Genomic DNA, 72,089 nt, shown 5'->3' on the forward strand with positions numbered 1-72,089 from the left:
ATTTCTTGATTCAGACTACTTGGCAGACCTTTACTGGGAGCATGGCTACATTGTGGCGTATACACCAAGCTCATTTTAGGAACAGTTGATACAACCCACTTCTTTTCAGTGGACACTCTTGTACCGGTTCTTTGAGAAGATATTGGACCTTGCATGTGGCACCTCCAGGCCAACTTACCTTCACTTTGTGTCTTCCTTAACCTCCATGGAGGGGACAAGATGTGGCAGATCTGTTCATGCTAAAATGCTACAGAGGAGAAATTGTCAGACAACATTTCTCAGAACAGGGATATTGTCTGCCTGGTTCCCACAGTGTTCTGGCCCAAGGGAGGTACTCAAAACATACTTATATAATAAATGTACTCTATCATGAGGTGATACACATCAGAATGAATGAATAAGACTTAGGAAAGAAATAAAAGCATACTCTTAAACCTTTCTGATTGGGCAGCAGGATTTTCTCCAAATACAATTATTTTCTTTTAAAAAATAATTATGTTCTATTTCTTTCAGTAAAATCTGAATGAGAATGGAAGATTTAAAGCATCATAAGCTCTTCTTGCTAACTTAAGCAAGACCTATCAAAAGCTACAGGGCTCTATAGCACATGTTGTAATTTTATCAAGGCTGAGTTAATTCTGTAACTGAATTAACTAGTTGACTGGGCTGGTTTCAAACTAGCAATCCTCCTGTTTTAACCTCACAGATTATTGGGACTAGAGATGTGTCACCAAACCAGCTTGTTGTTTTAGAGTGTCAACATAAAACAAATTACATTTTCATATCATTTCTTCTTTCTTTTACCTTAGTCAGTGGTTTCTGCCCTTAGTAAATGCTCATTTATTCAGTAAATAAATTTGAGTGCTATATATGCCTGATGCTCTACTAGAAGAAATAGTAGAGAACAATATAGATCTAGTGCTGGACCTCGTGGAATATATGTTTGATAAGGAAAAGTTGAATAATAAATGGCTACACCAAAAAATGCTGGAAAGTGAGAACTAAAAGAAACTAGGATGAAGGAAGACGGAGGAGGCTGGGGTAAGCGGCAGGCACTGTGAGCGGAATGGTCAGGGAAGGCCACCTTGAAGAAGAAACGTTGGCGCTCTGACTTCACAGATTCAGGCAGCACCCCACACTGAAACCTGGGGAAATGCCATTTCAGACAGAAGGAACAGCAAAAGCCAGGGGGAGAGAGGCTTTGAGTCTCTCAGGGGTTGGTTAATAAGGCCAGTGTGGGACAGGGAGGCAGACAAGAAATTGAGAGCGAAGAGGGCTGCGCCCCGTAGGATCCTCTGGGCCATGATAAGCACATATGGCAGGGCGTGAAGTTGGGGTGACACAGCACGGTTTAATGCCAAGAGACCCCTCTGGCTGCCATTGAGGGTGACTTGGATGTGGGCTTGAGTAGCCACTACCCAGGTGTGAGGTGAGAGAGTGCGGCTTTGAGCGGCAGGAGTGGAAACAATGCAAGCAGTGAGAGAAAGATTTTATAGGGATACTCAACAGGATTTGCTGACTGATTGACTATGGGGAGAAGGGACGCTGGCTGGAATGATGCCTTATTGAAATTAATGAGATCTACTAATTAGGATAGTATTTTACCATAAACAAATTATTAAGCACTTTTTCTGTCAGAACCGCTGCCCTGCCTTTAGGAATAAGGCTTAAGGATCATTAAAAAGGAGTCTGACAGGAGTCAGGGGACGTCTAATAATTTCTAACCATGGGGAAGGGAACTGCAGAAGTCAAGCAATAATAACGTGTCACATTCACAAAGCATAGTGCTGTTTACAAAGCACTTTCATATCCATGGTCTCCCTCATGCTTTTATTTTTCTTCAATTTTCTGGCATTTCCATAGAATGGGGTGGATTAGTAGGCTGGTGCATTCATATAACAAAAACTAGATTCTAATGAAGAGTTTGTCAATGGTCTTCTACTGCTTATATATTTTTTCCTAAAATCCTGTCTGATGACAAGAATTCCTCTTCCAATAGCAATAATTCTGGTAATTGAAAAGAAACATTTTTCATTATCTTTTTATTTCAGTGCTATGCAGAGATCACCCTGAGCAGACCTATGAAAATAAGATTCAATTGGATTTTTAAGAATTCAACCTTATGAAAGCTTTGAAATGATTATGCTTTTCTCTGAATGGAAGAGAAAGTCAGATTGTTATGCATGAATTAATTAAGGCCGTAACCTCCCAGGCCTGCACACAGATCAAAGCAGGTTCCTGCCCCAAAGCAGGCTGAGGGTGGGAACGGTATCCAAACAAGGGCTGTGATCTTTTTAAGCAAATGGTCATGACACTTGTCTCAGCCAGAGAACAGTAGCTACAGGGACCTGGAGTCTGGGACAAAGATACATGTGAATGCTGCTCCTGCAAAAAGGAGCCAAGCAACGTGCCCAACTCCTCTCTGGTGACCTCCTGGGGCCATGCAGCTTGGCTGAGAACCACAGGGGCACACATGGCTCCAGGAAAGTGCAGAGCATCAGAGTAGCTCTGGTCTTTCCCCTCCCATGAGAAATCTCAGAGCAAAGTGGGAAAGGGCAGTGGCTTTGGAAGACAATGACTGGGATTTGAGTGGGGCATCCATGCTGAGGGTTTAGCTTCCTCTATGAGATGGAGATAATCCACCCCTTCAGGGAGAATGAGAGAACCAGGCTCACAAAGCTCTTTGTGAAATGGTTATAGAAATGATAGTTGTGAACCTGACCTAACTTTGCTAAGGTAATCTGTATTAGACAAGAGAAATAAGCAGCCGATTGGTGATCAATGTCCCTGGTGATCACACAGCAAGGCCTTTCAGTGAGTGCTTACAAGATATGGTTATGGGCACTATGAAGGTGCAGAGGATGGTAGCCCTGCTCTCACATTTCTCTCCTGAGGTACATAGTCCTCTATAAGTCAAGGGAGACTAGAACAGCTGAGCATCACAAGCACAGGGAGGGGTCTCAGACCCTGAGCAAAGACTCTGAGGATTTAAGAAGACATCATGGAGAAGGCAGCATTGAAGAGGGAGAGGAGCTTCAAGAGACACAGTTGCCAGAGAGAAGCCCAACAGCAAAGGCACAAAAGAAGATAACTCACGAGACACAAATTCCCACTTCAGGAACAAAAGCGAAGACAGAGGCGGTCAGGTGGGAGAGATGGCTTTCAATTTAACTGAAAATCTAGTCAGGAGCTAGAGAGATACAACCAAGTACAGCTTATCTTTCAGTAGATGTGCAATTGGTGAAGTCCCTGATAAAAAGAATGTTAGAAAAGTCAGCTCTTCAGCATGCATAACGTCAGCCAACCAATAAAGCCCACCACTCGTCCTATTTATGTTTTCAGGAAATCCCTGTGACACCAAGAATCACCCTCATCCAGAACTCTGGCAGAAACCCAGCTGGGTGCAGAGGGTGACTTGACTCTGTTTAACAAAAAGACTTGGGGGAAGGGGCTGCTGTATCTCAGATGCTTGGCCCTTTTTATTCTCCTTGCTCAGCGAGGAAGCAGTCGTGTCTCATGCCGACCTCTAGGCCAATATCTCTTTCCTAAGTTCCAAGCCCCAACGTCTGGGTCTGTCCCAGTCTCTCTGAACTTCAGAAGTAGCCTAGCTCAGTCAGCAATTCAGCCTTCACCGGGCTGGAAAGAGATTCACAGAGACAGGAAGCTGGTCTCCCAGCCTGGACACTGAGCAGAGAAGAGGGGAGTGAGGTATTACCACCTCATGACCGCCTCCTCCCTCATATACCTGGCTAGATCCAAGCACTTTATGTGAGATGGTGAGAAAGGGAGCTCATTTCAGGGCTCTCAGAAGAACCCCAGCAGCCAGGTTTTCCTGGGACTTTCTAAAAATTAGCAGCAATTGCCCCAGAGACTCCTGCTTAACTGCTACAAGCCCTTTTCATCTCGGCACTCTCAAAATTGCAGACACCCAAGTGGTTTACTGGGAACTATTTCTTCTATTTTGCTTCCTATGGTCTAAGCAAGCCGTAAACTTTAACACTCCTGCTGAGGCTCTGAAGAAAGCTCTGAAACCCCAGCAGAGGAGAAGCACATACCTGGAAATCGTTGCATGCGTTCTGGGGAATTTGTGTTTTCCTCTCATCCTCAACCCCATTCGTGGACTGAAAGAATTAGAGTAGACTGACTCCAGAACAAGACTTCTGGGGCTATAACCTCTTTCCAGAAATCTCTGATTTCCTAATTTCAGACATGGTTAGCATTGAAAAACTCTCAGGACTATGGCTCAAGGAAGAGGCAGTGCTAAGCCTGGAGACACTGAGATTGTCCTATTTCATGTAATATGTGAAAAGTAACTTATACTGCTATTTAGACCAAAAAAATCACAAACAAAAAATGGTGTGTCACTGATGCTCAAAAAAATAACAACTTTCCTTTTCTTGACAGTAGATAGATAGATAGATGACAGATAGAGAGCCAGACGGACAGATAGATGATAGATAGATGATAGATAGATAGATAGATAGATAGATAGATAGATAGATAGATAGATAGAGACAGGGACTGCAAAATTGTATTTCACAGAAAAAAACTCAAATGAATATTTTAATACTAAATTTATTGAGACATGATGAGATTAATACAAGTTACCTTTGGCCTTTACAGTTATAAGAGATGCTCAAATTGGTGGCCATTAGCTTCCAGACATTAATTAGTATGGTGAACTGCCAAAGTGTGTGTACATTTATTTGGTCAAATGAATATACATATATATATATATATAATTTCAAAATGATAAATTTGGAGTGGTTAATGGGCTGCTAAAGGACAAAGCTTTAAAGAAAAACAAGCACATGTGGATATAAACTGTATAAAACCCAGATCCAGACCATGTCATGATTATATCTGCCTCTGACTAATCATCGCACTTTCTACTGAACACTTAATTCTCCATAACATGTCAGGACAAGACTTTGCTTTCAACATGAAGGTGCTGCTGTCACTGCTTATTTTTTCTTGCTCTGTGATTACAAGTGCTGATTACAGCTTAGATAGTTGTAAAAAATAAACCTGCTATCATAGCTTGCATGTAATTAGTTCTAAATGTGTGGCCTATTTACAATAGCAAGCTGTACATTAGGTACCACAAACACTTAAAATGCCAGATATTGCCACACTTTTATGACAGTCATTAACTGAGCCACAGCAGCAAATATTTAATGTGACAGTTACATTAGCATACCTCTCTGCTGATAAAGAGGTCTGCCTTGCCATTTGCATTACACGATGCGTTGTTGAGCTATACACTCTGACAAGGATGTGCCGCTTGGTCCAGAAAGCCTCTAGGAAACATGGAGTTCCTGAATCTTCCACCTTGTTGGCAAGCGAAGAAGAAACATTTCATTCAGATACCGATTAAACATTACCTGCTTTTGGAAACTCGTCTATCACCTAGGAGCATTTGGTACAAGTTTCTGGGACCCTGACTAATCTAAATGATAGAACATCTCCTACACAGCATTGTAGTTCGAGGGATAGAAATACTTTTATTTCATGCTTTGGTTCAAAAGGGGGATCCAGGTCCAATGGGATGGTTTGGCCTGAGTCAACACAGCTACGTTTAAGATTTAAAATATATTCCCTGCCAGACGTGGTGGTGCATGCCTGTAATCTCAGCACTCGGGAGGCTGAGGCAGGCGGATGATCACGAGTTCGAGACCAGCTTGGGCTACAAAGTGAGCTCAAGACCAGCCTGAACTGCATAGAGAAACCCTGCCTCAAAATATATATATATATACATTCCTCAACCTGCTGTGTGTACCAAATATCAGCCACATTTCTCTTTAGACTCCCTGCTTTTCATTCCAGAAATGGAAACTCGGTGTCTATATGTTTAAGTGTATAATTTTATTAAGAATATCCCTACAGTTGGTTGCCAAACATTTAGGTTTTTTCCCTCTGGTTTCCAAGGAAATTCTTTGTTTCCAGCATTATAATATTAAAAACCTATAATTATCAAGACTATTGCATTTAAGTATAATTTGTATAACTCTCGAAAAGTCATACTAATCTGGGTACCATTTCTTAATGATTTTCAATCTATGGTGAAGATTTTCGGGTAGTGACTGCTGCGTCAGACATCGAGGTGACAGACCTGAGATGTAGAAACTGACTGTACTCAAAGGTGCTGATAACAGTTTGTGTAAAATGAATTGTGTCTTTTTCCAGATTACATGTACCACATGCTTTGCATCACAGCAACAGTTCTTTTATATCAATATACAGTAAAAATTCCAAATTCAGAGGCCTATGTGGGTTAAGCAAGAACATTAATGAGTGAAGTAGGCCAGATATAATATGGAGTGGTAAGGATGGTGGAAAAATGAAAAGCAAATGATCAGTCTAAGATGGACAGTTCTTGGGGGTTGGGGATTTAGCTGAGCGGCACAGTGCCTGCCTGGCAAGCACAAGGTCATGAGTTCGAATCCCGGTACTGGAGGAAAAAAAAGAATAAAATGGACAGTTCTGTACAATTAAAGCAGATGGCCTCCTCTAGGAGACAGAAACCAGACCTATGGATCCTCCAATTGTTTCAAAAGCAGAAATAAGACTAGGTAAAATAGCTCAAATTGTAAATATTAGCAAACAATTCATTTCTTTTTATTCTCTGGGCTGGGCAAACATAATGTGCCTGTGATTAAGTTAGGTCTACGGGCCAAAAGTTTATAAGTGTGGCTCATGGTTTGCAAGAAACAGACAACTTCCTGCTCTTCACCGAGGCTGAGTCAAGGCCTTCAAATCCAGCCAGCTTGGCCACCATCTTCTTCGACTTTTGTTGCTACTTTAGTCATTACTAACACTTTCTAGTTCTGGTCTTAGAGATTGTTTGGAGTCTGGGATTATTTTCAAGAAATTCAGATTTATGGATCAGAAAACTTGGACCATATTTTATAGAACATACAATAATAACAATAGATAATATTGATTAAAGATTATCTTAAATGTTTTCCATGTAACTGACCAAAAAATAAAAACATTAGCAATAATCATAGTCATAACCCTTACATGATCCCAAGCGCTGATCAGCATGCTTTGCATATATTAGCTCATTTAATCCTCAGAACAGTCCTTCCTACTTTCTAATCAGGAAACTGAGGCAATAAGAAGTTAAGAGTCTGTCTTGGTTACTTTTCTCTCATTGCTGGGACAAAATACTTGACACCCCAAATTAAGGAAGGAAAGGTTTATTTCGCTTACAGTTTGTGGAGGTTTCAGTCCATACTTGGCAGGTTACAAGGCAGAGTGGCACATGGCAGAGGGCTACAGCTCATGGCAGCAGAACACAGCAAAAGCAACAAGCACAAAAGGGAGGGATGGCTGCAAGCAGCCTCTTCCTCTCCCTTATACATGCAAACTATCCACCCCAGGGCAGGTGTAGCTCTCATACCTATAATCAATCAAACTCTAAAAGCCTGCCCCATGGCCGCATGAGGCTTTTGGGGGACACCCAGACACAAACCATAACAGAGTCTGACCAAGGTCATGCAATTCAAATCTAGTCAGCCTGGTTCCAAGGACCACAATCTCACCACTGTGCCATCCTGCCACTTATCAAGGGGGGTGTGACCAAAAACTAACAACAGTTTCACTTCTGAGACTCACGAGCTTGCATTCCAGTATAAATTACCTTAAATTACCTTATATTCCAGTATTAATTACCTTGTAAATCCACAAAAACCTAAATGAGCATTATGAAAATCAGGAAACAATTCATTATCCACTGCTCTCATGCACAGAGGAATTGACATTTATTGAGGACTCTCTATGTACAATTTATTCACCTATATCAATAGCCCATTTAATTTTAGCCAAATCATGGTACAATATACCCTTTTCCCTTTCAGCACCTGTGTAACATAGAAAAACGTATGGAGATGAATCTGATCAAGGGTGCCCAGCAAGAAACCACAGAGAAGATTCCAGAGTTGGCTTTGACTGGCAGTACATTACACTGTGAAGAATGAGTAATCTTTTTTGATCATGACAGTATTGGGCTTTGAACCTATGAATTCTCCTCAGGGAAGGATTGGGGTGGAAGTTGGGAAGACTCTCAGAATCACTAGAGGCGTGTCCAAGACATACTTGGCTCCAGTGTCCCTGGAAAGTGGATCAATGCAAAAGGAAGAACAATACAGTTCCCCTCTTCCCAGAGAAAAGATAAAATGCAAACCCAGTACACCTGTGATAATGAGAAACGCTGCATGCTTTTTGCCCTGGTCACTTTTGAAAGTTCAAATATGAGCTTGTTTCCACTTTGCCTACTCTTTGCTCAGTCCAGCAGTTTAGACTCCTGGGACTTTTCATCTCCTGTTCTCCTCTTCCATAATGGCGTCCTCCTTCTCCTGAACCAGCTCCATCCATCCACACTTACATGCTCATCCGCCCATAGTGTTTACACATTTCAAATATTTGTAGCCCATTAAAAAGATATCGAGCACATGGAGAAATAGATGTCCACATTTGGAAAGCATAAATCTGAGACACTGGGGATTACGGGCTCTCTTTATACATTTTTTTAAAGATGAGAAAGGTTTCCTTTGATATTAAACAGAACTCCAAACCTAGCAAGCTGTGCATTCTTTTTAGGGTATTCCTCCCAAAGAGGTTTACCAGCACTCAAGGAACTCTTAGATTGAATATTGCATCTTATCATCTCCCCCACTTTGTCTTGGTTCTGCTCATTGCTTTTCTCCATTGCTAGCAATTGCCAGAGATATCTTCTTCCAGGCCCATGGAGAATACGTCTTCTCTGTCTCTCCCAAGTTTTCTGATCTTTTCTCATCACAAGAATATGGGCAAACATACTTCAAAGTATAAGAATAGCATAACAGAGGACAGAATGCCCGAGTTCCTTACATAAAATGAAGTCTTGACACCCTCTGACCCTCACCTAGTTTCAGGCTTTCTCTTAGGAAACCTACAAGCTGGTCAGAGAAAACTAAGTATCTATTTCCTTCAGAGCTCCAGCAACTCACTCTTCTATCCCACAGAAAGACCCATCCATCTACCATGTCACCCCAATTCCTTCTCCTGTTATATTTTTGGGCAGGGAAGGGGCTGACTCATTCCTACAAAGGTAGGCATTATTTGGTGTGCCGAATGTCCTGAACTAGTTGTATTAACAGAAGCCAATAACCTCTACTTGAAGGAATGATCTAGCTGTGATCATGAGAGGAGCTATTACTGAACTGAATGAAGGAGATTTGTAGGATGTATGTGCTTCTCGAGAGCTCATAAAATTAGGCTCTGTCAAAATAAGATGGTCTTTCCTTATGTCCCTAAAAACTACTCCACTAAAAGGGGAAGTAGAAGCACGTCATTCTCTTCCCTCTTCCAAACGTACTCCCTAATAAGCTCATCACTACTCCTACTTCTAAGTTATTGAATATTTGGTGAATGGAAGACATATATAACAGAAAACTCATGCCAAAAAGAGGGCAAGGTTTAACCCATTAGGCTCACTGCCTTCTGTTCTGCACAGGGATATTTTGAAATTCTACCCCATGCACTTTCATACAATTTCATCTCCTCTCCACTAAGAAACAGAACAGCCAACAAGTCAAGGTGCCTGTATATCCTTCTATCAGCACACAAATACCCCACTCCCATCACTACTGCCATCACCACCATCACCACCACAACCGCCATCACCACCACAACCGCCATCACCATCACAACCACTATCACCACCACAACCGCCATCACCACCACAACCGCCATCACCACCACAACCACTATCACCACCACAACTGCCATCACCACCACAACCGCCATCACCATCACAATCATCATCACAGACATTGTTCCGCAACACCTGAAACAGGGTGATGCTCTCCCTACCAATGCATCCTCTCCATCCTTCCCATTCCTCAGGCCAACATCTGTCCCTTCTTCCACTTACTCAGATACTTAGTGTCAACAAGTCTCTCCTCTTTACAATAAAATTTTTAGCTTATTTATCTCTAAGTCCTTTTTGTCAAGTTCACAACATTTGTTGTACAAATGCTTTGAAAAATAAGTGAGCAAATCCACATCCTCTGCCTCAGGGTGGATCTTGATCTTCTGGTCCTTTTGTCCTGGCCACAACTCCTAATTCATCTTTCTACCTTTAGGCATGCGACTCAGTATCTAAACTTCACCCTGCCAGGGCAGATATCTAACAAAGACAATAAATCTGATATTCCCAGCTCTGAGGAAAATCTTTTAATGCTGCTTTTATGAGTTTACTATTGCTACTTTAAACTCAGTGGCATAGACAGAGTAGATTTGTTATGTTATCTTACAGTTGTGTGGGAATCCAATGTAGTTCAGACACATGTTGGCTCTTATTTGAATGAGTTAATATACTTATTTCTCTTCCATTAGATGATGATGATGATGTTTGCCCTTCCACATAGAGTTATTGTGCGGATTAATTGAGGCATGTACAGGTGAAACATTTGAAACTGTAACTTCAGCCAGTAAGTGCTCAACAACTATAGCTATTTTTGTTATTAAGGACTATTATGATTAGGAATTCCTTTGTCTACAAGTAATGACAACTAAACCACAAGATTATTTTTCTAATATAAAGTGAAGTCTCGAGGTAGGTGGTTTTTTACTGGCCTGGCAGCTCAGTAATATCAAGAAACAAGTCTATGATTTTCTTGGCTTTTCTTCCATGATTCCAAGTAACGATTGCATCTCCCCTGAGCCATGACTTTCTTGTGTAGTACAGAACCATGAGGCACCATGCTAAACACAATGCCCCCTTGCGTCAGGAAAATGAATGTTTTCCCAAAGCTCTCCCGGCAGACCTTTGCTAGGACTCATCGACCAGAACTCCTTATATGGCCACCTCTTACAGCAAGAGTCTAGAGACATGAACATTTCACTTCCACAGCGCTTAAAGTGGAAGTGGCAAAAGAGAAGGAGCTGGAAATGTCCATTGAGTTTGCCCCTGTTTGCCACACTGCACTTCATGAGCTGTTCATCTTCATCTCCTTCCCATATCACGCGCTCAGCTGCCATGCATTTACTCCATTCTGTGTGCTGGTTTTTAAGATGGTCCTGGGCACTAAGAGGCCTAGTATCTAAATGAATAGACAGGTAAAAAGGAGTTAAAATATAATGTCATGAATATTAGGACAGTGGAGGATACTGAATACTATGCTGATCATCTGAGTAATATTAAGAGAGTAAGTCTTCTCAGATAAAATGACATCTAAAACCAAAGCAGGAAGTCTATGATAGATTCCATCTACCAAGTGGGCAGTGGTGGGTAAGGGGAGTAAACTGGGGAAGGAAGATGCCAAACCGGTAAACAGAGATGTGTAGTTCTAAGTTGTCTCTTATTTAAAATGTTTTTTCCTTCCCTGAACAGCAGCAGACTCTCAAACATCCTGAAAGCTCCAACTCAGCTGCCTCCTACTCTATGAAGCCTGTTGACTCCTCAGAGCAGAGGTCCTGACCTGGGGCCTTCTGTCCTGCAGTACAGACGATGCTCACCTGTGAGTCTCTTACAGGCAAGAAGTATGTTTTGTTTTGTTCACAGCCATACCCTTACCACTTCATGGAATATTCAACTCACAGAGGCTTTTAATAAGTGTTTATTGGATAAATGAATGAAACACCAAAAACTTAAAGGCCAATGGACTTCAATATATACAGTGTATGTGCACATAAATGTAACAAATATGGTCGTTCCATGGTCCCGTCAGACCTGTGGTATAAAAACCAAATTAGTCCATCCCTCAGCCAGTTTGCACATTTTTCATGCCTCTGTAAGTGAAGGCTCTGTGGTCAGATGGGCAGATCCAAATTGTGCACTTACTTCTGTCTTAGCCCATTTCCTGCTGCTATAACTGAGTAACACATACTGGGAATTTATGAAGAACAAAGGTTTATTTGACTCATGGCTTTGGAGGCTGGAAAGCCCACGAGCACAGGCACCAGCATCCGCTCCTGCGTGCAAACAGGGGCTTCCACTGCATCACAGTGTGGCTGAGGGCATTATTAGTGAGGCAAAGCAGGCCCGCCAGCGCATTCTTTCTTCCTCTTCTTATACAGCCACTGAAGTCACCGTGCAGCCAACACTCATGACCTCATCTAATCCTAATTACCAAGGAAAAGCTCCACCCAAATTCCATTTACATGTGAATCTGGGGATTAAGTTTCCAACACTCAAACCTTAGCACATTTAGCATGGGTTTTGGCGAGTTAGATTATCCCACCGGCTTTGATTTCATCAGTTAATACCAGTTTCATAGGGTTATTTCAAGTGCATAAAGTGATCTAGGCAAATGACCTACCATTCAATAAGTGTAAAAGGTTATAATTGAGGCAAAGCAGAAAAGGATCGATGTTCTTAAAACATACCAAGTAAATAAGCCCTCGGTCTCCCCATAAGGATGATATATACCTGGAAACAGAGAAGCATCTTCTTCCCTCTTCATCCCAGGAAGTTCACATCCTGTGGCCTAGGGCAATAAAGTAGGTTAGTAGCATAACGGCCACCTACCCCCTCAAGTGAGGTCTGCTAATGAGAAGGTATGAAGTGCATATCTTAAGAAGTCAAGTCCCCTCTCCAAAACTATCGAGCTTTAATTGCTAAGAATTTAGGATAAAAAACAAAATTCTATCAAAGACTCCAGATCTCATTTGCAAAGCACTGGAAGTAACAGGGTTGTAAAAGTTATACGGATACATTTTTATGCTACTATTAACTTTCTGGAATTAGTTTCCTACCATGTAGAAGTGCAAACATGAACGAATTCTTCCCTTCCTGTCGATTGCTTCGGCTGAACCAGAGCTGGCCAGCCCGCTTCGCTGGCTCCATAAGTCCCATTTTGTGGTTTCTGCCTGTCAGAAGGTCACTCACTGATGACTCAGACACGCTGGCCTGAAGGTATTTATGTGATCTCCCCAGTCGGCTGAAAACTTGCCCTTAGAACAAGGCAAATATATCCCTGCTCTTGATGGCTTCAAGCTCTGCAATGGGGGGGCTGACCTGACAGCTGCTTGTCCTGAGGGAGAAATAAAGGAAACTGGTGAAACACATGCTATTTCCATGAATTCCCACTCATCTGCTGTTAGAAAATTCAGCTGAGACCCTGACAATAAAGGTTAGACTTGTAGTGTCACAACAGAAAGGAAAGGAGCTTCAACTTGCCTTCAGCATACCAAACAGGCTGCACTTCACAAGATCTGTAAGTCGCTGAACCATCTAAGATGCGCCACAGAAAACTATCAATGGGCATTTGTCTGAATTCATATTTATGGCATCTGTTTGACATGCGGTTTTCATTTAGATTGCAATCCAGATACCGCTTTGCATAAAGTTCTGGCTTTTTGAGCTGTCCGTATCAATTGTCTTTTACCAAATATCAAAATTTCAGATGTTTACAGATGCACCAGAAGAATATTTTCAAATCATTCAAAAGAATGGCATCCAAGGGAAAAAAATCTGAACCGAATGTTAATGAAAATTCTTGAGTTTCATGTAGAAAAATGCTCTAAAATGGAAAAAAATCATTGTGCCCAAATTTACTGCAAAAGAATAACTTATCTGCTTTGGGTCTGAATTATACCTTTGGCCTTCTCTCTCCATTCCTGATTTAGGCAAAAGGCCCATATCAAATGCATTAAATCAGAGTTTAATCATTTTTATAACTAGGTATAGTTTTTTAAAAAGCCATAAAAACTTCCCAGTGCAATGACACAAGCATTTCTGTGAGTCAACTGTTATTTCAGGGATTTATGATAATTCCTCATCTCGAGGAAAAATGAAGCTAATTGAAACAAACTCTGTACTTTATATTAATGCCATTTGAATACAGTGTGCACTGCCAGTTACAAAGTGACGTGGAAAATGAGGCCATTCTCAACAACACCACAGTTTCTCAGTTTTATGTACTTTTTAATTTCCTCTATGGAAAATCTGGTCTTCATAAAAGAACTGCTAGAGAAAAATGTGGAAAAAGTTGATTCATTCCATATTTACATTCTTTCTGGTACCTGGAAATGAACCAAATGCAAAAGCATGCCAAAAAAGAAGTTAGTTAAGTCATTTTAAAAACTCATCTTCCCCCAGGCAAAAGGACAAACTGCCTTGGGAAAGGCCTGCCTTGATAATATAAAACACCCTTCTGCCTAATGAAGCCTGTCTCCCTAACCTTTACCCAGGCTTCAAGTAGGTCAACCTTAAGAAATGGCTGATTTTCTTTAACACACAATATACTCCCATGAACCACCCACTAACCTGGGAGAGTTAGTGCTATCTGAATCCAAAAAATTCTTCCTCTGATATTTTAACAGATCAAGGGCATTTGACAAAAATGCGTCTAACAGCGAAGAAACACCAAATTCACTACATAGTTGCCTTAAGCCCTCCTGGCCTGGTCTGCTAATGCTATTTGCCATTTCACTTTGAAGCACAGGGCAAAATAAAAGCAAGGTGTCTCGCTCACGAGTAGAGGGCAACCTGCCTCATACTTCACAGAGCTTCCAGATGCATTTCCCATCCGGCTTGTCATTAACAGCTTCATTTCATTTCATCTGCGATGAAAACAATTTAGAAGCATGGAAATGACATTACAGTTAGGGTGCCCTGAAATATTATAGCAGTGAGAAAACTATTACACAATTGCATCTTTCTCTTTGAAAATCCTTGATTTTTCCCTGGTCACAGACCAATAGAAGTCATGGCTTTTGACTTATACATGTGACAAAACTTTTCCCAGAACAGAACAGCCTTTCATAACACTCACATAAAGGAAACATGACCACTAACCTAAGGAACGGGGGCACATATGGGTCCCAAAATGGTGGCCAATGGATGAAAATTTGATTGCCTTTTAGGAGTGTTATTCTAGAAGCCTTGCCCCTGGCCACAATGACAGGACCTCAGAGATTAGTCTGGTGTGTTGGCTCAGAGTGAACGTCAGGGATGGTCGCTTTATTTACTATTGCTTACTGACAAACTCTTGCTTCTTGTCCCAGCTGAGCCAGATTCCTCTTTTGTATTTTTCTTCATTCAGTTCTCTCTTCCGCATTCACCCTTTTGGTGGTATAAGCAGGAAGACCACTGGCAAGAACTCCAAAGCCCAGGATTCTGAATGTAACCTGTGCCATTTGGTAAATCTCACCTGACCATAGGTAATCTGATAGACTACATCAGTGGTAGTGAGCCTTTTAGAGCTTTCAATGATACAAACAGCCTGCTACAAGATGGCCCCTGATGGGGTCTCGAATTTCAAAGAATCCACGACTCCATTAATTCACATCTGCATCTTACATGTCCCAGATACAGAGCAGTACAGACTTACCCTTCACTATCCAGTTTAGAGCTATAAATCTTAGCCCAGATCTCTCATCCAAGCTCCAGACTGGTACATATGTGTAGCCCCACCCACTAGACATTTCCCATCACTTGGGTATCCCACAGCCACCTCCAATTCAACACACCACAGCTGAACTTGCCATCTGCCCACCAATGCCTTCTTCTCCGGTTTCATCCAGGAAAAGGGAGCCCCGTTTCCCAACCAAGAAACCCAGGGATCATCCTTGACTCTTCTTCTTTTCCTTCAACTTCTACACTTAGCCACTGAGTACTGCTGATTCCTCTTCGTGTAATCTTCCCTCTCTACCCCTTTCTCTGCAGTCCTCCTTATTCCCAATTATTCACCAGACTGCACCCAGAATAACCCTTCTAATCACATTACTTCCTTTGCTAAAACTCTTACAGTAACTCCCACTTCTTACAGGGTAGACTCTAAAACCCTAAGCTCAGCGAATACAACCACTTGGACCTTCCCTGTCTTCAGAAGTGCTTCTCTTAGAGAAGCCAGGGCTGAACTTCTGCAAGTTTCCAGGATTTCCCCAGCTCCTGTGATCTTCAAAACGATGGAGAGTCCATATACGAATATAAATATTTAGAAGGAAACATTAAAACTCACTATGAAAGCATCACTTTTTTAAAGATAGGAAAAATAATATTATTTATAGTATAGTAATCTTTCACATGAAAACTTACAAATAATGTTAATTTCTTTAAACCCACACCCCAAAAGTCTCTGTAATTTTTAACATATTATAAAACTCTTACAACAGAAGGAGGAATTTTCCAAAAATTAACAAAGTCATGACTTTGCAAATTCTTTTTAAAAAGGGGCAAAAAATGAACAATTAAAGAACCCACCATCTCAACAACTCTGTCATATATAACTTTTCTATCCCCCTTCTCACTTTTGTACATTTAAAAATGCATTTTACACAGTTTAAGTCCTACAATACATACAATTTTGTAACCTTTTTTTCATGTTTCCATGTTTCTACTTAGCAATAGCAATTATAATCATTAGGGCTGAACAATATTCCACCACAGGAGTGGTGGAATATTGAGTGACAATGATTTTATCTTTAGCATTTTCTCTTATACTTGCAACAGTCTACTGGGCTACTACACCTGAACTCACAGGAGTCTCAAATTCAATATATGCTAAGTCTATTATTGTTTTATTAAACCTTCTTTAAACCTGATGATCCTTCTACACTCATGGTTACAAGACATACGGCACCTTCATCTTCCAAGTACCATGAACTGCTCTCTCTTTCCCATTCCTTTACTTTTAAATCAAGCCAACAATTTTCATCATTTAACTTTTAAATCTCTTGAATCTTTTTTTCCCTCCTTTTTGCTATTACTGCTCAATTTTCATTTGAGTACTGACACAATTTCCTTACTATTCTCCCCACCTCATTTTCTATCAGACCACCAACGTCATCTTTCTAAAATGGATATTGATTTTTTTTGACCTGCTACTTATATTCCTCCAGGTGCTCACCATCACTATGGACAGTCTCCAGGTACCTTCACTGAACAAGCCAGGATCTCAGCAGTCAGGCTTTTTCCTACCATTCCTGTTTTACTTTCTGGATACTGAAACTCCATCCCAGTCATACAAGAGGAACAAGACTTGGGCTAGGAGCCTGGGACAGTCCAAAACTGGTGTCACTTGCCTGCGTGAGACCCCACAGAAGAAAACCCAATAAGGCAGTGCCAATTTTGGGAAGAGGCTAGATTAAAATCCTGGCACACCTCCACGTTAGCTGTTGTCTCCAAGACAGCAAAAGTAAGGAGCTTGTCTGATGGCAAAGGAACCAAACTCAGGGAGCTTACAGAGAAATGGAAAGAGTTTGGGACATAATAAAGCAATTATCAAAGAAAACCAAACCAATTATATGAGCTAAAAAGTGAGTGACAATTGCATTTTTATTTAGGAAATGAAAGCTGGAGGGTGAGATCTTCCAAGGTTGAGTTTGAGACTAGAACTAAGGGCTATATTGGATTCAAAGGCATCACTGAGAGTGTCCCAAGTGCCATCGTTTCTCTCATCTCCATATAAATAGTTTTGTGTTGCTTCTGCTTAGTGCCCATGGACCCCTTATCTGCCTGATGAAGTCACTCTTTAAGTATCGCCTCCTCTATGAAGTCCTCCTGAATCCTAAGACAATGTTAAGTCTGTGTGATATTAGGAAGTACTGAATTTTGTAAGAAGCATCCGGTTTATCTTAGAACCACAGAAAATTATTAGAAATGCATTTAAAAAGAGGAAGCCTTTTCTCATGCTACTTACAAATGGAATTTGCTTTGCCCACTGTGATTTTTGATGTGGTACATTGACAAATGCTGTAGTGGAACTTTCAAAGGCTAGATGAAAATCAGATGGCGTGTCTAATTGGCAGTTCCTGTATATGAATCAAAGGCCATTGATAAACCAATAAATGCTACAAAATGTCTAAAATTATTCTTAAACTTTTAAAATTTATTTATTGTGGATATTGTTCTGATAAGTAATAGTCACTAAAACTATAGTCTACCTGCTCATTCTACAGAATAACAGACAGATATTCAGACCTGAAGTTTATTAAAGACAAAGTCAATTTAGAAGCTTGAAGAGACACTCAGAAGTCAATTTGGTGCATTCAGCTGTCCCAAATTATTGCTTTGTAAATTATATTGACTCTTTTTTGTGTCAATTTTACCTTAACTACATCTAAAGAGTTAAGCTAATTGGGCTCCACTCAGGAGAGCTAACAGTGTTACAGCTGAGTAACTCTTCCTACCAAGAGCTTTCTTCAATCCACAGTAAAATAACAAAAGTGCTACAATAACTCAGGACCTCTTGAATCCAAGTACATATATTTTGGTATTAAGAAACACTACTGGGGCGGGGGATTTAACTCAGTGGCACGGCACCCACCTGGCAAGCACAAGGCCTTGAGTTCGATTCCCAATACAAAAAAAGGAAAGAAGGAAGGAAGGAGGGAAGAAGGGAAGGAAGGAGGGAAGGAAGGAAGGAAGAGAGAAAAACTACTGCCATAGTTTGTGGTTTTGCAAGGGGAGCAATATAATACAGGACACATATTTTGTAAGATTATTTATAATATCCACCTAAAGAATCATTTACAAGAGAGTACAGGAAATCTGTCCAGCTGAGGACCCACAATAATGTCTTGCATGAGTTCAGCTGGAGACATAGAGCCCATAACAATGTCTCATGCAGGCCTGTTTCACAGATCTGCACTGGGAAGGCCCAAAGGTCAGTGGTGGAATCTAGAAAGTCAGTGAAAGATAAAGGATCTGTGCTAGCAGGCTGAGGGAGCTACACTGGAACCAGGAAGCAATGCTCAAAATAAGAACTAGAGCTCCCCTGAAAAGTACCACAGCCATCCTCAGCAACAGTGGTGTCCCAAGCTCCTCCAATGATCAAGACAGCTGAGTTCCCATCAGGAAAGACAAAGCAACAAGCTTCTCCAGGAGACTGAGTAGTGTACCATCTTCCTCTTCAGAGCCAGGAAGCAATGCTCAAAGTGAGGACCAGAGCTCCCCCAAATAAACCAAAGCCATTCTCAGCAACAACAAGGTCCTGAGCTCCTTGGAAGATGAGAACAGCCGAGTTGATCAAGAAAACCAGCATGATAAGCTCTTCCAGGAGAACCAACAGCTCCTTACAGCTTCTCAACAGCTTCCAACAGGCTCCCAACAGCTTCTACCGGCTCCCAACAACCTTCCTTCTTGTTCTCCAGCTCTGTTTCTTATGTTGCTGGCAACAGTCCCCAGGTGGGCCTCCCACATGCAGCACCAGGCTTAATCAGTCCAGGTGGATGCTACAAGTTGACCACCAATTGTCAATCCACCACAACTACTAACATCATTGTCAAGAGGATTTTGTTTACATGATTTCTCTTTCAGAAGCAAGGCTAGGAACAACCTGAGACCTTCCCAGGCTTACCCACTGTACCTTTTGGGATCAATAGTATTAAAGAACAGAATAAAGAGACTGGAATATTTTTTATAGTATCTAATTGCCCTTCTCAGAGAGATAAGCAGTTAGCACTAGTTATTCATACCAATTGCTCCTTGATGGAAAACATTAATGAAATTATCCTTAGGATAGTGCTGTGGGTTACTATTTAATAGCTTTAAAATGCAGTTATAGATTAATTTGACTAGATGTCTTCATCACAATCTCCAGTGTCTCCTGTTATAGTGAACCAGCCTGCCTTGTTCAGATAACCTTTAACTGGATCTTCAGATGAACTTTCCTTCTGTAACTCACTTTCCAAAGTATTTATGTACCTTAGAGAAGGTCCTAAAATTCTGAAGGTTGAAACAGGCATAACCAATTTCCAAGTCCTGCCAATGAAGTTTCATTTGTCACTTTCATAAAAATTACAATGATGGTCAAATTAAAATGGGACCTAAAATCTTGACCATGAAGAATTAATGTTTAGAAATTTGACTTTCTTATAAATGAATCCTTTTGAAGGGCTGTCAGGTGATTATCAGGTCGGGGTGTTATGCTCCATTCCCTGTCCAGCCGTGTTTTAGGAGAAAATGTTGGTGCACTGTGGGTTCTGCTCTAGAGAGCCCAGGACATCAAAGGAGAGGCAGTGTTAGCCTCCTGAACTCTGGCACAGTATATTTCCTGTACCTATTAATTCTGCTAACTCCGTTGGAGTTGCATAAGCCTCATATGCTAAGCCGAGATACAACACTGCCAACCTCATAAGCCCTTTGGTTCCTTTCCTCTGGAGAGAGGAGAAATTTGAGCTGGAGCTAGCCACATGGCTGATGCTCTGTAACAAATGAGATCAGACTGTATATATATATATATATATATATTCCAGGTTACAAGAAGACAGAACTAGATCGGAAAGACATATGAAAGACTACATTTATTGCATGCTTGCAACAGAAAGTTAAGGAGAAAATAGTTTTTAGAGCCATAATTTCACTCTATAGGTGAATTAATTATCTGAAGCAAGAACATCAATTGCCAATCTATTGATCACCAAGATACAAGAAGCACTTTGTCATTTGCAACTTACTGAAAATAACCAATACAGTATTCATAAAAAAAGCAAGTGACATTCTATATCCATGCCTCTCAATTATAAGGACCTCATTAGTAGGAATTTATAACCTGTTTGGGAAGAGAGTTACACAAGAAATATTAGGGAACTATTAGGTACTTACCAACACCAAACAAAATAAAGGTTCAATAATTCTCAAAGAAAGTGTTTTAGCTTTCTGTGACTTCATAACAAATTACTACAAAGTTGATGTCTTAATGCAACGGACATCTATTTTCTCACGGTTTCACCAGAAGTCCAAAATTAAGTATCAGTAGAAGTGCACTCCCTACAAAGACTCTAAGGAGAATCCCTTCTTTGCTTCTTCCAGCTTCTAGGCACTGCTTGGTTTGTGAGCAGAACTCCAATCTCCTCTATGGTCACAAGGCCACAGGACCATTTGTGTCCAAACTTCCTTTCCTTTTTTCTCTTATAGAGACTTGAGATGGCACTTAGGGTTCATACAGATGATCGAGGATAGCCTTCTCTCAAAATCTTTAACTTAAACTCATCTAAAAAGACATTCTTCCATACATTTTTTAAGATTCATAGGTTCTGGAGAATTAAAACACTGACATATAGGGAGTGGGGGTGTTTTTCAGTCTGGGTGAACTTCAACCTGGAAGTTCACTGCAGAAATGAACAGTGAGAGTTTGCTTCTTCTCGGTGAGTGATAAATCTTACACGGCACCGTTGAAAATGGCTAAAATTTAAACTGACAGAGACAAAAACTTGGGCATCGTATATGGAGGAAACAGTACGTGCAAAGAGCATCAGACATTTTCAGCAAATGAGGCACGAGGATGTACGTGGTGCCCACGGGGATTGGTTATCACTGCTCATCAGTCCTTCATGGAGGGCATGTAGTAATGAGCAGCGTTAATCAGTCTGGACAGTTAGGTTGCAGCCCGATTATGCAAACTCTAGAAACACAAATAAAGAAGCTCAAATGTAATGTAACAGGCACCCGGGAACCATTGTGGATTCTTAAATAGGGAAATACAATGATGGCCAATTTTCTAGAACCTAAAACAGTTACTACACAGTCTTCCCAGCATGTGCTCTCTTATTTATCCTGTCTCATTAGTACACTCTAAGCCATTATATTTATTTTCCTAAATTATCTTTTCCTGGAAACACTAACAATAATTCAGTGTAATTCCCATAATGAAATGATTTTCTATTGCACTTAGCCATTTCTATTAGAAAAAAATAAAAAATTAAATTAAATAAATTATAGATATTATATATATTTCCATTACTTTGCTTGAAGAAAAGGCTCTCTTCATGAGCAATTATTTATACATCTGGCTTATAATAAAATCATATCATGTAAATGAACTGGATTGACTCAAAGATGAAATTCTGATTATAACAATATGGGGGCTTTGCAGTATTCCATTAGAGAGAAAGGAAATGCGAGTCAGCAACAGGACCAGGAAAAAACTATTTTGGTCCATAAATTATGCAACTTTGTGTTTATTCAATTAAGTTAATCCTAAATGAATCCTTCTGTAAAAACGCTATGTAAACACTGCAATGTCCAGCAGGAAGGCAGGCTGAGGGATCTGTGAGAGAACCGGGGCTCGGCTCTGCCAACCACGGAGGGCCCCGATCGCTCTTTTACTTGATTCCTCGGACGTCTCTGTCAGTGTGAGATCAAGTTTAATAAAAACTTTGTCTGGCTCCAGGGCGTGCAAATCCAGGTGAGACCTCACAAGTCCTTAAAGTTTGATTGTTTGGGGCTGCAGAAACAGCAAAATTTGATGGAGATTTTATTAAATCTGTGAGAGCCTTAAAAAGTAGTATTTTAAAAGGCAACATGGTGTATTGGGAGGGCTGCTCTAGTGGGCACGGTCAAATTCTGTGCTAGAATGGGGATCGAATAGCAATCCTCTCTTTTCGTGACTGTCCGCTGAGTAAGGCAGGCCAGTATTGGAATCCAGGATATCCCATCTATCATATATTCACCTGTATTTGCTATAATTCCATTTCCATGGGAACAACATCAATTGATGTATCAGGGCAAAACCAAAGAGCTATGAGAACTTCCAGCTTGAGGAAAGGAATTTTACCTCTCTGCAGTTTGCTTTGTGGCTGGCATTCTTCTGTAAGTCTTACTGATTGCCACCTTGAAGGTCAGAGTTTGATTTCTGATACACTCATGTTATACACTTAGCCTGTTCTTGCTTGTCTAGCATCATAGTCAATACTGATTTGACTGTTTGGCTACATTGAAACACAAGTGGTGCCTTAAATAAGAGACTCTAGGGTGAGGTGGTAACAGAGCAGCTGGAAAACATTATCTCCCTTAGAAAACAACGCTGGTGGTCAGTTAACGTTGCTGGGTTTCAAGATAACAATACATGAAAACCCTTTGTGATGTTCCCCCTACTTCCAAAATGTGGATTACGTTAAAATTTCATGAAAGTAAGATTTTTAATTTGATGCCTTTGGATACCAAGAGAAACATTTTCAAAATAGCATTCATTGTAGTAATTTAACCTTTGTAAGCCATCTGGAAGACACAACAATTTGGAAATCACCAATAGTAAACACGGGCTTTTGTTATTCTTTCTGCCACTATCATTTAAGTTAAGAAGACTCTCACAGCCTTGTAGAGCTGATATATTTCTATTTAGACTTTTTTTTTAAAGGCAGAAACAATACACACACAGTGGTCTCACAGGGAGATAGATCCAACATCCTAGGGTGACTCATCAAAGCTCTAACCTCCACCAAATTTTGGAAATACCAATGGTCAGTCTGAAGTACCAATCTGGAAAGTCACCAAGTTGATAATACTAGGAAAGTACTTTTGGGTTACTTTGAATAGAATGATATGCAACTACAGACCTTTAACTAGAGTTTATGGATCTCATAAGCATGACCACATAATGTCAGAAAATCCCTATCACCAGGACCCCAGTGAACTCACTGGGCCTTTCTAATGTTTTATAGTATAGAATAAGTGAACAGTAAGAGAACAGAATCTCAAAGTTGTTTGAAATAAATTATATGGAGATACATAACTGTCAGATTTTTAAAGAACAATTTCAACAATAGCTTACACTAAAATTTTGTTTTTCACTTCCACAGTAACAAAAACCAAAATTTCTCATAACAGTTGGGAGTAGTGTTCCTTACACCCAAATTACCCATTATAGTTCTTGTAAGACTGTTCACTTTCAAGAATGGGGCTCACTTTCTTAGTCTTTCAGAAGTTAAATCTTTCAAAGGTTAAATGATGAAATGGGAGATTAGGAGTGAGGTATCACGATGACCTTGGTCAAATGTGGATGCTGCAAATTTTCAGACACAAGATGGCCAAACAACTTGAACAATGACCCATGGCCCTATCTGTTATTTGCTCTGGGTCTTCTCCAGTGTATGTATTGTTTCTCCTCTGGGCATTGGTCATGGTGGTGGTGGTGTGTGTGTGTGCACACGCATGTGTTCATGTTTTCATGGAACACATAGGCCTGTGTGTGGATCTGGTAAGTCAGTCTTTGGGTGTGTCTCTTGGATCTGTTGTCCCAGTTAAGGGAATGAAAAGAAGGCACATACAGGAAACTCCAGAAGGCCAGTTCTTTGTTTAAAAGCTATGGGCATAGAGGGTATAAGCTTTTCAATCTGATCTTGTAATTTATTCAGAATTTAGAAGGGCAGAATCATTTCACCTGTAAAGTAAACGAGCACCCATTCCAGGACAGCTTGTGATCTGGAACAGTGCTGTCATGAATATCATGATGGACACATTGACCAAAAAACCCTCTGACTTCACCAAACCACCCCCCAGGGACACCCTAACTGTCCCCTGCAATGTTTTCAGAGCATAGAAAAGGACCACCCACAAAAGCTTTTTTGACCTTACAAATATTCTCGTTACAAACTGGTAAATGAGTACAAAAAGTTATTGATAGTTCTTCATATATTTATTCAACAAGTACTAATTTCCTGACTCTCTGTGTTCTACTAAAAAAAAAAGAAACAAAAATATAGAAAGCAGAGCCAACCCATAAGGAAAACAGCAATAAACAAGGCCCTTGAATTGCATCCTCCACATTGTTAATCATGTTATCATCGTTTATCACTAGTAAGCTTTTGGAAGAGAACTTGGTGCTGTGTGGCTCAATGGAAAATAAGTCTTCCATGACTGAGTTGTTGTGACCACAGCAGAGAGGCAGTTCTGCCTGGATGACAGCCAGAAGGATGTTGACTACCGCAGGGAGCTGAGCACAGCTGCAGCGATGTTTGTCTCCTCCACCATACGCACTTGCAATCCTAATTTTGATAATTTTCTATTGTTCAAATTTACAATCTATTGGTGATTTTTTCTTTTAAATTTTGAAGTAGGATCTCTCTACAGTGCCAAAACTAATCTCTAACTTTTGGGTGAAAGGAATCCTCCCACCACAGCCTCTCGAGTACCTGGGACTACAGTACATGCCACTATGCCAGCTTCCTAATTTTTCTTGAAGTTCTCTGAGGGAACAGAACAGGTGTCGCTTTCTCTATTGTCCCCCATGCCTAATATGATGTCTTACACAGGATAATTTTTTAATGAGCAGTTACATTGACTTGGATCTACTTAGAGTTTCCCAAATTATCTACACAATGACTAAGTATAAACTGTGAATCTTAGGAAGAAGCACTGGTATCCTAAGAGGCCAACTCATTTCTAGTTCAAATGAAAACATGTGGACAAAAATTGTTATCATAATTACCCCTCCAAACCAACCCATTTATAAATAAAACATGACTTTGTTCAACAAAACACACATGTAAGCTTAATTATTTATTAATCAAGTCAACTCATTTTTATTGAACACCTACTGTGGAGTTGATAATTTTACTAAGGGCTACAGCTTTAAAATCTGATCACAGAGCAAAATGGCAAGGTTGTTGAACCTCAAAGCTACCTCTGGGTGATTGTGAGTCCTTTTTGCACAAAAGCAAGAGCTCACCAGTTGACATGTGGGGCATAAGGCAGAGTGCATACATTTACTTATTCCTTGCCTTCATTCAAACTTAGGTCCTTTCTTTGTAGCTCTTGGCATATTCCCAGAGGTTATCATTATATTCCATGCTGGCAATATCTACACTGGCAAAGAAAGCTTACAAAATCCGTTTATGAAATGTTCACCTTGTTAAAAGAAAGTTGCCATGCAACACATTTGGCATCTCAGCTCTGGCTTCTCTCATCCTGTCAGTCCTGGAATGACAACGTGGGGAAAATCTCAAAGATTGCTAACAACATGATAGTTACTTCCAATTCTGATCATCATTGTCACTGTACTCTTAAATGGGAGGTGGCGCATTTATTTTACCCTTTTTTGTATATTTCTGTCTTCTCCCCCATGTATCACAAAAAAAGCCTTTCCACTGGCTGCACCACTGGGTGCTTTCCCAATGGTTTGGCACTCCTGGTCTCTCTTCCATCTTCTGTAGCTCCAGCCTCGATCATGTTATTATGGCTGAAGCATAGGAAGAAGCCATGGTAAATTTATTAATCTCAATGATGACCCATCCACTGATTCCTGGGGAGTAATAGAAACCTCCTCTTCTTGCCTAAGCAGCTCCTAGGACAGGTTTGATAAGCTCATAATTTAGGCAGCCTTTATGACCACAGCAAGATCTTCCCTGGGCTAATAATTATCTCCCATAGGTAATTTTTTAGGCTACTGATCATTTGTCTCACTAATCTCTCTATTTGTTCCTAGAGCTAATAGCAGATCCCCAAATACCCTCTGTAATTTTCTAACAAGAAGAATTCCAATTCCCCATTAAGAAATCCTGCTTTAAAGTGTAATTAAAGATCATCTAAGAAAAACAGGGCCAATTTTGAAGAACCCATGAGCAATCTTTTCCCTCTGCCAGAAGGAAGGGTATTTAGGAGAAATTAAAAATCACTTTACAAAATTATAAACAGGTTTCATGCAGCCATTTTGATCAACAATCTTGTTATCAACTAATATATCTAAAATTAAGATAATGGATTTTAAAAGGAATAGACTGAATAAAAATCATCTGCTATTCAACAAGCATATCAACCAAGCAATTACTAATTCTGTTTATAACTACAGCGCTTTACTCTTTTGAAAAGGGCAATGAAAGCAAAACTTGGTTTGTGAGCACCTATTAAATTAACATTGATTTTGTTTTACTGCCAAGCTAAAGAAATATCAACATTAAGGACTTTTTTTAAGCCTATTTAAAGTATGCACATTTACACTGAATTTAGTCCACAGGTTATTTATCTTCCTATTTACAATGAACTAAAAAATCAATCCCCAGCACAGAAGTTTTATGTACGGCTATAGAAGAAAAACATGGCTACTTAAGAAATTGTTAGAAAGCACCACCACACGGTGGTTTATGCTGTTGAGATATAAACCCACTGAAGTGCAATCCAGTGTTAAATGCCACCAACTGCCTATATTTGAGCCATCACAGAAAGAAAGCACATTTAAAGCAAATACTACAGTGACATGTGCCAAGGTTATTTTGTCAGTTGTTCTTATGTTTCTAAGTTTTTAGGGTTGTTTGGAGGCAAAAAGATATAAATAAGTAGATAGATAGATAGATAGATAGATAGATAGATGATAGATAGATGATAGAAAGACAGAGACAGAGAAAGGCAGAGAGACAGAGAGGCAGAGATAGATAGATGCACAATAGATAGATAGATAGATAGATAGATAGACAGATAGAGAGATACACACACACACACACACACACACATATATATATATATATATATATGACAGGTAATGTTAGTTGTATTAGATTAATCAGTGAATAAACTACAGGTGCTCTGGCTTTAGAAAATAAGTTCAGATGAGCAATAAAAGTAATCAAGCCTCACAATAGTTATGACAAAGTAAGTTGCAGCTTTGCCAGAAGTGTTGAAACCACTCATTAAAGTCAGCACATGGAGCTAAGACCTGCTATTATCTGTAAGGACATCTTGCACCAACATTAAGGACTTTTTGTTATAAGTTTGACAAATTTTGGTTTGTTACAAATATGAGAGCATTGCGTTGAACTCTCTTATTTTGCAAGAACCTGATTTTTTTCAGATTAAGTGAATCTAAAATTGATTGAATAAAGGGAAACTATTAGACTTGTGTCAAAAGGCCTTCCCATATGGGAAATGTACTAGCTTTTTGAAAATTTAATCATAAACCTTCAGATCTAAGCCACTAGAAACAATTTCTTTTAAAGTCTGTTATAACTTCAAATTAACTCTCCATATTCTATTTTTTTCTTAAATACTAAGGATATATGGAGTATCTCAGGAGTACTGAGTGGAAACAAATTCTGTGGTCAAAATAACTGAGAGCACTCTCTTTCATTAAAGAGTTTATTTCCAGAGCTTGTCTGGGTGTAGCAAGAATATTGTCACACGGTCACCACTAACCTGTCAACCTAGCTCTTGCTTGAGTAGAACTTGCCTTTCTTCTGGTGATATTGTTCTTGCTCTAGTAAGATAACAGAAGGGGAGGGAGTCTAAAAGCTTTGCGTCTTCAGCATGTAGCTGGTACTATGCTAACCACTTTCACGTGTTAATATAGTTAGTCGTCACAGTGCTCCCGTGCATATTTCCATTTTTCAGAAAAGAAGGCTTACACATTGGGAACCACCCTGCGGGTTGCTTTCATCAGACCAAAAAGCTGCCTAACAGGTTTGTCTATTAAATAGCAAGATCAATGAAAATTTGTAGATGTCAGATATTTGAAAATCTTTCCTCAAAAAGTGCAAAAAACCATTGCAACACATAGTCTCCAGGTGTGTTTTTAGGAAATTGCATACAGCTCTCAGGAAAGATAAAAAACCCTTGTGCATATACATATACACATATAAAGATAAAATATCAACTAAGCACAAAGTTTAAAATACTGGTTGTAAAGCTACAAGCCATTCTGAATACCTTTGGCTGAATTTCTTGTCACAATATTTGCTTAACACTGACGTTACTGTGTGAAGCGGCTGAGGAAAGGCCCATCTGCCATTGTCTGGTGAGTTGCTTGTTCTGTAATAGGTTCAAACCAATTTCTCTACAGGTATCTTGTCAACCATCTATGTACATCATGAGTTTTAAAAATTATTTTTAAAAAGATAACTTTTATAGACACACTTGACACAGAAAAGAAATATACCGAAAGATCAATGTGGGGGTCGGGGTCTCCCCCACCAGATCCACGCACGCTCTGCACCATGCAATGCCCTCTTCTCCTTCTCCCTCATTCATGTGATTGATCTTGTTTCATGGGTCCCAGTGAAATCAATAACGCTAGTCCATAGCTGAGATAACACCAAAAAGCTTGATTGCATTTTAGTTTTTTAAATAAACACTCGATGCCTTATATGGCACACACACACACACACACACACACACACACACGCACACTTATACACACACACAGTGCCAGCCATAGCCCAGTAAAGAAAGATCTACTACTTTGGACCCTATCGCCCAGTAAAGAGAGTTAGAAGTCAGCATGGGCAGAAACATACCTTCAATACAGGGTCTTCTACATTGGTTTTAACTGATATCTCAAGATAAATTTCTCTAATTTGCCAGGGAAAAATACGGACATAGAAACAATACTAGAAATGGGAGAGATGCCCCAGCTTTCCCGTGTACTAACCACATCACTTCTTCCTCGTGAGTCACAAACACTTTAGCTCCAATCAAAAGGATTACTTGAGCAATACTTAACAAAATATTTAGCTCAAGAGGCACTGACTGAGCACATGCCTCTGCTGAATCATTACAAATTGTTTGATATTTTAAAATATTCCCTCCTATAGGAAATCATCTTCCCATAAATTAGGAAAGACATACTCTATTTCTGTAAGTGAAGGCTGATTATATCAATCTATCTCTTCTACCAGTTTAAATCCTAAAAATTTGTCTCTACCCTTGACTTGGGAACAGAGGAGAGAAATTCAAAGAAAGTTAGTTTGATTTTTCTAAATAACTAAAAAATCTTCTTTAAAAATTAGAATAAGGGGCTGGGGATTTAGCTCAGCGGCAAAAGCGCCTGCCTGGCAAGCACAAGGTCGTGAGTTTGGTTCCCGGTACCGGAGAAAAAACAAAAAAACAAAAACAAAAACAAAAATAAAAAATTAGAATAAAGCAGTGTTCCCCAGAAAAGAAACATCAGGAACAGTTGGAAGTTTGTTAAGAATGGAATTCTTAGTCCCACGCTAGACCTCTGACAAGAAATGCCAGGTATGGGTCTTATATATTCACAAGGTCTCCAGGTGATTCTGACACATGCCAAGGTTTGAAAACTGCGAGTATAGAGCATACTTATTTTCCAAAGCAAAAACATATTTGAATATCAGCCTCAATTAATAGGTGCATTGACTATTTCTCTATAACTTCCTTATAATGAAGCACTGAAAACTCTCTTCCATTGGGTTCATTGCAGTGTTGGAACGTTGATACTGGTAATCATACTTGTTGAATTTGGTCTGATTTGATTAAACTTCTCAAAGTTGAAAAGAAATATTTGGTTATAGTTCTGGAATGTTATAAATTCAATGTTCTTGCTGCTCCTGAGACTTTGGAAGTGGGAGTTCTAAGGAGAGAAGCCAGAGTCTTCAGGGTGAGACCCATGCACTCTGGACCTTGCTTAAATATTTTAAACAAATCTATATACCTGGGTTATGATTTCAATTCAATGTAGTACACTTATTAAGTTTCTGTATCTGTTCTTTTTTCCATTATCTTGGAATAGATGAGCGGATATCTCATAACAGTTTTTAAAAAGTGGAAACAAAAATCTCCACCCAATTTTCTCATTATATGCATTTGATACTATTAGTTGAAAAATGTTTACCCTTATTAATATTTTATTTCCTTTAAGTCAGTTTAATTCATTGTATGTTATTATTTTGTGGGTATTCTAAAAGTTTGGCTAATCTAGTTAGTCTTGACAGCTGTCTTTTTTATTCTGTCCAAGTTATAAAGATAATTACAGTTCCATAAAGGCAAACCCATACCTGATTTTAAATAAGCCATTTGAAAGAACAGTGACAGCCAACAAAATCACCATTATTCTCTAGTCTGGAAAGGAGGACCTATGCATTTTTCAATTATACACAACTAGCTAGATAATTCTAAGTAATATTTTATTTACTGATTAAACATAAGCATGCACATTATGAGGTGACACAAAAAATCCAAAACATATAGCACTTCATCTCCTGTGTAAGTAGTTTTCCTTAATACACATGACCTTTCCTTTGGATCAACCACTATTTATTAATGGGCTGCTCTATGATTTTATACATGGATTGGGGCCTGTTGGCAGAAAATTTTGCTCACTCATATGATATTACTTATAATACAGAATATGGGTAATTTTGAGGCTCAGATGACCGTGCAGTATTAAGACTGACAGATGAAATGTTGTAATATATTTGCAAAATTTGATGAAAGAAGAAAAGAACATTTTCAGATAATAAAGTATGGCTCAATTCCAGACAGCCAGCTGTGAACCTGATTCTTTAAAAATGATTTACATGGTCCACTTGCCCTGTCTCTACAATTTTCTTTTTGCACATCAGTCTCAAACTAGAATATATATATATATTTATATATATATATGATTTATTTCATACTTTTTGTTCATTTTAATTTATTGTTACACTATTTGGACTCAACTTTCTCTGAGATGTCTTCTATGAAAAATGATGTAATATTTTTACATTTATTACACTTAATGATAAACCTTTCAGTAAATTCACCAATGTAAAAGATGAGTAAAATTTCACACATTTACTTTAATGCAATACAAGATTGTGCATTAAGAGTTTTTACGGTCATAAAAATCTCCAAGATTTTGACCTTTATCTAGGGCAACTTGCTTTCAGCAAGATACTAATTTGAACCAATTCTTTTTCCTTTTGGATTATATTAGAGTCAAAATTCTTATGTAAGTCTCATGGTTATTTGTGGGACCTAACAAAGAAACACAAAACCTAACCACTTATTTCTACCCAAAAGATTTAGATACTGTTTCTTATTTGATTATAGCTCTTTCGTGTAAGATTTAAGTGTTTTATTTCTTCTACGAAGAAAAAAGGAGTTCATAAAATCTAATTCTGAACCAACTTTATTGAGGTCGGATATATAGGTCTAAACAGAATGGAATGCCTTCATCAATTTAAAACGCTTTGCAAATCCCCAGTCATGCTGTAAGACATGCAGTCCTCAGTCGGGGATAGATTATAAGGGTTAACATCTTTTCAAGTTAATCAAGACTCAATTTGAACTAACTCAATTCTTTCCCTCCAATTTAATGCTTCCATTTTTTACCACTGACCTGAAAACATTTGATTTCATAGATGTCAGTGTAGGGTGGAAAAAAACCACCAAAGAGTAGGCATTCATTGCAGTGTTTAACTTTATTATCTTGTTTAAGCTGGTTGGTAAAATTCACGTTTCCATATCTAACACTCCAAATTTTATATTCAAGCAATTTTGGCATCTTGTTAATGTTGCCATACAAAGCTTTAGTTTATTTTCTTTAACCTATCATTCAGTTTAAATTTTGGTTACTAAATTTTGGTTCTCCTATAATTTCTTTTAAAACCTAAAGGGCTCCCAATTTCTTAAATTCTTAAGGGTTTGAATATATGCTGTCATGAGACTAGTTATGTATTTTTCAATCTAATCTACAATGCAAGAACAACTTACAGTACGAAAAGCAAAGCTGAATGTGCCTAATTCAGTTGAGGAATCTTCCAAAATTAAAACCATTATCAAATAAATTATATACTTTATCTGTGATTAAAAATAAAATTGTTATCAAGAAAAAATATATTTTAAAAGGAAATTAAATTTCCTTTATTCTGTAAGAGAAAACAATCATCTCTTAAATCTCTCTTTTCCCAGCAGAACATGTCACCCTCATCAGGGAAAGTTAGGCCAGCTGAAAAATACATGCTCTGTGACGAGAGCTTGGGAATTGGGGAAGGGAAGGATGAATGGACTGAAGAACAGTGCTCAGTGGATAAAACACTGAGTTCATACCACAAACCCCAAATGGTTGAACTCGGAATGGGAGACGTTTTAAATCAAACCATCCCATAACAGAGCTGATTTGGGTTCAGCTTCTTTTTTCTTCCTTTTCCCCCGTGAAAGATGAGACTTTTGATTCGTAATTTTTTAATAAATCAGGTTTAAGTTCTCCATTTATTTTAACTTGGAAAGTTTCAAGGATTTATACAACTTAACCATCCATTTGGCTTCATTTTCCTGTCTGAGCACTTTTATTTTCGTGTCTCCTCTCACAGAAAAGTCTATTTTCCATGATTCCAGTATTATTGTTCCAAGGCAACAGAAATTCACTAAACAATTGTGGAATTTCCAACCCTACTGACTCTGCTGGCAGCTGGCCGTCTGTAATCACTGACCGTTAGACCTGCCTCTGGTCACTAATGCACTAAAACATTGTTAATGACATGGAGGTATGACAAGATAAGGCCAGTCTCATAATGAATGGCTCTACAAAAGCAAAGTGGCAAAAGTAATTATAGAATCACATGGACCGCTGGCCTTGAATTGCCATGGACATCCCATTTCATGTTGGGCTGAAACAGCTCAGCGATAACCTCTGTTCCGCAGAAGAGGAGGTTGTACCACATATGTACTTCAACTGACACATGCTTCTGTTTCAAGAACTAATTGCTCTATAGGAAAATGTCTTCAGTTTCTTTATTTCCAAGATAAATTAGACAATTTTCCATACTTAGATTGTATTCTGACTATATACACCAACACTGTGGAAATGAAGGTAAATGATTTTTAAATATTCTAATAGAGTTGTAGATTTTATTAAATACCACTTGGCATCACCAATTTCCCCTGCATTTTCATAAAACTTCCCAAGAAGTTTTAATTCATATATAATACACAGTCAGGATGCTTATAAAAGAATTGATGAAATTTTAGTATGTCAAATATTTCATCTGATATAATTATAACCAAGGAAATTCTAATCAACAACCTGCAGAAAATTGCTGGTAAAAGTGTGTGAATATCAAAAAATACTTAGTGGTATTTTTAAAATATATTCCAATTTAAATAAAAATCCTGTGACCAGAATAATAAAATTTCATCCATAATCCTATTAGACTTGGCATGGAAAATCAAAGATGTACCTTTTAATCAAGCAGTAAAAGAGCTGCTTCACTCAGGTCACACCAAGGCAGCCCAGCTGCTCCACCATAAAATTGAGCTGTAGACTCCAGCTCCTGATAGAGTCGCCTTTAGCCAGATGAACATTTTTCTCTAAGCCTGTTAATAGACAATATGGAGGTGATGATAAACCCAGGAATCTGCACACATATATCAATACACTCTCTGATGGGAGTAGTGGAAAAAAACTGAAATAACCCCAAATTCTAAATAGACCTTCTGCTATGATAATTGCCACAGCAAATGCAACACTTCAAAGTCTTTCTAAACAGTAACCATTTACTTGAGTTCTGAGTCTAAAATAGCATCATCCTAATCTTATCGACTGGAGCCTGAGAAAGAAACAAACTCAGAGACATGTTTGCTCTTAGAGCACATGCAATCCCAGCCCCTGGCTCATGACTGAAGAACGCTAAATGTTGGCTTCTGATAAGTGGAAGTCAGTAGTGACAAATGAGACAACGTGTAGTCAGAAAGAAATAATCGTGAAGGAAAGAAAAATGTTGCAAGATCAAAAGGAAATTACCAAGAACTACAAAATGGTGAAACTGAAAACTGACTGCGTGTGCAGCATGTTTGTTGCATATTAAAGAATAATTTATATAGAACTTCATTTTAAACTTTCACTAAAATAAGCCTAAATTTTGTAAGCTAAGGCTCAACTCTTTAAGCTTTTGTTTCTGTCAAAAAAGATACACTAATATCAACTGTTCTTTTATATCCTATTTTTTCCTGAAAAATATAAACTATTTTCATTTCCCACACTTCAGTTATTATCAAATGCGTTGTACCATGATTCAACTCTGTTGTTTCAGTAGAACAAACATTCAACCAGAAAGTAGGAAAAACCCTTTCACAAAGAAGTACATCATCGTGAGGAGAGAATCTGGCTCTTTCAATTTTTCATACCTCTAATAATATGAATTTTACATAGATTTTGTGAAACTTCGCTACAAGTTAAGAATAAATATTCTCTTGAGGTTAGAGTGCTTTGTGTATATAAGGAAAATGAATCATTTGAATCAGAATTTATGATTTTTGTTAAATGGTAATGGTGAATAGATTTTGATTTTTCATCACTTGAGGCTTGAAATACATTACATTATCCTTCTAATATTTCTAACTGAATGGTAGGTCGTATAATATATCTCCAACTTCAAGTGACACTCTAGTTACTGTGAAGAGAAGCTATCATCTAAAACTTAAATACACTGTATGTATATATATGTGCAAATGCACACACATACCCACCTTATTTGAAAGAACTCCACAGTGAAATTCTTAAAACCTGATTATAAGATAATTGGCAATATGACTAGTTGGAAGTTAGCAATGACTTTGCCTGAACACAAAACATTTAAACATAAATGATGGTGGAAATCTAATTAGTAAAAATTTAATTGGATGTGCGCAACATGGTGTAATGAGAAGAGTTCAAGCATATTTAATTTTTAATCCAAACCCAAACTCTGAAGTAGAAAACCAACTAAAGCCAATCATTGCAAATCACTGTAAAAGGTAGGCTGACACATTTTATTTAAAGACTACCCGATTAGCCCACAGAATGAATTGATGTCACAAATTAAACACAGTAATATAGTCTCTCATTTTACACACACATATAAAATGCAATTATTTAAACTGCATAAAGACAAAGATTTGATATGGAAGGACAGACAAATGTATATGGAAAGCTGATCCCAAGAAATACAGTTTGAAAAATGAATTGAATTTTATGATATGCAGATAAGCATCCGCAGCAAACCATGCATCAAGCCGGAGAAACCTAGAAAGCAGTAAAGGTAAAAAGAGACATGTCAGGAATAGTGCCCAATTTCACCGAATGTGATACCAGGGCAACATGATACAGGAGTCAAAAAGGTCAGTGCCATTTCAGGGAATATACGTTACAGAGAAGTCGATAGTCCCTCTCTGTACACATGATATTGAAACCACACCCAGAGCTTGGAGGGCAAGGGTTCTGTTGAGAATGGCTCACAATCCTGGCTTCACAGAATCGCCATCTAGGGATCCTATGCCTAGGCCCAGACATGAGGATTCTAACTGAATGGATCAGGAGCAAGCCTGGGAATGAGGACATCTAAAATGGCCTCAGATTTGGAAAAACCTTGGAGTACTTTTTGGTCTTATCCTTAACTGGTTCCTAGCTTTAGCCAATTGGCAGGTGTGTTATCTTTTTCTTTCAAGTGAGTGTCACTTTTTGGCCTTGTTTGATAATTTTTAAAGTAGAAATATGATATTTGCACATGGCATAAGTTAAAAAAAATGTCAAAATTTGGTTAGGTCAGAGATAGGATATCCTAAGCACCACAGTCCACTTGGAAATGTTCCGTGTCTTCTCTGCATTGTGGACAGTTTTATGATAACATTGAGTATTGAAAAAGCACGGCTCTATGGCTTCTCAGCAGAGCCTCTATTTCCATCAGGCTATATAGCAATACAAGGAGCATAATTGAGTATGAATTACATCTGTTGGTATTCTTAGTAGCAGGACAAACAACCAATTTGGCCAGAAGAAAGAATTCTTGAAAGGTTACTCTCCAGAAAGCTAAGAACCAAGCTTGTCACTGTAGAAGAGGGACACTGTCCTTAGCCGCCCCTCAGAACGCCCCTGCTCTGGGGCATGGACTTGGCCATGTACCAGGCGCTTGCACTATTAGCATCCCTACTGCCAGTGGCTGGACAGGGTGACTAATCTCCCACCACTGCCACACCTGAGCCTTCACATCCCTGCTTCTGTGTCACGAATACAGAATCTAAACCAGCAAAGCCGAGTTGTGTGCTGGCCCCTGACTCCGCGGGAGCCCGACCGAGGCCACATCTGCTGCCCTCACTTCCACATTAAGACATGTTCTCCAGTTCCCATGAAATCTCTTAAAATGGGGAATTTTTCAAACTGAAAAGAGCTCTGTTTGCTGAGAAATGAAAAAAGAACCTTAAAAAATACTTTAAGAATCTTTTTTTATTTTCCTGGAATTAAGCAAAGCCACAGGATATCATTTGTACTGTATTTTACTTCCGTGACCACAGCTTGCTTTACCTGAGATGAGACCTAACTTCAGGCTCCCGAGTTCACTTCAGTCTAGCTTAGCTTCATCAATGTCTCAGGCACACAAATATCTTACTAAGCACCAAAGCAGAGCTGTTCCGCTCATAGGGGCATATTGATGACACTAGCTCCCCACAGCACACTTGGGTATTTTCCTGTGTCTAAAATTTGCCAGGCCTAAGTAGATCTCACATGTTGCAAAATATTAATACATCCTTAATCATATTTGGAATATGAAATAATCCATGCTCATTATTATATTCTGGACATTTATTTTAAATTTTTCATCATAAGTAGATCTTGTTTTAAGAGAACACATACATGAGGTAAATGTCAGGGAATTATGAGGCTTAATATGCTTCTGTGGCCATGAGATCTTAACTTGCCCATGACAAAAATTTTGTGCTTGCTCAGAGACATCTCTAAGATCTCCCTGCCTGTGACGCTTAGGTTTTTCCTAAAATGTTTTCTGGTTCTGTAAATTAAGGTTCCTCCTACCAAAATTTGTTGGCAGACATTTTGAAAAGTTAATATATACTTTTTCAGGAGAAAATAAATAGTGTGATTTCAAACTTACACAGTCAGTCTGTAGCAACCTGTCCTGCTCTGACGGATGAACCCAGATCTTCTCATGGAATATATTACCTTCTTATCTCAAGTACAAAATCAAACAAATCTTCAACCAGAATTTTTTCAGAGTTGTTTCCTTTAACGAGAACGCTGTTTTCATAAGAAGGCGGGAAATAATGAAAAAAAAAATACTCAAGAGCCAGCACTCGGTCCAAGTGGAAAATAAATTAACAAACAGGCAATCTCAATCACAGGAAACAGAAATCATTTTGGAGGTGGGACCCCGCATTCTCACAAAGAGCCTTCCTACTACAAAACTCTAATGTTCCCCTTGGGGGATAAGACAGAATCATATGATTTTTGGAACCGGAATATTTCTAAATGCAAAAGGTTCTGATTTTAAGCAAAGAATAATCAGAAATGGGACTCTTGAGAGTTACCAGACTCTACCGCATCTATGCATATTTCTGTGGAAAAGGGGCACAGTTTTCAGCATCTCCAGAGAAGTTAAGAAACAATGTTCCAGAAAATGAAATGAAGCATTGTTCCCAGGGTGGGTTCTTTACCTACCACCATTCCTCCATCTAACTCAAACAATAAGAGATAAACTTGATTTTCCAAACTCAGCATTTGTCTAGGATCCTATTTTCCATATTTCTGGGTGTGAGGGTGATCTGACTGCCACATCTGTCATCCCATGGATCACCAGCATCAATTCAGCTGATCTGGTCGGCTGGGCAGGGGTCCCTTTCCTCCCTCAGCGCTCCATGTGTGCCACTCCCGAAGTTGTGCGCTAGGTCGAAGAGGACGACCACCCCCAATAGAGGAGGACCGTTCTTTGGTCCAGGGTATCGGAGTGGCTGCGCTCCCCTGCTAGAACCTCCAACAAAGGTCTCAAGGTCCATATTTCTGAGGAATGAGGACACAAACTGCCAACAACTTTATCTTAAAGGAATTTTTTTTTTTTTTTTGGCCATACTGGAGACTGAACCCAAGGCCTTCACACTGAGCTACATCACTAGCCCTTTTATTCCTTTTATTTTGAAAAAGACTTCACTAAGTTCCTAGGGAGGGCTTCAACTTGGGACCCTCCTGCCTCAGCCTCTCAGTGTGTTAGGATTACAGGTATGTGCCACCATGCCAAGCTTAAAGGAATGTTTTAGGAAGGGCTGAATTCTTCCGTTCTTTCCAGGACATTATATTTAGTGTTCCTGAGTGGGGCATTCTCACCTCGCCTCCAGAGCTGCACCTCATATGGTGGCCAGTACAACAAAGAGATGCCTCCCTCTTCGGTAGGAGTCATGACCAGACGGAAAAGGATCATGTAACCGAGATATTCAGCCATGCAAGTGGCACTTTTAAAACTCTAAAGTGATAATTGGCAGTTTAAAAGTTGAAAGTACAATAATGATACTTTCCATTGTATTTTCACCATGTACAGTTAACTTCAGATATAGCTAAATAGGTTTTGGTTCTGAATATTTAAACCTTATTTTATTATCCAGGTAACAGTCTTTTTCAGCCTGTGACTATAAGTCACAAATGAATTAATCATTTAGCTTGCTTTTCAGAAATTAGTCCCTCTCAAAGTGTCCTCTATTTTTAGGAATCCCTTTCAATCCCAGTGTATTTAGTCCAGGATACCACTATGCTAACATTTGCAAGTAATCCTTGGAATACTGGACCCGCGCGACCCCATGAAAAGAAGGAATTCAAAGTCTTGGAAACATTACATCTCTGTCCCCCTTTCAGGAAGACAGCATGCATATCCATACAGTAAAGAAGCCAAGAAGTCCCCATGATTCTTTAATTTTAGAGTTACTTAACTCCTACCCAGAAAAGAGAATTTACTCGGGTTTATTTCCAATTGCAACGTTCTGTGACTTTTACGACGTTAAGCTTGTGACAAATGCAGGTGTTCCATGTAAGCGACAAGGAAACGGAGGCATGAAGCGGTTCATTATTTGCTCAACATCACCCTGAATATATGAATCTGGGACTTTAAATTAATTTTTTTTCTTTTACCCCCTACTGGGGGTTATCAAATTGCCACAAGAATCTTGGGCAGTCATACATTATCTGCCATTGAAATACAGAAACAGACTTGTCATTAAGAAGAGTAACTGCAGGGAAAGTTTCCCATGTCGCTGGATTTCTCCCAAGTTCCTGGTCTTATTGTCTTACCAGAATACCCCAGCAAGGCCAGTCAACTCCTTTGCCAATCTCACCCAAATTGTGTCCGAGGCGTTCTCAATTCACACCAATTAGTGATGGCAAAGCCCCTGAAAATTTCAAGAAATTGTGAAATTTAATGTGCCAAAGAAATAAAATGTGCACAAGCCATATATGTATGGCTTGTAAGATTTTTTTAAAACCCTGTACAAATGTAAAATTACTCATCATGTTACAGAACAGGAAATGTGTCAATTATAACTTGATTTGCTCAAAAAATCATTAAGTTTCATTATAGTTCTAATAAACCATTCAGGTATTAATTGAATTTAGATGTAAATGTGTTATATTTTCATATAAATGAAACATTATATTGCCAAACTTTAAACAGTTTAACTAGTTTTATTATTGTTGAGATTTTGGAAAGTGGACAAATTCTTGGGAATAAATGAAATATTCTCTATTAGTGAAAGAGAAAAGTATTCTATTTTGAGGGGCAGAGTCCTCTAGCATAGGATGAAAGAGGAGCCAGAGTTTCACATGCACAAGGAAAAATAAAAAGATAATTTATTAAAGATGAACAAACACACTTAAAGCTCTCTGAATGATGAAGACATTTCCACAAGTAAGAAGAACCTACCAATGTTGATTGTCTGGAAACTTCTCTAAGCAGTTGCTGCCTTTCTAAAGTTTCCCTTGCATCCTTTTAACTTCCAGAAGTCCATTTTGATAGAGACAAAATTTCTCTTGCCTATTTTTCAGCGCAGGTCACTCTCCTCTCCCTGAGGTAGGATTGTGTGCATGTGTCTGACTCAAATTTAGAAAATCTCCATTCCATGTAAATCCCATACTTCAGGTACCTCCTTGGCAACTTCACGAAGGCCCCTCAGCCTCTTCACCATCCTCCTGCTGGTTTCTCCTCCTGAAGCCACCCAGGAGCCTTGTGGCTTGAGCTCTTTACCCCTCCTTAATCTTCACCTCCCAGCTGCCGCTTGGTTTTCTACATAAGTGTTTTAAAAACAGTTGATCAACCAAGTTTATTAATTTCCTATTTGTAAAAGGTCTTCTCCCTACCATTTCCTTTATCCATCCCATAGATGTTTTTGAGAGTCCCCACTGGCTGAGGGCACAGAAAGTGTTAAAACATGACTCCTGGTCCATAGGACCTCTGTGTGGCAGAAGACACTCTGTCCAAAATAGTTACTTCTTTAGGTATGATAGACATTGTGAAATGATAGGAAAATACTCAAGGGTAAAGGGCAACTGGATGTGGGAAAAGAGAAAGGAAAGAAAGAGAAATTTTGTATGTATGTATATACAGAATAGCTAACATAGTTCTTCTACTGTCTTCTATTTCTTTGCTGAAAGAAACTGTCAATGAGTCCTTGATTGATCAATACTGCATGTCTCTATCTGCTTTCATGAGAAACCACTTTGAAGATATCAATATGTAACACAACAAGCATTGTTAATTTCCTACCACTTTGTTTGTAACTCTGTATTGTCTGTACTGTTCTTTTACTATTTTGTAAAAGGTTGTCCGTCTGTTAATGTTTTCCTCCTTTTATTTTTAAAATTAAAAAAAAAAGAACAAACAAAGCCAAAAAAAATTACATCACAGGGCACGCACTGCACCAGAAATGCTGAGAAAAAACATGACTACTTCACTGGGAGAGTGAAAGATCTTCACAAAAGGCAGTGGCCTTACCACCATGTCCTGAAGGGAGAATAAAGGTTTTGCAGTCCGGGGGTCAGAGCACTGGAGCACCTGAGGCGGTAGCTTTTTTTTATCTGATACACAAGATGGCCATTTTTATAACAGACTAATAAAGTTTTGAAAGTGCAAATGCAGTCAGCCTCAAAATCTCTGTGAGAAAAATTTACACTTTCTGGCTAAAGAAGGACATCAATCATCTTTTGAAATCCCTTCCACCTTACCTCACTGTCCTGTCAGGAGCCTCTCCACACCTTCATCAAATATGATTCAAACAGGTTATCCCTTCTCCCAAGTTCTCAGGCTTACCTGTTAACAGCCTTCCTTCACACCTGATAAATGAACCCGCTATTTATTCTTGTGGAAATACAGCTGTAAAACTTCATAAATGATGAATTAAAACTTGCAGTTGGAGTCTCCGTTAAAATCATGGTTAGGACTATCGGCAGAACGCTTAGTCCTTGCTTATAAGGGAACATGGTTCCACTAAGTTCAACTGCAGTATGGGAATTTTCCAGGTATCCTTGGACAGGACAATAACAAAAAAGTTTGAATGTCTGGTAATATACACTGTGGTTTGATGGACTAACAGTAGTTTTTCTATGCATCTTGGTTTTCTTCAAAAACAAAACTTAAACATAGATAAAGTTTCTACTTCTCCTCTCCTCCACCTCCCCTTTATTTTCCCAACAAACGCTGGGAGCGAGTGATCCCAGCACCTCCACTGATTATCACCCAGCATGTCCTCCATCCGTCACCCTCCTCTGCCTCCCCCATAGTGAATTTTCCCTTGGACCATTCCAATCCTATTTCACCAATTCTCCCACCCAGGCCCCCACTGACACTAGTGTTCCATGAGAGCTTCATATTTCGTATTGCCCCGTGTACTGATCCAGGCCGCCATTCCTCACTGTGAAGCCTTCTCTCTCTTACTTCTGGATGCAGTTAATTTATCAAACATCTCTTAAACTTCTACTCTGCACCCTGGTTGGTGTGAGGCACTGGGCGTTAGTATTATCCAAACTTCAAAGAGTTTTCAGTCCTGCAGGGAAGTCAGAAAAGGACACAGTCACATTTTATTAGAAGATGAGCTAGATATCTGAGACTTGCAGCCAGGATATGAGATGTGATACAAGATGAGATGGAACACGAGGCTCATGCCAGCTTCCTGAAGTGCTGCCCCACACGAACAGCGCACATCTCCTCTTTGGTGTTTTCAGAGCCTAATCTACTCCCAAAAGTGGTCCCTTCGCAGTTTAAGGATTTCCAGCAATATCACTACTCTTCTCCTAGGAATTCGAGTTTTGGTCTTCCACACATTTTTTTTTTCTTTTCCGGTACCGGGAATCGAACTCACGACCTCGTGCTTGCCAGGCAGGCACTGTGCCACTGAGCTAAATCCCCAGCCCTCTTCCACACATTTATGAATGAGTGAATAAGTGAATGAATGAATCTTATTAAAAAGTCTCTAATGAACTCTTTTTCATTCTCAAGATATAATAAATTTTAACCTAGATTTAAGTTTCTCCACAATCTTTTTCAGTATCTCATCTCAGCTGCCTTTGCTATCTATCCTCATCATGTTTGTGTAACACCCATAATTTTCAGAGTCTTCCCACAACATTTTTACAAACATTATCTTTTTTGATCTGCCACAGTGTTGAGAAGTGGGAAATGCATCATTATTATTCTCTCTTTGGAAGATAGGAACAAGATTCTGAAAAGCAGATTCTGTCAGACCTTGCAGTTGTCAAGCCATTACTCCTTTCCATTATGCCCCCTCGCGTGTGGTGTTTTAACTGTCACACAAGTGCAACACTAATGGTTTCATTTGCGAAACTCGCTCTTGCCAAGTATGAGCTTCTAGCAGACAAGAAGACCCTTTTCCTGCAACTCCTCAGCACCTAGCACTGCACTACGCATAGAAAAGATGCCCCAATAAATGTATCTTGAATAAATGTCCTAATCCATGTACTGCTTAGGGAAGTACAATCCTACTCTCTCGCTTAACATGCATCTCTCTCAGCTCTTTGGAGACCCTTTTACCCGAAACTCCTGACCATGAGTAACAAGGCCTTCATGGGCTTGTGCTCGCCAGTTCTTCTGACCATGCTCACCTTCTCCCTCTTGCTTCCCAGGTCGAGCCGCACTGGACCTGAGTGCATCCTGCCGTGAAGCTGTGTGTCTGCTGCTTCCTTTAGCTGGAGCTCTGCCCAAACTTCCCCTGCCTAAGCTCTTCTCACCATTCCTGTCTCAGCCCAAATGCAAAAATCGTGAAAGCCCTTCCTAACTCTCTCCCTACAGTCATCCTTAGTTTCCATTCTCCTGATGTATTTTCTTCCCGCCTGTATCGTAATCCAAACTTAGTTACTAGCTATTTATGCGTTGATTGCTTGTCTCTTTGTCTATCATTTCCTTCAGTGGATCAGAGACATTACCTCCCCCCAGTACATAGATTAGGGCAATGTCTATTTGCCCAATGAATGAATGAAGAATGAATAAACCTCAATATCCTCATCTATAAAATCAAGGGTCTGGAGTAGATAACTTCTACGGTCTCTCCCAGTCTAATGTTCTTTAAAGAACCAAGTTCTTGTCTGTTTATGGAATCAGCTGAGGTTCCTTTATGGGTCTTCAGTAGGTCATATTCGCTTTTTGTCTTGACTTCAGTTCTCACACTGAGCAGAGTCCCAGGAGCGGAGAGACAATATTGAGAAGAGAAGAGTACAAGGTCAAACAATATAGTTCGGGTAAAGAACACCTTGCTTCATATTGCAGTGCAGCTGCCTGTGCTGTCAGAGCTTTGTAGCAGACTGCAATTCCCACAATCACATTTGCCCATCTACTTTTTGTTTTTTAATATGTTTGCATTATTCTCCCAATATCTTGCTTTGTTTTCTTTCACCTTGATAAAGGTATTCCTAAGATAGGTATTTATTCGGAGTTTTCCTCAAGGTACGAAGTTTATTGCCTGAGAAATTGGTGCTCTTCAGATGGGCAGTATTGGCACAGACATGACTGGACAAGGAAACTCTTCTACCGCTAGTGGCAATTAATCACGGTAGGAGTTGCACATGCTTGTGCATAATTCTCCCTATACGTTGAGCATCCAGTTACTGATAACATAATTATTCTTGAGAAATATTACTTTGTATCTGCTTTGGAGATACCACACACACAAGGTACTGCGGTAAAGACTGAAACCAGTTAGAAGTTGCTCCAACCATCAGGAACAATCACCAACAAATAATGGTGGCTCCAGTCACTGACGATTACTGACCTTTACCTGGCGTTGTCCTGAAAAATACAACCTGCTAGATATTACCTTTATCAAGAGTTCCCAGAAAAACACATTTTTCAACTTGTTCTGAAGATATCAAATATTTTCCCCTCACTTTAGCAGTTTTGTACTTTCATTGTTTTTTTTTTTTAACCTATATTGTATGTTACACACATGGAGATAACTTGAGCAATTTCCCCCTTAAAACCAGGCCAGGTCAAATGTCCTTATTGTTCACAATATGAAATGTTAAAATGGAAGAAAATCTACTTAGTGGTTTATGCCCTTTCGGGTCAAATTGTCCTCTCAGTAGATAGTGGTATTGCATTCTTCACTTTGGTTTAGTGGTGTCATCAATTACTGGTTTGCGTTTTTGGGTATGAAGATGTCAACTGAATCACAATATATGCTCATACATGGCTTTATACAGCCTTTGCCCATACATAGTTATACAGACATCTTAGACTGCTACAGTTAATTAGCACTCCAAAGAACACACACAAACACACATACACACACTCAGTCACACACACACACACGCACACGCACAAACTGAGCTTAGATCAAAATTTAGTGTTGTATGGTGGCCACTGTAGGCATAGGATACATGCACACTTTGCACCCCAGCCACAGGGCAGGCAGGAAGGAGTGATAAGGGTAGTGACCAAGGACAAAGGGTTCTCCTCCTAAGCTAGACCCCCTCTCTTGGATCCTCTACTTAGCATCTGCTTAAATCCCAGTTATTTGATTACAGAGATAAGATAAATGGATCCCTGAGGACTACATCAATTAAATTAATAACCTAGAATTTCAAGGACAAGAATTCCCAAGTCAAAAGATTCAGAATAATGGAATATTTACAGAGAAACTGTGAAAATCTGTCTTCCAAAAATGAACTTTATAAAATAAAGCCTCCTCAAATGTGCCAGATTTAACTGATGATCATAAATAATGCTATAAAGTATATTGTTATTAAATCTCTTTTCCCTTTAAAGGGGCCGGACAGAAACAAAAAAATAACTATCAAGTCAGTTTCAAAGCTAAGATGTAAATATCATAATTAGTTTTGCTGTAGGCCATTTTATTTTTTATGAAAGCTTCTCTACTGATAGAGAAATAATTTATGAAAACAGAAGGAATATTTACTGCAGCCTGCCTCTTTGACATTAGTGATCATTTACTTTATAGATTGAATGACTTATTTTCACCTTTAAGAGCACTTTAAGATCTGTTTTAAAATTTTATTATATATCTTATTTCATGTTACCTAAATATATAATCCAAATACGGCTTAAATTATTTTCATTACTTTAGAAAAAAAAGTAATTTGTTTCTCAATCTTTATCTTAGAGATTAATTTATTTTTCTGCCTATTATTATTTCACTCATTTAAAAATAAAAGTGTAAGCTCTGTGACAAAGAGTAAGACACTTAGCTTTTTCTTCCCCAAACTGCTAACTCAAACTCACGGAAAACTTCTCTTTACATAATAAAGGGAATTATCACAACTCTTTTATGCATTTAAAAGAACAAATAATAGATAATCATGAAAAATATTACTTGGTGATTATAGACAGATAATTCTTTAAAAATACAATAGGATATAAAAGGTAAATTTATATTTATAAAGGAAAATGTAAAAGAAATTTAAAAAGCAGTATCTGTCTTCTATTTATTTCTAAGTTACAAAACCAACAAAAGGCAATTGTCAAACATCCATTTCCTTCATTTCTGCCTCCCCCAAAATATTGTGTAGCACAAGTTTAAAAACAGAGTTTGCAAAGCTGGTACTCAACATTATTTTACAGTAGAAAACCCAGAACTGGCAAGGAAATGAATTTCCCAGGTTAGTTCAGCAGTAGTGTTCAGTCCCTGCTCCTTGGAGAAGCTTCTGCATTTGGGCTCCTGCTTCCTCTCCGGCTCAGACATACTGAGCGTGCAGCAGGGGACCCAATCAAGATCCTTCTTTCAGAATGAAAATAGGTCCTTGAAAGCACAACCCCCATAGGCTATGGATTGCACAACTCCAAACTGCATCACTTGTGTAGAACACAGCGCTGCATGGAAGCCCTGAGTATTGGGTAGTGCCCCATTTAGCCAACTGTGTGCAGCAGCCTGGCTTTGGTGCTGTTTCTTCTACTGCACTTACACTCATGCTACTTTAGTCTGCACTGTCCAGCAAACATTTTCCAACTGCCTTCATTCCACTTCCCCTGGCATTTAACCTCCCTGTGGTCCCCTTCATTATAAGGAGGGAATTCTGTGTTGATTAACCAAAATTACCAATTTTTATTCAACATTCAGAAAGGTACTTTTAAACCTACCTAGTAAATTGTATAATTGAATTTCAGAAAGGTTGTTATTGTTCCTCCAAAAGGTATAGAAAAAAGAACACGACATTAATGTCCAGCAGACCTTCCTAGATCTATGACCTTCCATAGGTGGAAGACAGATAAATTACCTTCATATCGTCTCATACAGACCAAAATGATATGCATGAGAGTTTAGCATGGTACTTGGCACAACTTGTGCTCAGTATATGCTATAGGCTGTATTATTTTCATTAGCTTCATTTTTTTTCATTTATAGGTTTAGTTTTTTAATTTTTTTTATTTTTAAAGATAAAGAACAAAAACACATTAACAAACAAACAGATATACACAAAACAACACCCAAACAATAGAAACGATACAGAATTTCAGACAAGGTGATAGGAAATTAACAATGATTGTTGTATTACATATTGTTATCTTCAGATTGGTTATTCAGTTAAACAAATATAGGCATGTAAGTTGATCAAGCAATTAAACATTAACTGTTCCTTTCAATAAAGCAATAGAAGTCAGTAGTACAGCTCTCTCAGCTATGCTCCATGTGTGTGTGTGTGTGTGTGTGTGTGTGTATGTGTGTATTGTTTTCCCTTCTTTCTTTTTCTCTTTTCCCTCATCCCAGTTGTTCCCACCCTTTGAGCAGTTTCTTTCCCTTTCACAATATCTATTATACCTTTCAGATTTTATTCACTCTTTCAGATTCTTACACTAGTGAAACAATACAGTACTTACACAAGCGGGTCTGATTTATTTCACTTATGAGTTTGGACTCTAGCTGCATCCATTTACCTATGAAAGCCTCAAGTTTATCTTTCTTTATAGCTGAGTAATATTCCATTGTGTAAAGATACCACATCTTTTTTATCCATTCCTTGGTTGATGGGCCTTTGGGTTGTTTCCAAGATTTAGCTATTACAAATTACGCTGCTATAAACATGGGTGCACTTATATCGCTGTGCTATGATGTTTTCAGTTCTTCTGGAAAAATACCCAGAAGCGAAATAACTGGGTTGAGTGCAACCTTTAGTCCTTCCTAGTTTACTGAGGTTATTACCTTCATTCTGAGCAAAGTTCAACACACCATTGTGCTATTGCACATATTTTCCCCACTTTGTCAAGTCATGACACACTATTGCCATCTATGCCAAGATATCAGGAACCATATGGGATATGTGCCTGGCCTCATCTGCCCACTATCCCCATCAGGAAGCCACTGTTTGACAGCATGACAACGATTTGATGGCACCTCCTCTTCTTCAGACTACTGTGTAAGTCTGTAGCATTTTCATACAGAACATTCAAGAAATCTATGGGTTAGCAATAAGAGATCATGCAAAAACTGATCCTGCAAGTTTGAAACTTGACAGAGCAACCCACACAGAACTTTAAATCTTTTTAAGTCTATTTAGGCTGAAGAGTTCACATTTTGCAAATAAGTAGCCTCCATGTTTGCTTTTTCCTCACTACTTAGAAATAGGCCTTTTTCCTGGATGAACAGTATCTCCCTGAGTGGAATAACATGTTCAGCCTTGCTTCTGAGATATGTAACATCTCTCCCTGCCTCACCTCCAGAAAGAGCCGCGAATGATGGAGAAGGTGAGGGATCCAGCGATTCTGAGCACATATGTTTTCCCCATAAAGCAGCACATGTTTTTCAGGTTGATATTGCCCAGGTTAAATTGATCAGGTCTTTGCTTTAAAAGAAACTTCTGGACTATATCAAGCGGAGCGGCAATGAGACAGGTGATAGCCCTGCTCCAGAGGAGTACTAACCATGTGGATGTTTGCAGATGGATGATGGGGTGTGTGTGTATTTTCTCTGCTAGGATGAGAATGTGGCACCAAAGACGGCTGGATATGCACGATCATTTTATATCCAAATATGAGATACTAGTGCTATTCAAAAAGACACGGAAAATCTGTCACCAGAGACCGCTCCTTGAATGATTGCAGCCATGTAGTCTGAAATGAAGTGTCAGAGACCATCATCCAGGCCTCTTCTCCCCAACTTCTAATGATCAGAAGGAACGTACAGCTCTGAAGCTCAAGACCATGCCGGTGAGGTCAAACTTAGTGCTTACATGCAGTTCCCCCAGCTCAGCATGGTACGCTTTTCGTGTGGGAAGCAAACGGAGTCACTCTCCCCAAACACTGCACTTTTCCATCTGCTTGCTCTGCCTTCGCTCCTGCCTCTCCCACCTTTTCACTACCTGGTAAAAACCTTCCACTGCCCGTGGTCCGGCTCAGAAACTCGCCTCCCTCGCCAACAGCAACATCTTTGTACCCAGAACTTCGAGAGTATTTCTATGCCACGCTAAGCGTGTGCTTGCACACCTTATGTTTTCTCTACATATTTTATCCCTTCTGAGCCTAAAGGGTCCTACAGTCCATCCCTGTCTTGCTCATCCCTTGGAGAAACTCTATCTTTATTGATTGAATGGTATATTTCCTCTTAATTTTCTCTTTCTCATATGGTTAAAACTACAGTCAAATCAAAGCATATAGAACTTGGTACTGGGTACACTGTACAACTCTATGGAGCCCCATTTTTATAGCAGACATGTAAATGGTTCCCTGAAATCATACAATGCAATTTTCTTCTAGTCATTCACCTTTCCCCATACACAATGGCTTTAAAAATTTAGAATTCAGAAGAACGGCTCTGGATAGATAAGTATCTCAGTGCTTTCTGACCATATGCTGGTGTAAACATGGTTGTTATTTTATATTTTTTCATGTCCATCTTATTTGAGTCAGTTTTAAGGCTTTTTAGAAGGTTGGACTTTAGGGGCTTACAGAATAGGAGAAAAGGTAAAGGAAGAACCAAATTAAAAAGGCACATTTTTGGAAGGCACATAGAGATGTGCATGATGTCCCCCCCTTTCCTGTTGAGCCAGGCCTTTGGGCCACTCTAGGGGGACCTGTTTTCACTCTGAAAGAAGAATCTTTATTGGGCACAGCTGTACCTCCTTCATAATATATGAGCCCGGGAGGAGGCAGGAGCCCAACCCAGAAGCTGCTCCAAGAGAAGAGGAAAAGAGCATATTTCTTTGATACAATCCCTTCCATTCAATTTAATCTACTTACTTGGGGGACACACCCAAAATTACATCTTCAGAGCAAGCAACACGAGGAAGGAGTGGAAAAAGGAAAGGATATGATAAAGTTCAGGGCACTGAGGGAAGCAGAGTATTTGTTGAAAGTAGGGAACTGAAAAGAGTCTCTGCTTATTTCAAATAACATGGCGACGTGTCAAACAAGAGCACTCTGAGATGCAGGAAAGTAAAGGGAAGGGGCGTCACCGTGCTGCACGGTAACAGACCTCACAGCCCAGGTCTCCCGCTTCCCAAGGCCAAGGTCTCACCACCGCTTTGCAGCATGCTGGGATGGCCTGGAAGTGTCTACTTTGCCCAAAGCACTGTGCTTTCTCAGTGAGAATGAGAAATGACACAACATGATGCCTAGTGAATTTCTGACATAAGCCTAAAAGAAACTATGCTTATTATTTGTGTGTGTGTGTATGCGCGTGTGTGCGCGCACGTGCATGCGCACACACTAATTTGTATCTGGAATGTTCCAAAAAGGCCCATGTCTTAATGGCCTGATCCCCAGTCTGTGGTGCTACTGAGAATGACCTTTAAGAGGTGGAGCCTACTTCAAGGAAGTTAGGTCAGTGGAGACGTGCTCTTGAAGGGGATATTAAGTATCGGGCCTGTTCCTGTCTGTCTCTGTTTTCTGGCTGCCGAGGGGCGAATAGGCCTCCTCCACCACGCATAAAACATGTTGTGCCAGCACAGGTCCAAAAGCAACTAGGCCAGTGACCATGTTGGATGGAAATCTCTGAAGCTAGGAGCCAAAGTAAACCTTTCTTCCTTTTAAGTTGATCATCTTGGGTATTTTGTTATCACAGAGAGCTAACACAGTGTGCTACTATTATTAATATCCAATATTTCAGAGGATAATCATTAAAGTCCAGGGTTTTAGAAGAGGAGCTGGGTAAACTTTTACAAACAGGGACAGATAGTAAATATTTCAGGCACTGTGAACCAAGAGGCAAAATGAAAGATGTTATGCAGTCAGTTTATCTAATAATACAACTATTGCAAATTGAGAAAATCATTGTAAGTTCGCAAGTAGCAGAAAGACAGAAGTGAGCCAGATCCAGGAGCCGTAATTTGCTAACCTCTGATTTAGAGGACAGAATCCTAAGCAATACAAGGGGGTCACAAGTTGCACTTAAAGGCATCATTATTTTTGAAGGAAATAAAATGCCAAAAGGAAAAATGGAGGGCAGCAAAAGTCTTCCTTGTGGAGCAGATAATTCCTTCAGAGTTCAGCAGTACGGTTGGGACAGCCCATCCTTGTACACAAGGATGTCACAAGTTGCAGAATGAAGACATTCTGAGGCAACAGCCTAGGAGCTATTCAGGACCAGTAAACAGTTCCCCTCCTGGCCTTGTTCTAGCTCTTCACTCATTTCAAATCCTTCTGCATCAAAAGCATCAAGAAGTTACTTTTTTGCTCATCAGAGTAAACAGCAATAAAACTTTCTGGCAGGGCAAAGTGTTATCCATTCTACTGAGAAGACAGATTAAACAAGGTGTTCTTGAAGTTTCCAGGGGTCTAAGACTTCTCTTGTGAACTTCAAAGGACATGAACCCAAACAAATACATCTACTGTCTTAACCATGAAGAAAATGTTATGTTAATATTGACACAGCAGGACTTTGAACTCCCTGAAATGCATTTCCTTCTGGTGAACAATTTGCATAATTCAGATCTGTATGCCTGGTGGAGAAGAACTTTCTGGAACTAGTATCTGCTCACTTCCCCTCATTAACTGATCCTTTTTAAACAATTATAAACCATAACACTTTATCCTCTAATCTGTACTCATTTGAGAAACTGAAGGTTTCTCAAATTTTAGAGCATTTTGAATACTTTCAGGTTGAAAGGAACTCTTCGCATATATACCAGAACAAAAAGGCAACCCCAGGAACCTGGGATATATAGCTCAGTGGCACGAGTGCCTGCCTGGCAAGTGCAAAGTCCTGAGTTCAATCTCAGCACCAAAAAATTAAAAAAGCTAATCCCTATTTCTTTGCCTTTTAAGGATTCTATATCATCAGCCAATTACAGAATCCCCTTTAATTTATGTTCTCACATTATATATTCTGGTGAGTTAGATTCTATAATACTCTTCCTTAGCTTCAAGGGGATTTCAAATTTTCAAGTCAGATTGGCTTGTTCTACCCATATTCTCAAGAGAACTTGGGGCTTAGAGACTTCAGAGTTGTAAAATATTACCTTTTCATGTGACCACCCTTTGCTCCCCAAATCCAGAAGTTTTCTTGTTCTTAAAAGTGAATTAGGGGCTGGGGATTTAGCTCAGCGGCACAGCACCTGCCTGGCAAGCGTGAAGTCATGAGTTCGATTCCCGGTACAAGAAAAACAAACAAACAAATAAACAAACAAAAAGAGTAAATTAAATTTTACCAAAAGTAAATTAAGAACAACTGGAATGGTTTCACAAATAAGAATGACAATAAGGTGCCCTTCAAAGAAGGGAGTTTCAGTTTCTGTGCTGAATGGTAGAAAGGTCTCAGAAAAAAAAAGATAAAATTTCCACCAGCCTCTCTACCAAGCTTCAACAGGACTAGTTTTCTTAGAGTCCAAAATAAAAGCTGAAACCAGGTAGCTTGGTTCCACGTAGATACACATCATGATTAAATGATTCTTAGAAAAAGTAAAACTCACTTAATTTGATGTGGACTAGCTAGATCCTCCATCCATCCATCCAACCATCAAACCAACTACTTCCACCTTTGACCATTTCTGAAAAAGGAGATTTAACTTGTGGGCCTCTCACAGCATTCAGCACTATTGTTGGTTCGCACCATCTATTCCGGACTCCGTTATGGTAGGCCACATGGGCCTCTGTTGTTTTGCTGGTGCCCTCTGCATTCCTGCCCATGCAGGCTACCCACAATCTCAGTGTATCCTAGCCTGGGAAATTTCATACTTTTTTCCCTCTATTCCCATCAATAATTACCATTCTTCTATAAGTGCCTGCTGCAGTACTTCCTGGTGGCCTATCAGCTGGACTAAAAATACCTCCAGGATCTGCAGTGGACATGTAGGATGGACTAAATTCCAGGTGATAAAATGAAGTTATGAGGATGCTTCCTCTATCTCCAAATAGTAAAACTTAAAAATTACTTTACCAGCTAAAGTAATATAGCAAGTTGAAGTGGCATTGGATTTAATATATGTGAAATTGCTACCATTGTGGCCTTGCTTGTCATAAGTTATGACAGCAGTAGTCTCATTTCCTACTGCCGGTCCTTGGTTCCCACTATCCCAGCCCTCCACACGAGGCACTGAACTCTCAAGACACAGAAAAAGTTAAGACATGGGTCTTACTACTGCAGAACTTATAGGCTGGGACTAAAACTAGAGACATCAAAGAGATCATTACACGATCATGATTACGTTATGATACATCACAGGAATGTCTGAATCAGAGCAGGCAATCAATACTGCTGTGATACTGCTGGGTGTGCTAAATGTCAACTTGTTCTTGGCCTAAGAGGCCTTCAGCTCTCATCTTCACAATAATTCCCTTTAGGACTCCTTGTTTTTTTGTTGTTGTTGTTTTTCTCTGGTACCGGGAACCGAACTCACGACCTTGCGCTTGCCAGGCAGATGCTTTTGCCACTGAGCTAAATCCCCAGCCCCTAGGACTCCTTGTTGACTGGCAAGAACTGATGCTCTTGAGGACAGAGCCTAAACTGTCTTGTCCATTACTGCTCCCTTCCCTGAGGCCTAGCACAGTGCCTGAGATTGTGCATAGGCAACATAATCAGTTTGTCAAATGAATAAATGAATGAATGAATGAATGAATAGAAAAGTACAATAAAGGAGGTGACATTTGACCCATGGCCTGCAAGGGTAAGTTGAAGCTTGCCAAAAGGAGAGAAAATGAGAGTGAGAAATAAAACTCATGTCTACAGTATCAAGGGTAGCCACCATGGTAATAAGTTCAGGTGCAAATGTGCACAGGATGGGGAGGGAGGAAGTAATAAGTTACCATGGAAAGATTTAGGGTGGATCCATGTATAATAAGTTACCATGGAAAGATTTAGGGTGGATCCATGTATAATAGGCACTGTGTAGCAGGACTTTATCCTGCAGGCAACAGGGAGCTCCCAGTTTCTGTGAATAAGATGTAACAAAATTAGCCAGTTTCATTTTCTCCAAATGATAAGAGCACTAGGATGGAAAGTGAGTTGAAGGCTTCCTGAATCTGGGCCAAATACTTTCAAGACCCTTTTTTACCTTGTTTTGAACCCAACCCTTGAGCTCTCTTTAATATTTTATATCTTCGGGCAAATTTTTATTATTTTAGTTACTGTGAAACGAATTATCATGTCATGGCCCCCCTCTGACATCTGAGAATGAATTTCTCTGTATCTGTATTCTTCCCATCTCATACAAAGAAGAGTAAGCAGGAGACATGACTAGGACACATCCTCTTGGTTGGCAGGCATTGAGCATCCATCCTTCCCTGCTGCAAGACCTTTCAAAGACACCTCTTATCCCTGAGTGCAGCAGAATCAAGGCAGGCATGCTTCTACTGGCAGGAATACAACCACCTGGAAAAATACCAACACTCCATGGAAGCCACTACACCAGGCCCGCACGCTGCCCATGGAACTGCAGAAAGCCCCTTTGACAGAAGTCCTTCCAGCTCTAACAGTACCTCCACGGGTGAGCTGAGCTCCTGCCATGCTTCAGGCTTCTTCAGTGTTTCGGAGGTCACCGTTACTGGGGACCCTACTCTGGTATATTTGATATGAACAGCCAATGTGCTTACATCAACACCTTCTTCAAATCCTTCCCGCAAAGTGTCTGCAACCTCTGCCTGCTGCTCTGTCTGAGCACGTGCTTTGGAAAAGAACAGTGACAACAAGCCCTTGAAGAGAAACCGGAAAGAGTCCAGAACAGCAAGAGAAAAGAGAAAGGTAAGCCAGCCAAGATTTTAAAAGAGCCACAGCACTAAGAGTAACCCTATAGGCTTTGAGATGAAAACCATTTTTGTCTAATAAAGGGATTATTATGTAGTATTTATGTGTAGATTTATGTTTAAAAGACAGGAAATCTTCTGCTCAGTAGGAACTGAACACAGAGTTCCCCTTTATAGACAAATGGATAGAAGCACAATTGATTTTAAAGCTGCAGAGTAGAATTCCAGGCTCTGCACCCCAGTCTAAGCCCTCAGCCTTGCCACCTACCCCGTAGAAACCCAGTTGCTGTACTCTTAGCACAAGCCCCACTCTCCCTACCACCCATCCTAACCCACCTCCCCTTAGCCTTGCAACGCTACCCTTAACCTACCTGAGCTGCACCTACTTCTGCACTCTGCAAAATGCCCTTCGGCCCCAGCCCCCCATTAGTCTTCTCATTAAAAAAAGTTTAAAACTTTGTTTTGCTGGGGAAATGCTTAAAATAAAATAACAGAAGACCAGGTATAATTTACAGGCCATTGGAACTAAAAGGATTTTGTGGCTGTTTTAATCCAAATCAAACTGGGCATAAGCAACATAAATATCTTTTCAGCTCCTTTTACAAAGAAAAGATTCAGCAGCAATTTGAATGCTTACAAAGTACAAAGCATAGGCAACTCTCCCCCTTTTTTCCCTTTAGCTTTATTTGAGCTTTTTTGTATTAATGAAAATCAGGCATTGAAAGTAATGCTGTTTTGTGTTTATAATAAAACCTCATTAACTCAAATGCAGCTAATTTATAACTTGTGATAATTTTGCCACAACAGAGCTGAATTTGCCTATGTGTAATATGTGATTTTGCTAAGCAAATTAATAGTTTAAATCAAATTTTAGAAAGCTTATTTAATTTCCCCAGACAAATTACCTTTAAGGACATTATTAGCAGGCATTTGCATTCAGAAGAAAAGAAAATTAAGACTTATTTCCGACTGCTGCTCCATATCCTTTATCTAAAACCCTTGGATACAGATATGTTTCTGATTCAGAGTTTTTCAAGATTTACAAGTTAATAGAGTGCAGATATCATATATTCTATCCCACCTTGAGTTGAGTCTGAGGCAGTACCGAGAATCACAATGCATAGGTATTTATACTAAATGAGATAAAGCCTAAATGAGATACATAGCCTTACATCACTTCCAGTCAGGTTGTTCTATCAGATAAGTTTGAATATGTTAGGTTTTGCCAACAAATAAATTATAGCAGACTGTGCTAGGGCCTGCAGACCTGTACTGAATTATCTCTTCGTGAAAGCAGCAGCCCTCTGGTTAATGTACATGGGGTAGCTGTTCAAAGTGCAACTTTGACAGTGTGATGATTCCTGAGAAAATTTTCATTCTTTCAGGCCAGTATCCATTGGATGGGTCACCTCCATTGTCACTTACACTACACGTAACAACTTGGCTCTAACAAAGACTCCTGTGTGACCCTTCAGAGTACAGCAGGACTGAAGAATTGTGTCCAGACACTTGATTGTCTGCAAAGATGACCACAACTATGCTGAAAAAGCTAAGTGCCCGAGCCTAAAATAGGTCTCACATTCCACAGACATTTGCTACAGTGTAAAACCACCATCCATCTCCACGCTCTACATGCTTGAAGCACTGCTGTAGGTGTCCATCTGTATACATGCCTGACCAGCTCTTCAAAATGGCAATGAATATTCAAAGGTCCGATTCAGTTATCCAGAACTTCCCTGAAGGATTTTTTTTTTTAATTTTCATAAACTATAGATTAAACAGTCATGAGAACTAAGCTAACTGAGGGCCTCCAGAGGTTTTGGTGTCTTCTTCCCCCACCGTTCTTCCTAGTGGTCTGTCTATTCAACCAACTTCCCAGAGTGGAACAGAATAAAAACTAAAAACAAAATGATATCAAATAGCTAATGTTTCTGTCTTTTGAATAGGTTCCTAGTGATTCTCCTTGAAAAAGAAATTTGTAGAAATTGTTTCCTGTGTACTGTTTATCTCTTTATCCATCCTTTTTGGGTTTCTGATTTTATGTTCTGGACATGCCAATAAAGCATTGTTTCATGTGAATTTTTAATCTTTTTTTTTTTTTTTTTTATGTCCTGCAAAGATTTTTCAATAACCTGTTCTTGGTAAGTGAGTTTCTTCCTTTCAGGTACGTCCTTGTCAAAGACCATTGTTTTAAAACCCTTTGGAAAATATTTACTTTATTACTTTTTCTTCACTGGCAATACAGTTGTAACCTTAAAATAATTTGTTTAATGTCAGTTTTTAGAGGATCAGAGATTGCACTAGAAATTTTCATAAAGAGGAATTTGAAGACTGTTTTTCCTTATTGTCCATATATATCAGTCCTAATTCACCAGTGGAACTGGAGGTCATTATTTCTGAATTTGCACATTAAAAATAACATCTATCCATAAGGGAGTATCTTTAAACCACAAATGCCAGAAATAACAATTGTATTAAACTGCATTTCATGAATACATAATAAAGTTCAATTTACCACTATTTATCATGTTACTTAAATTAAACCTACAATGGAAAAGAGATTTAGTTCTGTTTTAAAAATAACAAATTCCTTTATGCCAATTGCACAGGATTTATATTAGTTCCAATGCATCCATGTCAATTTATTTTTTTCTTAATTACTATTGCTTTCTATTGTTAGGCTCCTGGGGAACAATTCACATCTTTTCATGTATTTTTTAAAACTTAAAGATGTATACAATATGATACATTTAAAATGACTATAGTTTCAGTTATACTTATTTTCAAAATCCAAGACTTTTAAAAAATGACACTGTGACTCACACATATATTCTCTCATAAATCCTTCAGTTTATATATGGATGCTTCACGGAGGCTTTGATAGTTGCCTGAAGTGGCTAGGAAAATCACTGTGGAAGCAGATGAAAGTAACTTCAGAGCTAATATTTGTGTTGTATACATATTCATACAGAGAGAACTGAGGAAATTGGCCCAAGAATTCAAGATAAATGCACACCTATTTTCAACTACCTGCACATCTTGGAGAGAAAGAAAGCAGGGCAATGCTGAGAGTCCTTCAATTATCACATTATTAGGTACACTTGAAGAAAAAATAACTTACTGTTAATCCCACATTGAGTTCCATAACACCTATGATATGGGTTTACTTAATAGTTTAATATATCTACACCAATCCCATCGTTTCCATCTTAGTAAATGATTCCAAACTGGGGAATGACCTAGATCCGTTCCTGTCTTGCAATCCATTGGTCAATCAGGTTTTTGTCACTATAGTGAAATGTTTGAGACAGGCTTCTTTGTAAAACTCATAGCTCTGGCAGTTCAAGGGCAAAATGTTGGAGTCAGTTCAGCTCTGGTGAGGACCTGATGGTGGTGACGTCATAGTAGCAGGAGTGTGCATTGGGAGAAAACAAGCACTTGGCAAGGCAGGAAGCTGAGAGACAGATACAGTCCTAACTCAGCCTTTTGTAACAACTGTCTTTCAAGAACTCCCTTAATCTCTTCCAACGGCAATGCCTTCCATGCCCTTGGCTGAAAGACCTCCCACGTGACCAACTACCTCTTAAAGGGCTCCACACCAACTCCCAATACTGCCACCTAGAGACGAAACCTCCAAACACATGAAGTTTCGGGGATACTAAAATCATTCTCAAATCATAGTAGTCACCAAGTCAGGACCTGTGTATTCAAGTCTATGAGATCCCTCCATCCTATCTCCTCCCCAGCCCAGTGGGCTCTCCAAATATAAGTCTGGTTCCCTTGGTCTTCCAGGATGGAGCACTGATTTCTTAACCACTTTTTTCTAGGTGCCACGCTAGAAAGAACATTCTCAAAGAAAATATGAAAATATCATAGAGTAATTCCTTTGCTTACAACCCCTCACCAACTAAATCAAGAACAAAATTTTATCATGGCTTACCAAAATCCTCTAGGGTGTTGCTCCTGCCTTATTGCCATCAAATTCTCCCTAAAACTGCCTTAGGCCTTGACAAGATTATCTGCTTGGCCAAACTCTTCAGGCCGGTTTGAATCCTCTTCCCAGAGAGGCTCTGATTTGTAAGCTCCGTGTTTTCCCTCCATATTGTCCAATTTGAAAAAGAGTCCTGCTAAGTCAGTTAACCAAAATCCCCTACCCTCCACGTCTTATCACCCTTGACATGTGATTACATTCTGCATCTTTTTTCTCCCTTGCAGTACCCCAGTGCAGTGGTTCCTGTACTTGTCATGCTGGTCCTGAATAAACTCTGCCTTTCCTTAGTTAGCAAGTGACACGAATAATCTTTTCCTTAACAGTCTCACCATCCTGGGCTGCTTATCCTAATGCAGCCCTCCCCACACATCCTCCATCTCTGTGCCCACATTCTGCATTTATTAGTACGCTGCTCAAGCCTAACACTTCCTAAAATCTCTCCTGGTCCCATGTAGAAGTGAACCCTCCTCATTCCACTCACTTCCCATGCACACTTCTAATCTGCTATCTTATCAGATATATTGTGCTTCTGTTTATATTGCTTCCATCTCTTTCCATTCTTGTATAGCAGTCTTTGCACACAGATGTTCTGTTTTATTTACCACTATATCCCTTACACATAGCACAGCTTCATGGCATATAGTAGATGTTTAATCAAATTCAAAAGAACCTGGCATACATGTTTATTTATGACTCTGAGGACCCCTCATGTTAAGGCAAAAATCCTTTCTGGTCGGAACCAGCTGACTGCTATGGAATACCCTCCAGCATCCCTGAAGTATGTTTTCTAATGAAGAGCATATCTAAAGCCCCAAGTTGAAGGCATTTCCTTTGGTGGCATAGAATGACCACCTTTGGCTGTGGTATTATCTTGAAAATGTGCAGTTACTATTTAATACTTATCAGGTGGCAGGTTTATCACCAGAGCAGAGCTCAAAAAATTCTTGAAGAAACAGTTTCCCAGCAGCTAACTTCTCCAAAGTCTCCTTTAAATACCAAATGAGGCTGGCTGGTGCAGCACTTCCAGTAACACTCACTCCTGCAAATGAATACTGCAGCAGACAGTCATTGCTCGTGACAGGAGCCTGGAACTTCCCACTGACGACAGAGCTGCCATCTGATGCACCAAGAGTGCCCTTATCCCCTTACCAGACTTGGATGAGGCAGAGAACACAAAGAAAACTCGTTCAAGCTCTGTCTTGAGCAGACTGAAATGGGAAAAGTAGCTTAGAAAGATAGCATCCGTAGCTTTGAAATCCAAACTCAAAACCTATTACATAAATAGAAGTACTTAGTGACTTAGCAACATTTTATTCTCAGGATGAAAAAGTTTGGGGATGTAGCTCAATATGAAAGCCCTGGGTTTGAGTCCAAGTCTCTCTCCCACAAAAAAAAAGTGCACATTAACAGAAAACCAAACCAAATGTATGTCAATCAGGAAATATAGACATTGCCATCATAATACTGACCCTAGAAATAAATGAAACAAATTCGTCCTCAAAAAGACATGGTTCTATTCACAAGCGATACCCAAGAAAAAGAATGAGAAAGACAACAGAAATCATAGTCAGATTAGATTATACTCTGAACTGAAGAGAGGAAAAACTTCTAAACCAAGTATTTCCAGTCCCAGAGTCCACATTTTAACAAAAGGTAAAGAAATAAATTACTGCATATTATATGCTTGGTCAGAACAGTTTAAAATCACCATAACTAAATTAGATTTTTCATTCAAATGAAACAAGCAGAAAATCAAGTTTATTAAACTAAAATTTCTTGAGCACAGAAAAATCAGTTCAAACTTTAAAAATGTAATCTAAAAGCAAAAACACTAATGTAAATTGTCTTCTTATAGTCCAGGGTATTTACAGGAATTTGGCCCAAGCATTGAAGATATTAGCTGTAAACACTACCCCACTTATATTAAGCAATGTGTCTTCTTCCGTGAAATAAGTACTCAGCAGGCTGCTTTCTCACCTCAAAGGTGAAACTCCATGGCAGCAGCAAGATAGCTTTGACACGAACTTGTGTATCAGAAAAGTAGAGAAACGCCACTATAATCATGTTTAATCTTTTAAAGCTGTGATTGAGAAGTGGCATTTGGACAGGATTTAAACTTGGCTTTGGCCACAACAGAGATTAAACTGACTACGGTTCTCTCCTAGCCTTTTTTTTTTTTTTTCTCATTAGTTAGATGTCACATAGGAAATGAAATTATTATAAACATATTTTACTTGTTTAACTTCATAACTTATAATCAGTGGGTTTTAAAATTCAATAAATCCTCTCATTTATTAGTTACAGAATATAGTTGCATTTAACCTAATAAACTTAAAAACATGGCTTTAAGGAATATTCTTTCTTGGCAAGAATTAAATTGGCCTGGCTAATTTACATTGTTTTAAATTTAGAGAGAATTGTGTACTGACTCATGATTGCAATACATAAACCATTTCCATGAAATGGTCTGAATTAACCTCCAAGCTATTTATATAAACAGCACATATCATTGCAAGCATTGCCGTCTACTAGATGTTTTTTTTAAAAAAAAAAAGTAAATTAAGCTTGTAATTTAATCCTTAGCTAAATAGGCATATAAGAAAGGTTCAGTATTTCATTATGTTCTAAATAATAGGAACTCATTGTTTCTGTATATTTTAGGACACCTGAGTTTTTTGTTTTTTTTTGGTTTTTCTGGTTTTTCTCCGGTACCGGGAACTGAACTCATGACCTTGCGCTTGCCAGGCAGGCGCTTTTGCCGCTGAGCTAAATCCCCAGCCCCTTAGGACACCTGAGTTAATGCAAAATAATATGGTCTTCAAGTGTATGTTTCTAACATTATGTAATAAAATCAAAGGCAGCTAAACAATAGATGAAACAATGATTGCCAAATTAAGTTCATAGATAAATATAATGCATGAGGCATGCTGCACATCTTCCTGAGCTTATGGCTTAAAAGGATATTCAATTATAACATTCACACGAAATCATTCATACCATAATCAAGACTTAGGACTATCAAAATTTTTTCACTTGCCAGTTAGCTGCATCTTAATTCTAATTAGTAATCACTTTCTATTTAATCATGAGGTACTGCATCAGCTCAAAATAAGACAAGGAGTACATCTGTTAAAGTCTGACAACAACAAAAAAAAACATTTTTAAGAATAATAGGTATGTCAAAAAATCAATTACTCCAATTCTAAGAGAAGGTACATTATCTTTATTTTAAAGAGAATTTAAAAAAAAATAACAAACAATTTTAGAAGAATGACAATTTGACTTTAAAAAATCTTTATATCCATAAAAACAGGGGGCTTTTAAGTGATATTGTATTTAGCAACTCTATACTATTTCTTTTTTTTTTTTTTTTCTGGTACCGGGAATCAAACTCACAACCTTGTGCTTGCCAGGCAGGTGCTGTGCCACTGAGCTAAATCCCCAGCCCCTCTATATTATTTCTTAAGTGGAATTTTTAATACCTAAATTATTTGGCAATTCACATGCTCTGTACATTAAATTTCCCATTCTACTACAGATTGATTCAACAAAATATGATTTTCATTCACTGACATGCTCACAGCATTCCAAAAATAACTGGATCAAAACAAAGATTTCACTGACAACTGTGTTTCTCCTTAATCTTCCCTCATCTAAGGAAATATTGTAATAGGGCCATCTACCCAGCTAATCACTCCAAGCATTTAGTAATCATTTAGGGGTCCATCTTCCCTCATTTCCCAGATGCCAATCCGTTACCAAGCCTGATCATCAGAATATATCCTGCGCTTCACTGGATAGGGTTCTGGTCCAGCCCCCTCGCCCCTGACTTGGGTAATGGCAGTGGTATCTTGCTTGGTCTCCTCAATCGCCCACTTGCTCTACTGCCACCCATTCTTTGCAATGTAAAGGGAAATTGGTGAATAGTACACTACACATGACTCCTGTACTTGAAATCCCTTCTACTTCACTAAAAACCTAATGCTTCCCTTGGCCTTTCCTCATGACCTGCCAGCCCCACTGGCTTCTCTTGTTTTTATCCAGTAGGTGTTGCTCACTGCCACATGGGGCATCTTCTTGAATGGGATGTGCTGTCTGCTGCATCCATGGCCCCTAGGTCTTCACAACGCTGGCTCCTTTCCATTATCTCCTGGATCACTCTAGCTCCACTCAAGAAACGGTGAACCACTCCACCCTCCCTTGCCATCATGTCACAATTTTTTACATTTTTCATTGCATTGCTTCTGCCATTAGAATGTAAGAGACAGTGGGCACAGTGATGCACACCTGTAATTCCAGAAATCTGGGAGGATGAGGTAGGAGAACTGCAAGTCTGAGCTCAGCCTAGGCAACTTACCTGGAGACCTATCTCTAAATAAAAAATAAGAAGGAGTGGAGGTGTGGCTCAGGGTGAAGCCTTGGGTTCAATCTCCAGTTCTTGGGGGAAAAGAAAAACAAACAAAGAATATAAGAGACAGCAGGAGACTGACCTGGCCAGACCTGTTCAGAACTGAACTCCCAGAGGTGGGTAGTGTATAGGGGAGAATAGGAGTTCAATAAATACTTGTCAAATGAATCATTTCTGTGGAATTTTATAACTCACCATTTTAGATCAGACTGATGCTTAAGATGCAGAAATGTCAGTAGAATGGAAACAAGACATCTGATACCATTAAATGGATCTCAAGTCCTGCCTAATTATAGACATTCAATATTTCAAACTTGCAGTAAATTTACATCATATGCCAGCTTCTTCCGGATTGTGTTCCCATTTTCTCCTCCTTTCTACACTAAAGCAAAAACTGTACTTGTTTGGTAGAGAAGTATATGGAAAATAGAAAGAACATAAAATAGAAAACTCTTCCAGGTATCTTTATGCTTTCACTTCTCATTGCAAACAAAAACAATGGTATCATAACCATTTAGGAAAAAAATAGCATCTACAATTTTATTTAATTAAATACATAATTGAAAACAAATTTAAACAAAGTAACTTCAACAAATAATGGTCCTTTAATGTGTTCATACTTCCAAACAGCACTGACTTAAAATGATACTGATAATAACTACGTAACGTACTACATAACTTCCTGACTCTCCCAAGCACTGTCCGAAGCATATTCTTAGTTTCAAATCATTTAACCATCACGAAAACCCAATATGAGGAATACTATCATTATCCTCATTTTATAATAAGAAAACTGAAGCACAGAGAATTTCAGCAATTTCTCCAAAGTCACACAGTTTAAAAATGTGATCAAAATTCAAGTCCAAGGATCCAAATGCCCCAGTTTACCTCCCATACTGTAGAGCCTCATTAGGTTCTAGAGATACCACATTATGTTAGTGATAACATTTCTAAAATTCCTACCACAAAGTCTAGAACAAAAAAGTACTTCATGGATATTATCTTTGCATCGTCTTTCTATATTATCCCAAATGGGGAGACTCAGAGATCTCTAGGCTCTACCATGGTACAGGCCCCAGGATTTTGATGCTGAGCTTGTTAAAATGAATTTATCAGAGCTGAAGTCATGCTGTTGCCCTAGGGTCAGGAATTCAGAGGTTAGGATTTAGGAAGAAATTAAACCAGGATACAGAAAGTCAAACTAGGAATGTAAGACATGAGGATGACATTGTCAAGTCAAGGTCAGGTATACTGTGGAACAGCCATGAAAGATAAAGAAAAGGTCAGGGCAACAAAAACCAGGGTGTAGCCGATAAAGCAGGCCTCAAGTAGAAGCCAATGGTATTAGAAAGGTAGCATGAGACCACAGAAAGTACATCTGTGGGCTTCTGTACCCACTGGCTACAGAGAGAATCACCACACCACCCTCTGGCTCATGCACTAACCCTGTATTCTTAGAACTTTGTCCATCCTCACAGAATATCCACCTTTTCACTGTAGAAGAAATTAATTTGTGTATGTAGATAAGGTCAGTAATTTTCCAGAGAGCTCACTTTTAATCATTGTTAGAAATTGAATTTATACTTTGGTTCTTTCCCAAGAAAAATCAAAGATGACTAATAGAACTATCTCTGCACATCTTCTACATTTTTGCTTCCTTATCTCCTTTGCTTATTGCAGGGTGAGCCTTAAGAAAAAGAATGAAAAAGGGAAAGCCAAGAATGGATGGATATTAACAGTCTCGTCTAAATCCTAATGATCAATGGCTGAGGGTGACTTTTCCCCTCATCAGCAATGTCTCAGCTATGTCTAGCTGGTCCCAGGGGGAGAAAATGACTTCCATCAAAGCTTAGGAAGAGCCAGGAACATGCTATATGCTTCCAGATATTTTTAGTAAGCAGCTAAAGGTATGATCCACAAGTCTTCATTAAGTACATGGTTATGTCAAATAATATAAAAGCATATATATAAGATTTTTAACATAAAAATGAAAAATACTTGTCACCTGAAACTGTTGTCAGAAGATATTTCTGTTTGAACAATTTTAAGATTCACTGGACACAATTGTCTCCCTTCTTATGTTCCATTGTTTGTGAAGTCTGTAAAACAGAAAACGAATAATTTCTGTAAAACAGAAACAAATAACTTCTAGGTTAAATAGGAAGAGAAAGGAGGCATGAAACATTCTTCTTTCTAAACTGGGTGAGGGGTGGTATTTCAGGAAGGCCAGGAAGGGAGTCAAAGATGTCACTGAAATAACATGACTTCTGAGCAACATAAGGATTTTCTGAATAGTGAATCTAATTTTATATTTTCCTGTAGCCTCTGTGATAAGTATACAATTTAGAGTCCTATCGGTAAAGTAATAGAAATTATCAACTTACAAGTATGAAAAGAAGGAAATTTCCTGGTGTGGCAATCTGGTACTTCACTGTGTGGTGAAAAATGTCTACGTATTCAGGATTATGAATGTCACTAATACACCTAAAATCAGCACATGTCAGTCATTAATATTCATATAGCTGAAACAAAACAGCTCATACTGTAGCTGCTCATAAATCTGGCAGAAATGGAGAGAAAGAAAAGGGAAAGGGAAGAGATAAAGAAAGAGCTCAGGGATACATTGAACACAAGGGGGGGACTCCATTCATTCAGCCTAACATCTGCTCAGCCTGAAGTGGAACCACCTGTTAGTTTATTAAATTGTAGAATTAATTTATGTGGAAATAAGAGAGGAGGGGGGAAAGAGGCTTTAATTCATTCTCCCCCCAAAAAACTCTATTTATTCCTGTCTAAAAAAGCCTTTCATGAGCTGTAATCAATGCCATGAAACCTAGTCCCATTATATAATTAATTGAAGCAATGAAATGTTTCCCATGACTGCTATGTAGGCACATTGCCGGTAATGTTTTCATTGGCCACTCTTTTTGGTTCTCCTTGAATAAAAGTCCGCTGCTACCTCTTTTAGTGTTTCTACAACATCTTCAGCAGCATTAAAACAAGCAAGGCAATTCCATGGGGATTTTAGTAAAACCAAGGAAGATCTTGCCTTTTAAACATCTCACTATTTATCCAGTGGGGAGGGGGAAATGCCTCCTCAGCAGAGCAGATGAGAATAATACAGCTGTAGCTAAGGGATCATAAGAAATCCGGTCCTGAGTAACGCAGAAGTCTCCATTAACCTCTCTGCCTCCTTTAATGAAAGACATACTGCTTTGCTTCCTCCAATATTCTCAAATCTCAGGATCTCAAATTTACTAAATTAAAATTGTGGATATTATATCTACAGTTGATTTCCTCCTAAGTTTGCCAAGAATGTCAGATGATCACCAAGGAGCAGAAATATGAAAAGTGATTAGAAGACCTATACAAACTTTTATATGAATGTGGATAGATGTTTCTCATGCAGTAACATGTCATCTTTTTATAACCTGTGGGCTAGTTATCTAAGCTGACCAAATTAGCTGGGATACTGTATGGAACGAGTTCTCCCAAGGTTCGCTTACCATTCACAAACATCTAGGGTTTGCTTTTTAAGGTGGGGAAGAGAAGAAAGATTTCTTGATAGTTGCACACTTTATTATTTACTCAAACAACTAATGCTGTCCTTTTCTAAAGATTATTTCTATCATGTAGACCAGACTTCATAAAGCTACTTCCATAAGTAATGCATTTTGTATTGCTAAGGTTGATAAACTTTCTTGGGTAAAAATGACAAGAGATTATTTCAGATCACATGTTTGTTTGTTTGGTTTTTTGTCCCTTGAAAATCTTATCTAAAAAATAGAGGCTAAGTTTCCTTAAAGCTTTTGTAAAATGCAGTAGAGCAGCCAGCTTTCCCTGGAGACTTATCCAATTACATGGACTGCGTGGTCTTACCCTAAGAGAGAGGAGCATTCAAAATTGTGTTTTTCTGATCATGGCAGAGAGTGCAAAAGGGAGAAATCTAAGAAATTCAATTATCTCCCTAGGTGTCACTCAGCGTTGGGACTAATATAATTGGCTATAAATAATACGAGCACATTTCAGACACAACCTCTGTGGGTTTCATTACAAAATACCCTTGCCACTAAGTTGCTAACAACTGTGCTTGCCATGTGGGTTAGTTAGGACTGCAACTGCAAGGAGACTACTTTGCCAACTAGTAGTTTTTCTTATTTTTATGGTCTTCATTACATATTTTAATTAACATCCCCAAAGTAGCATTGAAAGCATGTATTGCCTTCTCAGCAAACACCAAAATGACCTTTTAAAGTAATCATTTAAAACCCAAAGCAATGCTTGATTAAGAACTCAGTACCATATAGCATTTCTGCTCTTTTTCATGCTCCTGAAATTTAACGGAGTCCAACAGCAGCAGAGGCTATGAATATGAATGGTGACTGTAATAGAATTCTAACTCCCAAAGGTCACACTGGTGGCCCACTCTGACTCCATCTGTGTGGGGATTTCCCTTGACCACACTCTGATAGACTTTCTAAAAATGAAATGGGGAAAACTGAGGCTCTTTCCTTTATTGATTACGCATAGTAGGCAATCAATAAAATTTGTTGATTTTGTTCTAATTAAGCCTTTTGAAAACTAAAACATGTTGATAGCCTGTTTGAATAGCGCCACTAAAGATGAGGGTTTCACAACCATGCCCACACGGATGGGCAAACCCAGATGTATTTTGAAGTCATCCAGTGTTCCAAAGGGTTTTTCAAATGTTTTCAGTTTAACTAAACCCTGAACACATTGTGCCAAGTACTATTTTCCTTTAAGTTTCAAACCCATGTGAATTTTAAGGGAAATTAAATCCACATGTTTCTGATTCATTTTTACTTAAATCATTAAAATGCTGTTTTGGATGAGCCATTTGACTTCCAAGAAGCTTTTCTTCACAGACTCCTTTACGCCTTTTTTGGTGTGGGGTCAAAAGCAGGAAGTCATACTTTGACGATGATAAATGAATTGTGACATCAAACACTGCAACTCCAAACCCAAGCCTTCTAACAATGCTTCAGCAGTTGACAAGTTCATTTTCTTAATTGTCCGTCAGGAAATGCTTATTTTTGCCTTTATTTTGCCAGTATAACCTAAGAAGCAAAATATCTCCCCTATCTATGTCACCCAGGATCCAGCCCTGGAGTCGCACTGACTTGACAAGGGGCAATACCATCATTTCAGAGCTCATTTAATTTGGACAGCCTTATCCAAGGAAAAGTTAAAAGTGTATACAAAATGCTGTCTGCTTCATCTAAACTTAGCTATCGTAAGCAAGGTGTCTTATAACCGCAACGCAAAATCTAACAGGAAGCCACCTGCGCGTTGCAAGAAAAATAGTCCTTGTCTCATGGATCCCACCTCATATTAAGGTCTCTCTCTACAGCCCCTAAATCTTAAATGGCTTTCATTCCTCCTTAGCATTTATAAATTCAAACTTCATAACCTTTACACGTCTTTGAAGAAGAAAAAAAACCTTTGCCTTGTTTGCTCTTGTTTCCGCTATCTGCAGGCATACTTACTTCCTTTCTTCCTTCCTTCCTCCCTTCCTTCCACTTCCGCGTTTCTAAAACTTAATCTCACTAATCATTCTCTCCTTACAATCACTGTCCTTTTAACGACTTCTTTGTTTAGTAGACAAAAATGTACACAGCAAACCTGTGCTCCTGATGACTTCTCCATTCTTATACCCGCTCTTTGGCTTGAGGTTACCTTGTCGCACATCAGCTAGAGCCATCTTGAGGTAATTTGGCCCAACAGGCACCGCGCGTTCTCCCCACCCCTCCCTCTCCTCCCTGCGCTCCTCCACCGCCTCACAACTGTTGTGACGAAATGTCTGTCTCCCGCTTCCCCTGTGATTCCAGTCCACATTTGACCAGCAGATTGATCTTTTTGAAATATCAGCTTGCCGATTTAACTCCCCAATTTGAAATCTTTACTTTTTCCCCACTGCCAACAGAACATTGTCTAGACTTGTTACCTTTGTACTCTGAACCCTGTAAAAATGCTATCTTTAACCTAAAATTTACAAATTTTTTTCTTCTACATCCATTGATCAACTAATTATTTTCTGAAAGTTGTCCCCTGCACACACTGCTTTTACCCTCCTTATATTCTATGCCGAAGTCCCCTCTATCCAGTAAGATCCAGACTCACTGATCCTCATCCATGAGGCTTTCCAGGGTTACGATTTCTTAGTAAAAACCTTCTCTCCTCTTTTATAGTCATGACTCCCATTTTCTCTATTATAATATTTTAGCAGCTGGGTATGGTGGTACATATCTGTAATCTCAGCACTCTGAGAGGCTAAGGCAGAAGAATCTCAAATTCAAGTCCAGCCCAAGCAACTTAGTGATTTAGTGAAACCCTGTCTGAAAACAAAAAATAAAAGGAAGGGCTGGGTTACATCTCATTGTGAAGGCCCTGTGTCAATCCACAGTACCACAAAAAATTTATTAATTAATTGACACCATACTTTTGGTAAAGTCCTGAATTTGTTGTCCTTTCACATGGCTATGACTTCTATCTGTAAGTACAATTTAAATTCTTTAAAATCAGAGAGCATCTATTATATAGATGTGAGAGCATCTCACATATTTCAATAAAAATGATTGATTAATTGGGATATTGCTCACAAAAACAAAAAATTAGATGTCATCTTTAAAGCAGAACTTACTAACTTTAAGTCCTTTATTATTATTTTTTTAATTTTTTTGAGACAGGGTCTCACTATGTAGTTTAGACTTGCCTTGAATTCACTATGTAGCCCAGACTTTTCTCAAACTCACAGTGATCCTACTGCTTCATTCTCCCAAGTGCTGGAATTACAGGTGCACGCCACCACACCCAGCTTCAAGTCTTTTAAATATGACCAGATGTTTTAGCAATTGCTTTATACATACCTCACATATAAGCCATTAACATCACATTTCAATACCTCAGAGTAATATAATGATGAGAAGGAAAACTACATGTACTTTGGTCACACCATGATTTGATTTGCTAATGCTACCAGGTTATTTTCTTACAATGAAAAGGACAGACACACAAAACAACCAGAGGTGGAGGAAATTTACGTGATAAAATGAGACTATACAAGTCAATGATAATGAACAATGTCTAATACTTTAGTTGCCAGAAATAACAGGGAGTTTGTTGCAGGTCCTGTACTAAGCCATCTACCTATACCATATCATTTAATCTTCACAATCCCATTTTACCAGTGCAGAAAGATTGAGGCTCAAACTGGGTAAAGGATCTTCTCAAAGTCACAGAACTTACGGGTAGAATCATTAAGTTGAGAGGCTAGCACTAGTGGGACCCAAAGCCGTGTCACTCAACTACGTCTGTTTGGAGTATCTACCAGATATGGCTCGGTTTGTATTCAACAAAGATTAAATCTTTCACTTTTATTTCATTACAGCATCCTGCCTAGAAAAATATGTGTATCATAACATAAACTTGTGCACAATAATTTCAAAGTAAGTTTGGTTTAAGAAATCCTAAATACCTAACAATATTTTATAATGTCTCAACATTGAGGCCAAAAATGTCACTGATCTGAATAAAAACATAGCACTTGTTTGGACATCATTTGGGGAAGAATAAATTATCTTGCAGTTTAATGAAAGATGCTTTAGAGTGAGAGACTAGAGGGATGTAATTTCACATCGTGGCATCCACACAGATTACTCTCTTGGACAAGGCAAATGGCCTTTCTGGGTCTCTCATACCTCATTTATAGAATGAACTAGTTGATCCCTTTCAGATTTTAAAAATTCCATGATCCAATCAATATTCACAAGTCTGAAGTGATGAGGGATATCCAACATTCTCTGGACCCGTTCCAAACCCTCAATTACACTCTATCTAAAATTCAATCCCTGAGTTAAATTCCCATTCCTATTATAATCATGCTGTTTAATCATGATTCACACACAGGAACTCTGTGCCATAATCATTCTTTCATTTGTGGAACTTTCTAATAAACAATAAATTCCCTGAAGAAAGTGACTGAGTGTCACTTAATTCTGTATCCTCGGTGCCTGAGGCACGTGAGGTTCATACACACCGGCTGAACAAGTAGAATTGGGGGTTATTTAGATAATACAGGTGTCCACAGCTGCCCATACAAACTTAAGGAAGGGAGAACAGCAATAAATGAAGCAAAACATAAATCTTTCTCCCAGAACAAGTAGTAACAACAAAATAAATACAAACTATGCCTCTCCTCCTGCGCTTTCTTATCTAACAGCCCTCAAATGTAGGCTGCAGATAATTGGCGAGGTGTGAAGATGTTCCACATGCAATCAAAGAAATGAAGGATACGTGAAGTTGAAAACAGACATGAGGGGCTGGGGATTTAGCTCAGCGGCAAAAGCATCTGCCTGGCAAGCGCAAGATTGTGAGTTCGGTTCCCGGTACCGGAGAAAAACCAAAAACAAAACAAAACGAAAACAGACATGAGGTTTATGTGGTAGAAGGGAAAGCCCAGCAGTAGTCTTCTCCTGGAACTACTACATTTTGTCAAAAGCAGAACAGAATATGTAGATGGCAGTGACCCGAGTTCAAATTCTGCCCTTCTACTTCTCAGCTGTGTGCCAGTAGAAAAGTGCCCCAACCTCTTTGAACTTCATTCTCCCCTATTTGTTTATAAAGTTATAATAATTTAATAATAGTATGTTTCCTAGTGATTGTGAAGATTAAATAAAATAATTAAAATGCTCAATACTATGCTTAACCCATGGTAAAAAGGTATTGGATGATTTCTCTCTCTCTCTCTCTCTCTCTCTCTCTCTCTCTCTCTCTCTCCCATTAGTAAAACAGAAAAAGTATAAAACATCTCCATTTTTACAGTATCTTCTTTAAATTTAAGGAATTCTACTATATAAGAAATAATTTTTAACTCTT

At 39.0% G+C, this 72,089-nt stretch overlaps 1 long non-coding RNA gene across 1 annotated transcript; it reads right to left on the reverse strand.

Moving 5' to 3' along the window:
- Positions 1 to 5,251: 5,251 nt before the first annotated feature.
- LOC102024177 lies at positions 5,252 to 33,720 on the reverse strand. The gene is made up of 4 exons (XR_262465.1): positions 33,598 to 33,720; positions 12,745 to 13,022; positions 12,419 to 12,476; positions 5,252 to 5,331 (listed from the first exon to the last, which is right to left on the reverse strand). It is a non-coding gene; the product is annotated as an uncharacterized LOC102024177 (long non-coding RNA).
- Between the last annotated feature and the right edge of the window lie 38,369 nt (positions 33,721 to 72,089).

The sequence above is a fragment of the Chinchilla lanigera genome, unplaced genomic scaffold (genome assembly GCF_000276665.1).
Source record: "Chinchilla lanigera isolate Chin_1 unplaced genomic scaffold, ChiLan1.0 scaffold00047, whole genome shotgun sequence".
NCBI classification, from domain to species: Eukaryota; Metazoa; Chordata; class Mammalia; order Rodentia; family Chinchillidae; genus Chinchilla; species Chinchilla lanigera.